The 71911-nt window shown below is 45.5% G+C and overlaps 4 protein-coding genes and 1 long non-coding RNA gene across 5 annotated transcripts in view; 2 read left to right on the top strand and 3 right to left on the bottom strand.

Moving 5' to 3' along the window:
- Positions 1 to 12516: 12516 nt before the first annotated feature.
- LOC123398350 lies at positions 12517 to 16628 on the top strand. The gene is made up of 3 exons (XR_006610140.1): positions 12517 to 14088; positions 14174 to 14987; positions 16540 to 16628. It is a non-coding gene; the product is annotated as an uncharacterized LOC123398350 (long non-coding RNA).
- On the bottom strand, positions 15852 to 50465 carry LOC123398349 (probable cadmium/zinc-transporting ATPase HMA1, chloroplastic). The gene is made up of 13 exons (XM_045092827.1): positions 49927 to 50465; positions 37695 to 37845; positions 37422 to 37606; positions 36664 to 36810; positions 28563 to 28758; positions 28244 to 28356; positions 27619 to 27860; positions 25481 to 25592; positions 18826 to 18990; positions 17472 to 17685; positions 16762 to 16949; positions 16588 to 16674; positions 15852 to 16233 (listed from the first exon to the last, which is right to left on the bottom strand). The coding sequence occupies exons 1-13, from the start codon at positions 50437 to 50439 to the stop codon at positions 16057 to 16059; spliced, it is 2490 nt and encodes an 829-aa protein (XP_044948762.1). The 5' UTR covers positions 50440 to 50465; the 3' UTR covers positions 15852 to 16056.
- Positions 50466 to 65621: 15156 nt separating this feature from the next.
- LOC123398348 lies at positions 65622 to 67752 on the top strand. The gene is made up of 7 exons (XM_045092826.1): positions 65622 to 66278; positions 66433 to 66677; positions 66767 to 66822; positions 66919 to 66997; positions 67079 to 67217; positions 67298 to 67411; positions 67545 to 67752. Exons 1-7 carry the CDS (start codon positions 66030 to 66032, stop codon positions 67734 to 67736), a joined length of 1074 nt encoding a protein of 357 aa, XP_044948761.1. The 5' UTR covers positions 65622 to 66029; the 3' UTR covers positions 67737 to 67752.
- Positions 67753 to 68305: 553 nt separating this feature from the next.
- On the bottom strand, positions 68306 to 70120 carry LOC123396857 (pentatricopeptide repeat-containing protein At2g20540-like). Its single transcript, XM_045091651.1, has one exon. The coding sequence runs from the start codon at positions 70118 to 70120 to the stop codon at positions 68498 to 68500; it is 1623 nt and encodes a 540-aa protein (XP_044947586.1). The 3' UTR covers positions 68306 to 68497.
- A 1230-nt stretch (positions 70121 to 71350) lies between these two features.
- The window catches only part of LOC123398400 (sulfate transporter 1.2-like), a 5776-nt gene continuing 5215 nt past the window's right edge, over positions 71351 to 71911 (bottom strand). Inside the window, exons 13-14 of the mRNA XM_045092876.1 lie at positions 71847 to 71911; positions 71351 to 71752 (exon numbers count right to left, since the gene is read on the bottom strand). The exon at positions 71847 to 71911 is cut by the window's right edge and continues 12 nt beyond it. Coding sequence (XP_044948811.1) covers positions 71609 to 71752; positions 71847 to 71911 — 209 coding nt within the window. The 3' untranslated portion in view covers positions 71351 to 71608. The remainder of the gene's footprint in view (positions 71753 to 71846) is intronic.

The following is a 71911-nucleotide window of genomic DNA, read 5'->3' as shown; positions in this document are numbered from 1 at the left end:
ATTTTACTTGAGAGGCAGCTACGACAGTTATAACAAGACAAGTACACCCTACACATGCAGTTCTAATAGTATTGCAGCGGAAAGTAAAACATGCAAGTGTAAAGTAGAAGAGTAAGGTAGGGAGATCAAATGCATGAGGTTGACACAATGATTTTTGGCATGGTTCCGATAGGTGGCGCTATCGTAAGTCCATGTTAGTGGAGACTTCAACCCACGGAGCGTAACGGCTGCGAGAATCCACGGAGGGCTCCACCCATGGAGGGTCCATAAAGAAGCGGCCTTGTCTATACCACCACAGCTTCCGTCCACGGAGGACTAGCCTTACCCATGGTAGATTTTCATGAAGTAGACGGTCTCCTTGCCCTTACAAACATTTTGGTTCAACTCCACAACACGAAGTAGGAGGCTCCCAAGCTACACCTAGCCAATCTAGGAGGCACCACCCTCCAAAAGGTAATATATGGGGTAGATCAATGAACTCCTTGCTCTTGTGCTTCTAAAGATAGTCTCCTCAACACAAATCTCTCTCACAGAGAATATGCATGGGTAGGAGAGGTTGATTTGGTGAAAAGTAGTTTGGGGAGGCTAGAGATCTAGTTTCAAATGATTGGATTGGAATACCTTGGTCTCAACACATGAGTAGGTGGTTCTCTCTCAGAAAATGGATCTGGAAATTAAGTGTGTGTTCTGGGTGCTTCTTCCACGAATGAGAGGTGGGTGAAGGGGTATATATAGGAAGCAGCCAAAATCCAACCGTTACACACAAAAGTGCAAACTGAGTGACACTGAAGTGGACAACTCGGTGGTACCGATTAGTACTAAAAGTGTGAACTTTGAATCTTGGTGAGACTGATATATAGAACTCGGTGGCACCGAAAAGGTGAATAACGGTCTGATGACCAAACTCGGTGGCACCGATACTCAAACTCGGAAATTCCGATTTTGTTTATCTTGGCAACAGAATGTTGGTCACACTGAACTCGGTAGCACCAATGCAGTTTCGGTTACACCGATTTGGTGGGAATAGCTAGGGTTCTGTCTTAGGTTCAAACTCGGTGGGTCTGATGTGGCAATGTTGGTGACATCAAATTTTTCTATGTGGAACTTGACAGAGTGGATATGTGGGAAAAATTACTGAGTGTTTTGGTGGCTAACTTTGAGCATTTAAGCAATCAATTCATTTTACTACCTCACCCCCTTTTAATAGTATTGGCTTTCCTATGGACTCAAAAGTGATTTCTCACAAATATAAAATGAAGAGTCTTCTAGCTTGAAGCTTGAGCCAACATTATTCATTTCTTGCATCCAGGAGCATCTCCACATAAACCTTAAGCCATAGCATCTTTTTAAATTTTCTAAAATATACTTGGAAAACACATTAGTCCAATGATGCATATGTTGTGATCAATTATCAAAACCACCCTAGGGAGCAATTGTGCTTTCAAATATATGACCACCAACGCCAAAACTATGAGTATGAAGAAAAATCAAAGGTGTGAGTTTGGCTGCAAGTTTTAGGGCTCCGGAGCCTTGCTCCGCGTATTATGGTGGAGAAACCACCTCATGGAAGTCGGAGGATGGTCTTGCTTATTCATCACCACCATCACATAAGGAGGAAGCTTGTTCATATGAGTATGGGCACTCCCCTTGGCTTGTGCCAAGCTTGGTGGAGGTGCCCCGGTATCGTATCACCATCACTTTTATTATATTTACCTATTTTCAATTTGATCCTTAGTTATTTCGTGATCTAGTAGAATAAAAGTTTAGTATGATCTATCTTTGAGTGTTAGTTTCTTTCCATGTATCTATGTAATCGTGTATGAGTTATATAATAAAGAGTAGTTTGAGTTTTGCTTCTTTACTCTTGTGCTCTAATCAAAAGCAGTGAAATAATGAAAAGAAAAATATAATATGCTAATCTTATGGTGAGTAATGACATCATATAAGGAAGAGTATAAGTGGTAAAATATATTGAAGGTTGACAAACATAGCATTGGTCAATGATGCAATTCATGAAAAAGTTAATAAGGAAGAGAAGATTCACATGCAAATATATTATCTTGGACATCTTTTATGATTGAGAGCACCCATTAAATATTATATGCCAAACGGTCGATGTTGGACAAGGAAGACAACGTAATGAGTTATGTTTGTTCATATTCACACAGAAGTTATATTGTCATGTATCCTCCAACATGAGGTGTTTGCCCAATACCTTTGCTAGCCAAAAACTCTGCACTAAGTAGAAATACTACTTGTGCATCCAAAACCCTTTAACCAAATACATGCCATAAGAGTCCACCATACCTACCTATGGATTGAGTAAGATCCTTCAAGTAAGTTGTCATCTGTGCAATAAAGCAATAAGAATTGCTCCTAAATATGTACAGTCTTTTATTGTAAGGGAAAATAAACGTGGTACAAACTTGTGATGGAAAAGAATAAAAGGGACAAACTACATGATAAAGGTTGCTATCATAAGGGGCAATATAACGTGACGTTCCTTTGCACTACGAGTGAGTGCATCCAAAATTAAAAGTGCATGACAATCTCTGCTTCCCTTCGTGAAGGGCCTGTCATTTATTTTATGCAAAGAGTCAAAGTTTTCCCTCGATTCCTTTTTATTTTATCCTTTGGAAAGCATCATGTGGTGGGGAAAGATCTAGGAACATATATTTAGTTGAATGTGGGTGAGCATGAGTTATTATTGTTGACATCACCCTTGAGGTGAATAAGTTGGGATTCCTATCTTCTTTTGTGTCCGGCTTAAACTTGATGCTCCATATGTATGGAGTGAGTGTTAGCAATCATGAAAGACTAGACGATAGTTGAGTATGTGGACTTGCCAAAAGGCTCCTACATGTGACCCTTCGTGAAAGTACAATGAATTGCAACTGCATTGTTGACTCCGAACATAGTTTGTTAGTTTTCGAGAAAGTTTATGCTTCATACTTCAATATTGTGGTGAATTGTTACTTGCTCATGAGAAGTTTATGATGATATTTATCGATGTTATGTTATTGTTCATGATGCTTCCATGTCCGTATTTTATTTTTATCGACACCTCTCTCTCTAAGCAAGTGGGCATGTTTTTCGATTTTGGTTTTCGCTTGAGGACAAGCGAGGTCTAAGCTTGGGGGAGTTGATACGTCCATTTGCGTCATGTTTTATTGCTGCTATTTATAAAGTTTTTGATCAGTATAACACTTCATGGAGTATTTCTAATGCCTTCTCTCTCTTAATATGCAAGATTTACACAAGGAGGGAGAATGTCGGTAGCTAGATTTCACGGCCTGAAAAGCTACAACAGAGATACCTATTCTACACATCTCCAAATGGGCTGAAATTTCACGGAGAATTATTTTGGAATATATAAAAATATTGGGCCAAAGATCCACTCGAGGAGGCAAGCCAGGTGCCCACACAGCACCAGGGCACGCCTCCCCCCTAGGACGCGCCCTGATGTTGTGTGGAGCCCCTCGCCCACGCCTGGACTCCTCCTTCTCGTATATAAGTCATTTCACCCTAAAACTTTTATGTAGAGACTTTAGGGGTGAGGCACCGCCGCCACGAGGCGGAACTAGAGTAGGAGCAGTTTTGCCCTCTGGCGGGCAGATTCCACCGGGGACACTTCCCTTTGGAAGGGGGAAATCGAAGCCTTCGTCATAACCAACAACCCTCTCATCGTGGGAGGACCAATATTAATCATCACCATCAACAACACCATCTCATCTCAAACCCTTGTTTATCTCTTGTATTCAATCTTTGTGTCAAAACTTCAGATTGCTACATGTGATTGGCTTCTAGTGTTGATTACTTATCGTAGTTGATTCTAGTTGGTTTGCCTCTTGAGATATTAAATGTTTAGATCCTTTATGTTATTTAATACCCCTATGATCTTGAAAACCATGATGATGAGTGAGTGGTTACTTTTTTCTAGGACATGGGAGAAGTCTTGTCATAAGTAATCATGTGAATTTGGTATTCGTTTGATATTTTGATGATATGTACGTTGTGATTCTCTTAGTGGTGTCATGTGAACGTCGACTACATGACACTTCACCATTCATGGGCATAAGGGAACTCATTGTGGAGTAGTAATTAGATGATGGGTTGGTAGAATGACAGAAGCTTAAACCCCAGCTTATGCGCTATTCCGTAAGGGGCTGATTTGGATCCAAACATTTATTGTTATGGTTAGACTTTGTCTTATTTATCTTTTCATAGTTGCGGATGCTTGTGATAGGGGGTAATCATAAGTGGGAGACTTGTTCAAGTAAGAACAGAACCCAGGCACCGGTCCACCCACATACCAAATCATCAAAGTAGCGAATGCAAATCAAAAGAACATGGTGAAAGTGACTAGATGAAATTCTTGTGTGTGCTCAAGAACGTTTGCATCACTATAAGTACGTGTTCTGGCCTGTCCTTTGCAATCAAAAGTATTAGGCTATCTTTTTGTACTTTATTTACTTTTGTCCCTAGTTACTCGTTACAAATTATCTTGGTAGCAAACTATCTGTTACCGCTTGTTTCAGTGCTTGCAGAAACTACCTTGCTGAAAACCACTTGTCATTTGCTTCTTCTCCTCATTGGGTTCGACACTCTTACTTATGAAAGGACTATGATTGATCCCTTATGCTTGTGGGTCATCATTCACTAAATGGGTAGAAGCTATTCCAACCAATAGTCTTGATCATAACATGTCTATTAAAATGTTATGGAAGTTGTTTTCCACATTTTGGAGTCCCTAGATACTTAACGACTGATGGTGGTTCACATTTTATTCATGGTGTTTTTCGTAAGTTGCTTGCTAGATATGATGTTAACCATAGAATTGCATCTCCCTATCAACCTGAGTGTAGTGGTGAAGTAGAATTAACCAATAGAGAAATAAAACTAATATTGCAAAAGACTGTCAATAGGTCTCGAAATAATTGGTCTAAGAAATTAGAAGATGCATTGTGGGCCTATAGAATAGCTTATAAAAATCTTATAGGTATGTCTCATTATAAAATGGTTTATGGGAAAGCATGTCATTTACCTCTTGAGTTAGAACATAAAGCTTATTGGGCGATTAAAGAACTCAACTATGATTTCAAACTTGTTGTTGAAAAGAGGTTATTTTATATTACCTCCCTAAATGAATGGAGAACCCAAGCTTATGAAAATGCCAAAGTATTCAAAGAAAAAGTTAAAAGATGGCATGAAAAAAGAATCCAAAAGCGAGAATTCAAAGTTGGTGAATATGTTCTATTATACAATTCTCGTCTTAGATTTTTTGCAGGAAAACTTCTCTCCAAATGGGAAGGACCATATATCATCGAAGAAGTTTATCGGTCTGGAGCTATTAAGATCAATAATCCCGGAGGCACTAACCCGAAGGTGGTCAATGGACAAAGAATAAAGCACTATATATCAGGTACACCAATTAATCTTGAAACAAATATTATCCAAACCATGACACCCGAGAAGCACATTAGGGAGACCTTCCATAACACTCTGATACCCTTAAAAGGAAGAGGTATGTGATACGGTAAGTAAATGGGCTCAGAAATATCCGCAAAAATATTTTTTGGCAGTTTTGGAATATTAGAAAAATTGGAAACTAAGAAACACACGGGAAGGCAACCCAGGTGTCCACTAGGCCCCCTGGTGCGGCATGATGTCTAGTGGGCCCCTCGGGCACCTTGGCTCCGTTTTCTTGTGGAACACGTATTTCCTTGTATAAAAATTCTCTCTCTCTCCATATATATATATACACACACACACACACACACACATATATATATATACATATATATATATATCCCGATGATTTGAACCATGTACCACGAAGAAATCCTCTCTCCTTGTTTCGAGTTGTTTTCTTGGCAGATCTGGAACTATGTCGTCTCAAGACTCGGAGGGAGAGAGCTACATCGCTGATTTCGTCACGAACCCTAAGGTCTACGGAGAGGTCGATCACTACAGCTGGACTACAGAGGAGGAGGAATACGAGGATATGAAAGAAGCAAAGGGGGATAGCTCCGAGGAAGAGGAAGATCCACTGCCTCAACCTGGAGATATGCACGTGGAATTCAAGAAGTCAAGCCTCCCCAACAATTACAAAGCTAAGGTCCAATTTATCCCTTCTCGCTTTTTGCAAGAGAACAAAGCGACATTATGTGAAAAGATATTAAACTGGAGCTGGAGAATGAGGGTCTGAGGGAAGATGATTTCAGCCTCACACACAAGTTGGAGAATAAAAACACATCACCACCACCTCCATCTTCACCACCAAAGAAGGATACTTGAGTACACGGGTATGGTCACTCCCCTTGGCTTGTGTCAAGCTTGGGGGAGGCACCCCGGTATCGTATCACCATCACTCTTATTTTCTTTTTCCATCTTAGTTTCACCTTTAGCTATTTTGAAATTTAGTCTAATAAAAGTTTAGTTCAATCTTTTTTTTGAGTGCTAGTTTCGTGATCTATCTATGTAATCGAGTGAGAGTTATATAATAAAGTTTAGTTTGAGTTTTGCTTCTTTACTTTCTTGCTTCAATCAAAATAACGGAAAATAGTGAAAAAGATCATATGCCAATCTTATAGTAACTAGTAACATCACATAAGGAAAAGTATAAGTGGTATAATTTGTTGAAGGTTGACAAACATAGCATTGGTCGGTGATGCATCATGAAAGAATTAATAAGGGATGAGAAGATTTACATGCAAATACACTCTCCTTGACATTTTTATGATTGTGAGCCCTAATTAATTATAATATGCCAAAACTATTGACATTGGAAAAGGAAGACAACATAATGATTTATGCTTGTTCACATTCACATAGAAGTTATATTGTTATAGATCCTCTAACATGTGGTGCCTGCCCAATATCTTTGCTACCCAAAACTCCGCACTAAGTCGAGATACTACTTGTGCATCCAAAACCTTAAACCCAAATTCATGTTTCAAGAGTCCACCATACCTACATGTGGATTGAGTAAGATCCTTCAAGTAAGTTGTCATCGGTGCGCAAAGCAATAAAAATTTCTTCTAAACATGTTGATCATTTAGTGTAAGGGAAATTAAGCGTTGTACAAACTTGTGATGGTGACAATAAAAGCGACATACTACATAATAAAGATCGTCATCACAAGAGGCAATATAACATAATGTTCCTTTGCATTAAGAGATTTAGCATACAACCAAAAAGTGCATGAAAACCTCTGCACCCCTCTACGAAGTGCCTATCTTTTACCTTTATGGATTTACTTTTGTGCAAGAGTCAAAGTATTTTCCTCTACTTCCTTTATCTTCTCTTTGGCAAGCATCATGTGGTAGGGAAAGATCCAAACATATACATAGCGATCCGATTCAAAAAGAGTCAATCTCTTTGTATATGTGCTATCCCTGGATCGTGCTAGCACACACAGTACATCAATGTATATAATAGATTTCAATCACACATTTATTAATTGAAATCTCATATAGAGTCATTATTACAAAAATAACTTGGCTAAAAGTCAACTCATGAGATAGCACTATCCAAATCCTGCAGAAGCCACAAGGTAGTTGAGTCCATCCGACTCCAAAGGGCAACACCGAGCATAGGACGTAGACCTCACACTTCGACGGAGAAAACCTCTGCAACATGAGACGTTGCACCCGTGTAGGTCAGCATATGGAATATGCTGGCAAATTACAGAAAACAAAATGATTAAAAAATGCTATCACAACTATATGCATCTGGCTGATGGTGGCAAAGGTCTGAGTTTTGCATAAAAGCAAGTTTTTCCCTACATCAAAGGGGTATCATGAAATTACCACAAAATGACGGTTGTTTAATGAGATGGTTCCGCCAACCAATTATTATATTGTATCCTCATCAATCATCAACAAGTGTGGTGTTGAGAGTTCCTGGTAGTATCATTTCCACAGGCTCAAATGTTCGTAATTGGGGACAGAGCTAATCGATTAGGTTTAACACTGTGTAAAAGTTTGCGCACTTTTCCTGCAAGATTTGATCCCTCCGTTTATGTTCTCGCACTTTAGGGTGTTTGAGAACCGGACGACCAAAACATGGTCTCTCAAAGAGTTTCCCTAACCCCCGGTTAAGAGTTCAGGTTAGAGTTACCACTAAGATCAACCAAGCCAAACCCATAATGACTTGCGGTTGCACACGAAAGCTTCCGGCCGTGAAGTATCCATCTGTCTCTTTGAGCCTGGAAGGAGCTATCTGCTGGTACGTCTCCAATAGGGTTAGCGTTGGAGTTGGCCTAAATGGACAGAGCTACATAACAGCACAGTTTGAATAACAAATGGAAGAACAAGAGGAAGTGGCGTATCTCCGCTCGAGCTCATATGAGATTAGGTGAATGGTAAAATCCGAAGATATTTTTTGGCAAACATTAACAAATGTTTTGATTGCTTGCAAAGTCTCGTGAAGGAATGACATTCATGTATGCAACGAAAAAAATCAATAATGTTATGTTGTGTCGGCCCACGTGCACAACCTCCCGGCCCAGACACGACACGGGAGCTATATGGGTCGACCCGTTGGCCTGCTAGGCTTTTAGCCTTTTAAGCTGTTTTTGGGCTAATTTTAGCCTGTTGGGCTGTTTTTTGGCAGATTTTGGTCTGTTGCGCTATTTTTTATCCCAAATAATAATAATAATAATCTTTACCTAATAATAATAATAATAATCTTTACCTAATAATAAAGAGGCTATCGCTTCCGTTGGAAAACCCACCAAGGTGATTTTACAAAAAAAACCTTACTGTTTATGACATTAAACTCGTAGTATATATTAAATATTTTTTAAATACTCATATCTTTTAAACCGTAACTCCAAATTTAACATATTATACATGGAATTTGATTAGAAAAATATGTAGAATTTAAATATGATATTATTTTATCCGTTAAACGTTTAATAAAAATACTATCTAGGGTGCAATCTTAATAAATAAGTTTCTTTCATACCGGTACTCATCCGGGTTGGGGATGAACACGTCAACAAAATCAGGATTAGAGATGAAACTGAAGGTCACTTGACTGATTCTTTGTACGTATTAAATCTACATGCAAGCCGTGTTAAAATAGAAGACCCGTGAAATTTTGAACTGCATTTTTATAGGATAAGACCATCTTTATTTGTATCGTAACTATAAATTCTCAAATTATAGACATTTTTTATAAATTAAGAGCGTGTGTCGTGTGGTATTTCTTTCTCCTGTTGCAACGCATGGGCCTTTTTGCTAGTAATAATAAAGCGGCTACTGCTTCTGTCGTCTGTCGTGGCTGTTTTGCAGAAAAGCCCCTGAAATTTTATGTATTCAACGCGCCATCCCTACATAAGTGGATTTGGAAAAACGTTTCCGATCGCTTCTGTCGTACTCCCTCCGTTCCTAAATATAAGTCTTTTAAGCGATTTCACTAAGGGACTACATACAGAACAAAATGAGTGAATCTACACTCTAAAGTATGTCTATATACATCCGTATGTAGTCCTTTAGTGAAATATCTAAAAAGACTTATATTATGGAACGGAGGGAATACTACATAAGGTTTGCAAAAACGTCCCCCTTCATTAAGTGGAAAAAAAGTTTCGTTTTTTCAAAAAAAAAACTGTCATCCATCGGTCCCTTATCCATGCGCGTTCTCCATCACCGGGCGTACGCATCGCCGGCGGCCGAGCCATGGCGTCGTGGCGGGAGTGAGCGAGGCGAAGGACGGCGGCGCCGGTACCAGGGGAGGACGGGGGCGCCAGCGCGTCGCGGCGGTCATTCGCGTCCCGGCAGCCGTTCGCGTCGCGGCGGGCATTGGCTGCGGCGGGTGTGAGCGAAGCGAAGGACGGCGGTGCCGGTTCCAGGGGAGGACGGGGGCGCCGGCGCATCGCGGCGGCCGTTCCCTGCGGCCCACATGGGGCGAGGTGAGGGACGACGGCGCCGGTCGTAGGGGAGGACGGGGGCGCGAGCAGCTGGCGAACTGGGCGGCGGTGCCGATTCCATGGGAGGATGGGGGCGGCCGGCATGCTCTCTTGATGCGAGGACGAGGTGGCGGCCACGGCCTTCCTGCGTGCTCAAGGCCGCCTCTGCGTCATCCCCTCGCGCCGCACCTCGTGGTAGCCTTCCACCTCTGCCTCATCCCCTTGTCCGCCTGCTCATGGGCGAACTAGGTTTCGCCATCGCGGCGAGGCCGACAGAGTTGATAGTCCTTCTCTTGTCTCTCCACCACGGTCACCACATTTGTTCCGTTCTTCGTCCCATCATTGTTTGCAGTGTCAATCATCACCTGCCGCGGCACACCATGGTAGGGTCTATATTTTTTCTCTGAAACTGTATGTTCTTCCTTATCTCCAATTGAATAGCATAGTACAATAGATGCTAGCAAATATCTTCTGTTTATTGCATGGTATTTGTCTCTTCTTCTGATAAATAGATTTGTATTGATACTCCATAAAAACAAAATAATGTCTATTCCTGAATTTTAATGTATGTAAGTGTGTAATCTGGTACTTGGCTTACTTTTTCCTTATATCTTGTAACAGGGTACTCAAATGAATACAAGTGGGTGTTTCAGTGATTTATTATGGATGCCTCACAGCCAACATAAAATATCCAATGCTTGGGAAAATGTGAGTATTAATTGATTTAGCATGTGATCTGTTACACTTAGTTGTTGGCTTAAACTGATTTCTGTATATATTTATGCAGCCTAACATTTTCTTAAACGTACGGTGTCACTGTGTTGGGATCCCATTTGATCCTCTATGTAGCCCAGCTTTAGAGAACCTTGGTTTTTATCAAATTGCAAAGATGAGGAAAATCAATGTCGACAAATACTTGATATCAGCATTGGTAGAGCGTTGGCGGCTCGAGACAAATATTTTTCACTTACATGAGAAATGACTATTACACTACAAGACGTCAGCTGTTTGTGGGGGCTGCCTATCCATGGTAAACCACTTGTTGGTATTGCTGATGCACCATGGTCAGAATTAGTTGAGAGGTTGCTTGGGATTCTTGTGGATGAACAACACATGAAACAAAAGAAAAGGCGAAAAGGTGATGATAATATTGTTGTTAGGGATTCGGTACTCTCTGAATTTGGGTAAACTGCGGGAACACTTCCATGTGTTTCCGGACAATCCAGTGGATAGGGAGATTAATTCACATGCTCGAGCAATTGTTCTAGAAATCATTGGCTCTATAGTCTTTACTGATACATCTCGAGATGGAGTGCCAGCTATGTATCTCCAGTTTATGCAGAATTTAGGACAGCCAACAGAGTATAATTGGGGAGCATCTCCTCTTGCTCTGTTGTATAGACAATTGAGCATGTGTGCTGAGAAGGAGAGACTAGAAATTCCAGGGCCTTTATTGCTGCTACAATTATGGTCTTGGTCCCGTTTGCCACTTAGTAACCCTAAAGTTATTTTTGAGAAGCCCAAAAAAGGATAGGAACTAGAAGAAGAGGAAGATGAACAAGAAGTACATTTGGATTATAGCCCTGTTTTTGGAGCAAAGTGGTGTGCAGCACATGCGTTTGATGTCCCTCATAATGCTGGTATTTTATTCTGCTGACTAAATTTGTTACACATCATTTGTGCTATCTCAAATAATTTTATTAACTTGTAACAAATATATATATATATATATATATATATATATATATATATATATATATATATATATATATATATATATATATATATATATATATATAGGTACTGAATATTATCGGAATCAGATTGATTTGATTCGAGAAGGTGCAGTTAATTGGCAACCGTATGATGATCCTCTGGAGCAGATGCCTATCGAAGTCCATGATGATACTGATTGGTGGTTTGCTAGAGTATCGCTCATTCTTTTTTGGATTGTGGAGTTCCACTGTCGAGATAGGGTGATGCGGCAATTTGGATTAAGACAGGACATTAAAGTTAAGCATTCTTCAGGAAAATCACAAAATTGGGAGGAAGTCCATGCCAATTATGTTCAAGAATACGATCGTGTTCAAGCAAGCGTGTTGCCAGAGGATATTCCCTTCGATGTAGCTATTTTACCCGATTACAGAAATTAGTTCCAACAAAATGGTATGTACATAACATTTTTCGATTCTCAGTGCTTGGGTCGCCTAGATAAACCGATTCCATATCCTCGAGATAGCATCTAATGGACTGGATTAGAGAAATTCATGTTAAGCATTGATCTACAGATTGGATGTTTAAGCCACTAACTTAACTGTAAAAATGTGATATTTTTGCCCCGTTGCAACACACGGGCATTTGTCCTACATAAAAACATAAATTTCATCTCCCGTTTAAGTTAAGAATGTTTCGTTTTTACGTAACGCCCCTGGCTTATCCATTCCCGTCCTCAAGCACAGGGCTGACGGGCGAGAAGGTGATGGAGCTCGGGGCGGGGCCTTGTCGCCGGCGACGCGAGGCCGAGGGGGCGGTGTGCGGGCGCGAGGAGGCGGGGTCGAGGAGGGATGGCGCGCGGGCGCAAGAGGATGAGGAGGCGGGGTCGAGGAGGGCGGCGTGCGGACGCAGGAGGATGCGGGCCGCCGGCTTCCGGCGGGGAGGCAAGGGAGCTCGGGGAGCTCCGGCCGAGCCTTGACGCTGGCGACGCGATGCCGAGAGGGTGGCGTGCGGGCGTGAGGAGACGGAATCGAGGAGGCGCGGGAAGACACCGTAGGTGGACGGGGGCTTGGCAAGGGCGCCGACGGTCGTGACAGCGCCGGCGGCGGCCAACGTGCTCGCTTGGTAGGATGGCGAGTTCCTGGGCGCTTCCATGGCAGAAAAGAGACAACACCATGGTAAGGGGGGAGAAAAGAGGGACGGTGCAGCGACCCAGGCACGAGCTTGCCGGAGTCGGGTAATGGCGGATGGGCGCTAGAGATGGAAGGATCCGGCGCGGAGGCGCGAAGTCCTTGTAGTTGGAGGCGGGCCTCCATGCCCACGGTGACCCATCCCCTTCTCTCCATGGCCGCAATAGCTCAGGCAGTGGTCAGATCTGCCCCTCCCTCTGTCACTCCTCGCGCCGGAGAACCTAGCTTACCGAGAACGATGATGACGGTGGTGGCTATCTCGACGACTGTGGTATGGCATAGAATTCCCTCCGCCCCTTCTCTTCTCCATCGAAGACCGCTTGAATCCCGAGAGGAGAGGAGAGGGAGATCCATGGCGGCGGGAAGATCCGTGCCTGGAGCCCTGGACAGGACCTCCTCGTCAAGGAGACCCAAGCAATGGAGCTTCTCATCAATGTCTGTCCTTGGTGTGTGGGTGCCCTTCGTACCTCCCCTTCCCTGATGTTATTTTCTCCCTCTCAAAGGCACACACCCAACATCACCATGGACCAGTAGCTCAAACAGTCTTGTTCCTCATGGTGATGGGGTTCCCTCAACATCTGCAGGTCGTCATACTTAAGGCCTCCACCATCTGCATGTCTTCCTTCTTCTCTTCTACTCTCTTGGATTCCATTTGATTCACTGTTGTGCCGGTGAAGCTCCCTCTCTTCTCTGTTGCAGTGTCTACGATGGACTCCTTGCACCTTTTGTGCAAATATATGATTGTATATATGGACGGAATGGGTGGATTGCAGTGTTTATAATGCACCACCTTGATTTGATTCGGTCTGGAGCAGCAGCAGCTCCTTCCTTCCATGAAGGGCATCCACGACATGACCCGCACATGGGGCTGCAAGCAGACGAAGGTACCTGCTCCCTTGTTGTACATGTTCATGGGTTCTTTGTGATGATGAATCACTGATTGGATCTCTTGATTAGATACATACAATCCATTCTATTGAACTGTGGGCACAACATGAGGCATATGTCGCTGATTTTTTGTTACTTTGGTAGATAATATGTAATGTGTGTGCGTGCATGTGTTGATAAGTAGCATATTTGCTTGGCCACGTGTGACACTCATGTCAAATCCTTGACATTTCTGGGATTATACAAACATCATGTTTTTCCCCGCCTCCATCTCTTCCATGGCTAGCAGCACAAGTTTCTTTGTTTGTAAATCATGCAGTCTCGTAGATTTGGAAACGACGAACAGGGCACTGAACTTTTATATAGGAGTATCTGCATAAGGTACATCCCAGTTAAGCATATTTGTTTTTCTGTTCTGAATAGGGTACTGAACTTGATAATTTTACCTTTATGTTCTGAATTACAGATATGTAAGAATATTATGTTATGTAAGAACATGGCGGTGCAGTCACCCGAGGTGAGGAAACTTTGTCACCTACCTCTACCTCCTCCACTAAGATGACAAGTATGCTAATCCACCCTCATCTACATCACTTCCTCCCAGCCTGTGGTATATTACTTTGGAGCATCTTGTTACAGGCATATTACTTTGGAGCATCTTGTTCTTTTGTCATATACACAAATCTGTCCATGCTTAAATATGATCATTAGCTTGTGGAACAGGAGAAACAATATAGTGTTCTCTAGCAGATGCAAACCTGTCCATGCTTGATTTGGACCAAGAATTATTGTGTTGCCTATTGATATGTAAACATATTTTTTTTGGTTGTCACAGAAAAATACCATGCTACTACATAAGTTTGAGTCAAACAAATTAAATTTGGAATAAGATCCCTGAAAGTAATAAAGCGCTTCTTGAATGCATGGAAACAAAAAGTTAGATATCTCAGAGGTACTACATCATATATTCTAAAAGTGGCCCACATGGATATGTATATTCTTGATTAGCTTTATGTTCTATTTCTGTTGTACATGCTCCAAGAGTAAATGTGTTTATTCCGAAAGGAGATGAAGTGATTTTTCTTCTACTGCAACCAATGGACATTTCGTTCTACACACATGCAATGATATTGTAGTGCCACTTGATTTTCTGTAAAATTTCAGTAACAATTGAGCAATATTGGCCTTTTGTTTCCTGTATTACGTAATGATCAGGGAGTCAAGGCTCATGAAGGTGGTCTCTTACTGATTGTTGCACCTATAGAGCTCACTAAGATAATGTATGCTGGTTCATCTAACTTATTTGATCTATATGATGTTTTTACCAACAACACGAAGAGAAAAACAAGATCAATTAGTTCATCAATATTTAATTGTATATTGTGTATAAGTTATGTAGTATTCAGTGCAATTCTAATAAAAAGATTAAAAAATCAAAAATGTTTAATTATTTGAAAATAAGAAATATTTGTGTTTTCTGAAAATAAAATATAAAATTGATTAATAGACTATTACATGCACCACTACTCTTCCATCAGATGTAGGATGTTAGGGTGGCTTCTTTACGTCCACACTTCATACTTCCTAAAGCAATAACAATATAAAATAATTACTAACGTTTATGAGAACTGTATGTCTGTATATAAGAAATGACACTTCATACTTCTATATAAGAAATGGCTCATACTACGTAAAGCGATAACGGTATAAGATTATTATCGATGTTTATCAGGACTACATATAAGAAATGTCACGTACTATCACACGGAGCAGATTTTACGATATTTTTTTCCCGGTGCAACGCACGGACATATATATAAACAGGCTATGCCGTGTCGGTCCGCATGCCCAGCCTTCAGGCCCAGGCACAGCATAAACGGGCTATGTCGTGTTGGTCCGCATGCCCAGCCTTCAGGCCCAGGCACAACCCGAGGCGGGCTACGTGCCTGGCACGGCCCGATTAGCTCGTGGCGTGCCTGGCCCGTGGCGTGCCGGGCCACCGTGCTTCCGGGCCGGTTTGGCCAGGTCTGACTTTGAGTTTGTGAGCATGTTTTCATCGGCATAGCAGCTCCCTACCGAGGATTTAATATTGGAAACCATTTGGCTGGTTTATGTTAGTTCAAGACCTAAACCGAGGACAATAATTCCAGGACCAAACACCGTATTAACTCCAGGAGTAAAACATATAGGGAGGATCGAACAAGCCTGATCAGATGTTTCGTTACAGGATGATCAGCATTGTTTATTTACTTACATGGTGGTGAGCTGAGTACAGCCTACAAATATTAGGTCCACAACCCCTCCACCTAAATTCCAACGGTGCATGTAGATATTTGTCGCTATAGCAATCTACAGCGGGACAGTATGAGCTGCACAATTTGAGGAGCTGTTCAATTTTGCCGAGATATACTTCCTCAGGACATCAACAAGCTGTCGGATCTCGTCTGCCAGAGACCATGTAGGGGCATTGAGGGCTCGTATCGAGTTCAAGCAGACAAGAAGGGTTCCTCCTTCATGAACAAGTACCTACATTTTTATTCCTCAGGCACAGATCAACTCTCTGGTGATTGCATTATTTCAAATGGAACCACCAAAGTTTCCAACAACAAAAATACTAAATCTGCGGCCTAATCTAGCTTTAAGGATTTTCTTCACAGCATAACAGCATTATCGATGATGCTCGTCCAACATTTTTCTTCTGTAGCGTTTCACTGTCAAATGTAAATTTCTTTAGCTTTTAGCTCTAATTTTTTTAATTCATCACCTGCCAGTGTTAGGACTTGGTCACTACTCACTACCTCAATCACTCTGTCAAAATTCATTGAACCACAGGTGTATTAGCAAGGTACCATACCGCATGGGATGGAAGAGCGAACTCACCGTCAACCAAAGAGGAAGAAATCCCAAGACAGACGAAAGTGCAGCAAGAAGGATGCAACTTAGAGCAAGCCCAACACTTTGCTTGACCTGTAAGGATGGACCTAAAGTGTAAGAACCAGAAATGTTATATCTCAAGGAAACGTGTTTTGCAGTGAGGCCCACAAGTGACAATACCAGTGAAGTTGTTTGACGAGCTTTAGCAATACAAAATGGCACCCCGCAGATATTATCCTGCAACAACAGAACGTCTGCAGCAGCTACTGCTGTTGCACTGGCACGTTGAGCTAGAACGACGCCGACAGTTGCAGCTGCAAGAGCTGGCGCATCATTTATACCATCGCCGACCATTATTAAACTCCCACCTGGAAACAAATACAGAGGAAAATAATAATGAGGCAATGTAACTTTCCTCTCCAACAAAGGAGTGAAGTGATTCCCATGCGTCGCTTACTAATCATATTGGCTGGCAGAACCGAACCTCTAACGATGCATAGTTGAGAAGTGCACAATGTTTGAAAGATGCAACAATTCAGTTATATAAAACAAATGTTTACTTATGGGCAAAAGATGTTGAGGTCGAAGCTGGCAGGTTTAAGCTAACATAACATCACAATAGTAATCTGAAGTTGGAAGACAACAATTAGAATTATATTGGATTAAATCATGGAGAGCCAGCACGATGGCAAAAATCATATAGAAAGCAACAACTCTGATTAGATGATAGGCAGATATGTTGATAATTAAGCCGATATAAAGCAACAACTGTGATTAGATGATAGGCAGATATGTTGATAATTAAGCCGATATAATCATAGAACTGAAATGGTAGTAGTGAGATACTAAACTTCAGTTCGAAATAAAATAGAAAATAAGATATGAAATACCTCGGCTTGAAACTGCTTTTACTTTATTTAGTTTGTCCTCTGGCTTCAAACAGCAGTGCACTTCATCAATACAAACAGCTTTAGCAACTCTCAGAGCACTTGATTCATGATCTCCAGTGAGCATCATGATGCGAAGTTTTGCTTTATCTCTTAAGGTGGATATAACTTCACAGGCACCAGCACGGGGTTCATCCTCGAAGTGGAAAAGGGTCATCTGAAAAAAAAATCAGCGGATAAATAATGCGTTGGCGAGTGGTTCTTACATAACCAGCATTTTATATGGTAATGACACATTTGAATGCATCTGGCGGCAGAAGTATGAGTCGAAGTGGTCAAGTGGAGCTTCTTGCCATTGGTTTGGCCTTTGGCCAGACCAAATAAGGCAAGACTCTGCTGTTGAGACTGCAAGCATAGGTCCGGACTCTACTTTTTTCCAAGTCAGGCCAAATGCAGCATCGCGTTAAGATTAAAAATTTAGCACGGCCAAAGACCTAAAGAAGGTACAAAACAAACAGGCTATCCATAGCAGATTGACCAAATGTTTAGCCATCTGGGCAGCTTTTGTGGTTCAAATGTCCAACCTGAATTGTGCTATAAAAAAATGGAACATGAGTGATTTAATTGCCGAGGCCAAGAAAAGTCAACGAAACTAAATGGCCAGATAAGCAATCCCATTTTATCTTACATTAACTAATAAACATCCCATCTCCACACTGTATATAACGGAATTAGCTGATTTAATTACAGCTACCTTTTCCATAAAATGTACCTTGAAAGCACGCGTTGGCATAGCACTGTATGTCTTAGGTTTCCTGCTCCATGCACTAACAACATACGCAAACTTGTGTACACCACTACAGACTAACAGTGCTTTTGTATATTTCAAACTTGATCTGATTTATGTTTTAGTTTTCACTTTCCTCTATTAGTTAATAGCTGAGTTTTCTCCTCCAGCGGATGTAGTGGTAAAAGATTCTATTCTTTCAATATCAACTGAACGATGCAGCCTAAATGCTAGCAAACCAGCAAGCGACAAGCATAAGAGCATTCAAACGTCACAAATTATTACTGAAGTAACAAAACTTGTGAGCATGTGTAAGTCTGCAATACTATAACCCATTTTTAATTAAGACAACTTATCTTATAATTTCCCTAGTTATAAATTATCTCATTTGACAGCCTGGACTCCAATTCATCTTAGATTAGAAAAATAACTACAAAGACAGACTTTATTTATAATTTCCCTAGTTATATATGAATGCTTCCATCAAACATGAAGAGAAATATCCATGCTGCAAAAATAAACAGGGAGAAGCATGCTGCGAAATGAGAAGTTTACTCTAATTTACCTCACCTTTTTATCCATTAATAGAGCAGCTTGGACAAATTCAGGACCATATGCAGAACTTCTTATTGCCTCTTTTACTTGCTCGCATTCACCATTTGATCTGTATAGCGAAGAAATATATTCCACGGAACCGATAGCGGCCGTAGAGAGTTTGTTTTCATTGTTTGATGCCTGTAACACAGGTATATGAGAGACCAAGCTAGGAATTATAGGTCCAACTCTTCCAATACTCAAAACTGACTGAACAAAACAATTGCTCGTCTTCAATGCGTCATTCGATGAAAACAGTCAGCTTCAAAGAGCATGAAGATAGGTGTGTTAGGTTGATCTCTTTTCCAATGGGCCCAACGGCCCATTGGACCTTGACTCACGCCCTGATCGGGGGCGTCCAGCCCAAGTAAGGCTGGTGGGCCCCTGTCGCGCAGTGCTATATGTAGAGGAGGTGGGGACCATGGCAAGGGTTACGAGGTTCGCCGCCGCCACTGGTTCCCCACTCTCCAACCCTAATCCGATCTAGAGGGATGCACTGAAGCGGCGGGAAGTCCACCACCGCCGCCACCGGATCTCCCTCTCCTTCCCCACCGTCGTCCTCACCATGGACGACCGGAGGGAGCTCATCGAGAAGCTACAAGGTAATAAAATCTCCACATCATACCGAACACATCTAGCCTAAGATCCACGGGATCTATCAATGGTATCATGAGCAGGTTGGCATTAGATGTGTTTTCGGATGAAACAACAACAAGAAAAGTTTCCCCTCCCCGATATGAACCCTAAAAGGGCAAAGTTCAAAGAAAAAGAAAGGCTTCACCGGAGTCCTCTCCGGCAAAGAGCGCCGCCTCGGCCACGCCTGTTCCTCTCGATCCCCACACGCATCGGCACGCCGAGGTGTGGGGAAGAAGAACCCACCTCCTCGGAGGCAAAGTATGGATCTAATTAGATCCAAAAGAAAAACGAACAGAAGAAAATCGGATCGAATCCGAAAAGAAAGAAAAAAAGGGGAGAGGAACATGCAAAGAAAAACAAAGTTTCCCACGGGGGCATAGGACTTCATCACCAAATCCCTCGACGGCGGCGCGCCCACCGCAAAGCGGACGCGCCACCGGCGAGGGGGGTGGCAACAAAGATGCTTTCCGCCCCGGTCATGCCGTCACTCTCTCTCTTGAGACAGGAAAAGAAAAACAAAGAGGTCGCAACCGACCGCTCGACGGCGGCGCACCCACCACAAGGTGTGTGCGCAGCCGGCGAGGGGAAGGTCACGACCTCGGCAAGGGGGCCGAAGGCCAGTGCGCGAAGGCAGCCGCCAGAGGCCTCGGCAACCACGGAAAGAAGGCCCCTCTCTCGCGCTACAAGCAATGGAGAGAGGCCCGACCGCCGTGGCCACCGAAGGCCCTGGTCTTGTGCGCATGAAGTGCGCCGGCGGGGCATGGAAGCTACCTAGGAGGGGCTTGACCGCCAAAGGAAAGAGAGCACGAGATGCACTCGACGGGGCATGGAGCCGCCGCTCGAAGGGAGATGCGCTCGGCGGGCGACCTTGGTCGCCGTTGCCGGCGGCGCGCGTGGCGCGAGACCAGCAAGGGGCTGCGGGAGAGAGAGGCAACACGCGATAAGGGTGGCCTGGCAGTCGCCGGCGGCCGGCGTGGCCCTGCTCGCCGTCGGCGTGGTCCGCGCGAGACAGTGGCTCGGCCCCGCAGCAGGAGGGCGCGCGCGCGCATGGGGCTTTCGGCCGCCACGGCCGGCGGCCACCGCCCGGCCAACCACGGCCTGAGGAAAGAGCGCGCGGTGTGGGGCTTTCGGCCACCACGGCCGGCGGCCACCGCCCGGCCAACCACGGCCTGAGGAGATGCGACGCGGGGCTTCAAGGGAACCTCCTCGGCGGGGCATGGAAGCCACCAGTGCGAGGAAAGGTCCCGGCCACCACGGTCCGCTCAGGAGGAGCCGATGGCCACAGGACTGAGAGGAGAGAGCTGCGGCTGCGGCGCTGGGGGGGGAATGACTAGGGTTTTTCGCCCCACCGGGTCGGCTGCCCTTTTTTGTTCTACCGAAGGGCGCGGAGAGCCGTTGGATGAAAATGGAAGGCCACGATTTCCCTGCGCTAAGAAACCCTAGGCACGACGGGCCTTCGGGCTGCAACCACAGGACGGCCCACTCGAGGCCGTGGCGTGGCTAGCCAGAGCGCCAGGCCACGGGGCCGCAGGGAGGCACTGGTTGCCTGGCCCGGCAGAATGGCTGGTGGCGGGCCGAGGCCACAGGCCGGCCCAACCGGCCATTTTTTCGTATTAAATGATTTTTAAGCTTTCTGTCCATTTTAGACAGATCTAAAAATGATTTTCTATGCATTTTTTCTATGAAAACATGTTTAGAAAAATAGAAAGCAAAATGTTCAAAGTTTCTGACAAGTAATAGACATTTTTTGGTAAAGAAAAATGAAAAGTTTTTGAAAAGAAATAAAAGGCACTTCTAGACATTTTTACGAAATTATGTCTAGATAACAGGAACTAAAAATGTTGCTATTTTTCTGTTTAAATCAACAGAAATATAATAGTATTTCTCTGAAAAGAAAAATAAAAGGTTCTGAAAATAAAAGAAATATTTCAGAAAAAGAAAAAAAATTTATGGATTTTATAAAAGAGATTATAAAGTTCATGAATTTTTAAATTTTAACAGAATATTTTTCTGTAAAGGTGTATGAATTTTCATACTCACGTATTTCCGCTGCAAAGTAAAAAGGTTTAGTCCTCCAATTAAATTGGAACCAACGGGAAAATTTAATTGGAAGAACTGTTATTCGCAAAGTTTTTCCCTTGTGGGTGAAATAAGATTCAAACATTTTCCGCTATGTCAATAGAATGATGTTGTTTTAAAGTTAAATATGGTATTGTTATTTTCTGACCAACGTTGATGATAACAATACTATAATTGTATGAGTCATCTTATGTTTAAAGCTTAAATCTCTGATAAATTTTGTATCAAAGTGATCAATTTTCGGAGCACAGATAAAGAAATGCATATGGTTAATGATGATGATGATTATTTCTTAGCAAAGTTGTTCAATAGAAATACTATCATCACATTGTTTATGAGTTATATGCATTATTCCCATTTCTGCCCAACGGTGATATGGAATTAATGCAGAAGAATTATGTTTTATTCTAATTCTGCCACAACGGTGTTTTAGAATATTCCAGAAAGTTTTAAAAGGTTTAATGTGCATGATTTTAATCAGACCAATGTAGGGTTATTTTTATGCTCATTACCGTTCTTTATTGGCTAAGTTTCTCAGACTAAAAGTTATTCAAGCTTTCACTCATGAAAGCGAATGTTTGGGTACTAGTGACCCGAAAGATGGAAAAGAAAGGTCATAACTTGAGGGAATAAATTCTCTCTAAAGAATGGCTTCAAAAGAAAAGAATTCTTGGATATTAATTCAAGAAAAGAAAAGAGATAGATCATTGAGAGTCTTGGTTGACGAATGTTTTTCATGTACTCTCTATGATGGAGTCTCCTTTTTTTTCAGTCAACATGATTGAAATGAAAAAGCAACATGCATGTTTAATTTCACCAACGTCGGATCAAACATGTGTGTCAAAGATAATTCAGATTTATTTCTGAATTTAATGCAGTCAAAAGAGCCAACTATGGCATTTATGTCCCTTAAAGGGAATTACCCGCATGGCGGGAAAAGTCTGGGAAGAATGCCTGCGTAACCGGGTAAAGTTGACATTGTATTATGTCAACAATCCGTGTATGGCGGGAGAAATTTTGGCAAAGGTCTTATCCTGTATGACAGGAGAAAGTTATGATGACTCATGTGCGGTTAATGTGTCCCACTATGGGAGAAAAGTATGAAGTAGCTATTAAGCTTTCCTATTATCGACCGTACACTTTATGTGTAACGGTCATTATGCAATCACTAAATCAAGAAAGGATAAAAGTGACAGACGAACCTAAAGACAAGAATGATATGCAAGTGTGACTTGTAAAAGAGACAATGATAAAGAACTCTGTTGAGTTCCTGAAATGAAATGAGGAAAAAGTACTCCCATACTAGTTAACTTATAACTTCATTTTACATGAAGTGATAAGATGAATGAGCTAGATAATCGAAGTTTCCTTATTTCACAAGAGCTATGAATGGGTTTCGAAATTGTGGCAGAAAAGTTCTTGCCACATTTCAAGGGGGAGAAAGAGACATGAAATACATTGTAGTGTATTTCATGACTCCTCTGTACTTTAGATGATGTGATGCACATTATGCATCTAAAGTGATCCATTAATGAAGAATGTGATTGTCAAGGGGAGTACGACAGTCATCTGAATACCGTCATTATGATACCCCTAAAGAAAAGAAACAGTTGTATTTTCGGATCTTTTATAGTTCCGAAAGCAGACTAAGGAATACAACTGTGGTGCTTAAAGTGCCATAAAGAAGAAAGTTTAAAGATACGCCATTTCTTCAGTGAAGATGGAGTAATCTGGAGGAGCATGTTGTATGACCTATACAACACCTGTTGTTAGCTCTACAAGGGATCTTGTGATACAGGTCCCAGTAAAACCTATTGCCTTTTGGAAATGGGTGACTATAGAATCAATTTGCCTCTTGGCAATGACAGAGCAACGACAACCCCATATGAAATAAGTGCCAGTACCTGAGATTTTGATGGTCTCTAGGCATGTGAAAATCAGATACTTGTGACTACTATAAAGTCTATGTTAGTGGAATTCCATCATTTGAATTTCACTAACATAGACTTTATGAAGGGTCTACAAGGCAAATGTGACCCCAAAGGAAATATGTAAATGTGTGAAACATGACATAAATCGAAAGATTTTGTGCAAAGAAAATGAGAGGACAATTGCATTCTTGCAAAGTTATAGAATGGGAAATTCGTTTCCCAATTCCTATGCATGTGGATGATGTCCTACTTGCTAGTGGTGATGTCAATCTACTGCAGGAGGAGAAAAGAAGTTCTTGTCCTCAAAGTTCAAAAGAATAAAAGGGGGTATTAGGAATGTCGCATGGACATGCTAAGAAAGATCTCTAAAGTATGCATACGAGAAAACCTACGCTGTTCTTATAGTCAAGGGTAATGGAAGTGGAAACTATGGTGTTCCAAAAGTTAATAAGAAAAGATTGCAAACGGATATGGTACCATATGCTTCAGTTGTTGGAAGCTTAAGATATTACCCTGACACAGTTCACGTATATATCCGGGTTGTTTTGGCAATGTCCACTCCATAGATAAATCAATGGAATGGATTCAAAGATATCGGCCTCATGCTGAAAGAAATAAGTGCTCTCAAAACATTGTGAGTACAAAGGAGTACTTGTGAAATGTATAGCGAAATCCACAATTGTCGCTAACTTTCATACTCGGAGTTTTGTGTGGAAAATCTCCAAATGAGTAAATCGATTGTCATCAATGTGATGCAATGATATGTTATAGCTTGATATGAGGCTGAGGGACGGGCAACATGGTTAAGGTTACGTGTACTCGGAGTGGATAATGGTTGACAACGACGATTACCATTTTAAGTTCTTTCGCTCCTGTCACAACGAGTCAAGTGTTGATGCCAAACACACTAACAAAGAGTTACGTGTTGTGAAGGAGAAAGTCCGGAATTATGGAAAAATGCTTGAAGCATAAAAGCAACAAACAAGTGTTTTGCAGATCTGCTTATCAAAGGCTTACCGCCCAGTGTGTTCGGAGAACACGCAGTCGACATGGGTTTTATGGTATAGTCTAATATTTCTGAACAATAAAGGGCCCAAGGTTGAAGAATCTGTCTCAAAATAGAGAGGTACATTGTGGCTGTCTGATTCCATCGGCAATTGAGCCGTGACGATGAAACATGCCCTATGTATTGATCTGTTACGAAACTGGTAAAGTTAAAAGTATATGATGAGATCAAGGGAGAGAATGTTAGGTTGATCTCTTTTCCAATGGGCCCAACGGCCCATTGGACCTTGACTCACGCCCTGATCGGGGGCGACCAGCCCAAGTAAGGCTGGTGGGCCCCTGTCGCGCAGTGCTATATGTAGAGGAGGTGGGGACCATGGCAAGGGTTACGAGGTTCGCCGCCGCCACTGGTTCCCCACTCTCCAACCCTAATCCGATCTAGAGGGATGCACTGAAGCGGCGGGAAGTCCACCACCGCCGCCACTGGATCTCCCTCTCCTTCCCCACCGTCGTCCTCACCATGGACGACCGGAGGGAGCTCATCGAGAAGCTACAAGGTAATAAAATCTCCACATCATACCGAACACATCTAGCCTAAGATCCACGGGATCTATCAAGGTGTGCTATATCGGCTTCTTTCTTAACCTCTTAATACTGTCAAAATTAACTTTCAAACAAAGAGAACATATTTTACAACAACAAAAATCTTGTTTCTCAAATAATTGAGATGGAATAAACATGTCAGGATATAAAAACCAATCCCCGCTGTTTATTGTTTTTTTTACTCCAGAACAGTAGGAGAGTTTCCTACTGCCATTTTATTAAAAAGTCATTTATGTACAGACATGAATTCCTGTTCATTGTTGACACACATATATACGAAATCCATAGAATAACAGAAAATATTTGCGTGATATATCTAACGATTCAAGATGACTTTGCTGGTTGAAATATATTGTGGATGTGGATGTATACATTACCTTTGTGATGCTTAAAGTAGCAAAAACTCCTCTACCAGGTAAGCACTCGAAGCTTTGTAGAACAACTTCTGGGAGGTCCTTGTCCTTCCCAACATAGTGATCTAACACTGCCCTATGAATCATAAACTCAGTGTGTCAACTGCCTGTGATATATTGTGTTAGATATGTATTGTAGCTGCTTTTGGTATCCTTATACAACACATGTACATGTATTGTATATATTGGGCTTGAACCCCTGGAATATAGAAGTCTCGTTCCTCACATGGTATGAAAGCATAGGTTTTAGGGTTTAAGTTGCTTTCTCTTCACAATCAATTTGTTTTTCAGTCGACCTCGTTCTCGATTCATCATTCCTTTCATGCTCCTCTTGATCCATCTTCAGCATGCCGCAACTCAAACAATCCATCCACCTCGCCCAGCCGGAGTCATTCCCATCCACATCTCGAGCAAACATTTTATTTTATTAACTTCATGAGTAAATTCCCCTTTGTACCCCTAAGTGTCTAAATTTGACACAAAGTAACATATTTTAAAAATCTGACCATTTGGTACCCCGTTTAGTGTTGCCTTCTCCACTTTGTACCCAATTTATCAAAGTGTGACGAATCTGGCAAATAGGCCCTCTCGTTAGCCTGGACTGGACAATTATCAAGTATTAGATGCCATATCAGTAGGGCTCCATCTGTCAGATTCCGCACACATATTGATAAATCATGTACAAAGTGGGAAAAGCAGCACTAAATACAAACTGGTCAATTTTTTAAATGAGTTACTTGGTGTCAATTTTGGACGTTTAGGGGTAAAAAGTAGAATTTACTCTAACTTGACAGATGTCTATTGCAAAGGCTCACATGTCACAGATGTATTATGTTTTTTTCTTTCAGGCATTAAAAAGGGCAGCCCGGTGCATGCAGCTCCCGCTTGCGCAAGGTATGGGGAAGGGTCCAACCACTTTGAGTCTTTTTGCACGCAGTGTTTCCCTACATTTCTGAAAGAGGCTGTTTCGAAGACTTGAACTCGTGACCTCATGTTCATGGTCACAAGGCAACAGCTTTGCCGCTGCGCCAGGGTTTTCTTTTTCAGGCATTCATGAAGCAAAATTTATGTCCATGCTCGACAGTGAAGATGAAGAGCAAAATCATACCTTAAAAGCCTCAACATTATGCTTAAATTTGTGGGAAGAAAAACTTGACCGAGACACACCATAAGCACTCCCCACGAAAGCCAGGCGTCGAACCAAGTGGGTTGGGCATGCACTCGCACCTCATGCCAACTGAGCGACGCTCGCTTCTCTAAAATAGTGGGTAAAGACAATTTAGCATTAAATTTAAAAAGGCGGACAAGTGTTCCTTTTGCCTCCTCGGTGCACAAGCTCAGCGCCAGGCATGCCAACCAGCTCATGCTGGTTCAGTGCAAGGCAGCCCTAGTGCCTATGAGAAAAATATAAATAAGCATTACATGAAACCAGAATGGCCAGGAAGCCACCTGGTACAGAAACCAAAAAGGAGATCCTATTCTTGAGCTATCTACTAGCATCTTACAACGAGGAAACCTAAGCAACAACCATGCCTAATATTTTAAGAATAGGAATTTTCAGGCTTCAGGGATAAGCCAAGTGTAAGTGGATTTGCTCAGGAGGTTTTCTGCTTTACATTGTCATATAGACTGAGTCTAGCTGACTAAATAGCACCAAGAACCATCCTGACATGGTTTCACGTTTAGTAGCATCGTGTGCTGTGCACGGCAACTTCTTATATTTTTCCAGTTAAATAATGCACGAGTGGTGGATGTACGTAAGTACGTAACCATGATGAATTCATGATAGAAGAGTAGATTTTCAAAGTAATTTTAATATACTGTTTAACTTTCGTGTCGTCATATTGAACAAAACGTCCTCTAAAAAAAATAAAAGCAATAAATATCCAACATCTTTTTTACAGTGTCCTAATAGACAACAGCAGAACGCAATATACTAAACATGCCATGTATGGGCCAGAGAGTTTCATTATATTGGGCTGTAACAAACTTAGAGCCAAGTCATGCCTAGCATTCCCAAGTGTGGCCCAATGCTGCTTCATAAATAAAAATGAAAATGAACAAAATAAAAACATGCTTAGGAAAGTTATCCATTCTCTTACCTCCCAATAGGATGGGTTGTTCCTTTCTCCATAGCTGCGGCAACTGCTAGAGCTTCACTTTCACAGCTCGGAGTACAGCAAGAAGAATCGTTAAGACCATTTCTCACATCCAAATGCCCATGAATGGGCTCAATTGCTTTGCACATAAGCTTCCCGGTTGTTAATGTGCCTGTCTTGTCAAATGCAATAGACTGACAAGCCGAAAGAGCATCTAAGACATGCCCGCCTTTCAACAAAATTCCCTAAAGAAGGAACAAAAATGAGCTTGAATGAAACCAATATACCAGGAACAAAATTTTGGAGAAAGAAATTCATCCGATAAGAAGGTCATAGTAAACTATCGAAAGACATTCAGGACAAACTACCAGTAGGCACTTGTAGGTGCAACACGAATCATTTCAACAAAAGATTCAGATTATTATCCTCCGATCTCTAGCACCACTTGTGCATACGATACAAGTACATGCCATTAAAGAAAAGTGGATTGAAACTAGCCTGACAAAAACAATCTGGATTAAGCACCAAATGCTCTCATGAAATTTAGAAGCTGAGAAGGCAGTTTCTTACATTGAATGAAGAAAGTAAACAAAATAGATAAAGAAAGACTTCAAGATTCAAGCAATACCTTCCTTGTAAGAGAACTGATAGCGGTGGCATATGCTAAGGGAGCAGCCGCCAATGCACATGGAGATGCAGCCACCATAAGCCCCAATGCACGGTAAATTGAACCCCTACAAACTAGACAAAATTGGAACATAGAAAGCTCAATGCTAGAACCAAGTGTACCAGTTCAGTATAAATTGCCAAACATTCACTGCTACGGTTTTCCAAGACATAGCATTAACTATTGGAGAAGTACCAAGTCAAATTACAAAAAAATAAAAAATACGCAGTCCAACACAAATTACTGAAGCATGTATTGTACTGTGACATTAGAGGAATACCTGAGTTACCGAAAAAAGGCCACTTAAAGAGTAACGGTCCCAGTAGTGCGACCAATAAAGACAGTACAACAACAGCTCTGCTATAATGCTCTCCAAATTCGTCTAGCCATCTTTGCAGCTTTGGCTTGTTTATCTTGCCCGCTTCAGTCAACTGGACAATTCTGTTTAGTGTTGAATCCTCCCATGACTTGGGCACCTACAAAAAGGCAATTCAACGTCAAACAAAAGCATGAACCCTCCCAAGTGGAGGATTGATTAACAAGTTAACAAAAGGTTATGCATCTGGAAGAGTAAATTGCTGTCTTCAGGGTATAAACTGATCCTTAATAATTAGTGCTTGAGCATCATTCCTATGTACACAATGGGACTTAATCTGTTGAACGACAGATACATAAAGACATACAGGATGATATTCTTCTGGCAAGGAAAGAGAACACATTGGTATAACTTGAAAATTATTTTGCACACCATGTTCAGCACCTGTGATGATCTGGATTGCTAAGTGGAAGATTAACGAAGAACATATTTTTGTTTTCAAGACTCTAGAATATGTTTTCTATTAAATATTTGTACAGAACCAGAAGTCACAATTAATTCAGAAAATAAAGACCCTTTGAGAATTAGGAGTTTCAGTAACAAGCAGCACACAATAGGCTGCGAAGCCCCACCCCACCTCCATGGCGTCTCCCAGTGCCTCCTCTTCCCGCTCCGGCGACCGCGTCTCCTACGGCGAGCGCCGCTGGGCCGAGTCTGATGGGGAGTCCTCCTCGGCGCGCTCGTACTGTGAGGTCGCGTGCACGCCAGCGGCCCCGCTGCGCCTTGCTGCCGCCGAGCCGGAGGCGGCCAGCCCCGCGGCGGCCACGGCGACGGCTGCGGGCAAGCTCCCCGCCAAGGACCGCCTGGGACCCCGCTCCGAGGTGCACCGCGTCGGACGCGAGGTCGCTATGGACGCGGACGGGTTCCAGCACCCCCGGCGCAAATACCACCGCCGGCCTCGTCGTACGCCTGCGCCGAGCCCCCACGCCCACGCAGCCCCTCCCCGGAGGAGGTCGCCGGCCTGTGCTTCCGTTGCCTAGACCGCTGCCACAGGGTGCGGGACTGCATCAATGATGTCAGGTGCCGGCGATGCCTCATCTCCGGCCACGTTTCCTGCTACTGCAAGACCCACCTGCGCGCCAGGCCTGCGCCTCAGCCCGCCGCCGCGCCGCGTGCTGAACCCGCACGCCAAGCTGCAGCCCCACCCCCTCCGGCCCCAACTCCGGCAGCGCCGATGGCCGCTGGCCCTGTGCCAGCGCGCATCATCATGGCTCGCTCCGTCGAGATGGAGGAGGCGGAGGTGGTGCTGTCCCGCGCCCTGGTGGCCACCATCGCTGGGACCAGGCCGCGCGTGACCCCGGAGGACGTCGCCGGCGAGATGTACCGCTCGTTCCAGCTCGAGGAGGGGGATTTCACGGTCCACTCCCACCACCCCGAGGATTTCCTCATCATCTTCGGCTCCTAGCATTCCATGGACCGACTCCGCGGCGAACACTTCGTGCGAGGACTGCACTTCACCCTCACGCTTTGTCCCTGGAGCAAGCTCGCTCATGCCGGCTGCGGCGCGTTCGAGTACCGCGTTGAGCTCGAGCTCCGCGGTATTCCCGCCCATGCCTGGCACCTCGCAACGGCGGAGCATATCCTCGGACCCAGCGTGTGGATCGAGCGCCTCCACCCACGCACGCGTTCTCGCGCCGACCTCGGCGTGTTCCGCCTCTCTGGCCGTGCCCATGACCCCAGCCTCATTCGCCGCTCCGGCGAGCTCGAGATCGTTGAGCTCATCCCTTCCGGCTCCACCTCCGTCGCGCCGTCCGTCCGCACGCTCATCTACCCCTTCATTGTCGCGCTCTCTCGCTCCGAGGTGGACAGAGCGGTGGCCCGTAGCGCGGGAGGTAGCGCAGACCCGGGCGACAGCACTCGGAGGGGCTGGAACCGGCAACGACCCGGCCACTGGCCCAGGGCCTGGCCGCGCCCGCCGCCGCGGCCACAAGCGCCGCCGCACCGATGCGCCGCCGGCCGGCCATGCAGATGGCATGGCAATCGACACCCTCGGCTGGCACACGGCAGGCCGTGCGCTTCGAGCCGACGGGGTGGCCGTCTCTAACTGGCCCTCTACTCGCTCAGCAGCGCCGCCGTCCGTACGCTACGCGGGGAACAAGATGGACGGCTGGCCCAGTCAGCGTGGCGGGGCCCAGCACCCTCGTCGCTTTGCCAAAAGGGGAAAGCAGGTTTGGCAGCCAAAGGGGCCACCCCCTGTGGCCGCTCCTGCGAAAGCTGTCGTGCCAACAGCGGCCTGCCCGACAGGATCAGAGGCACCGCCAGCTGGCGAACACCTATTGGCCCCGAACCCACCCACGACTGCGGCCCGAACCAACGACGGTTCAAAACGCATGTCGCCTAGCGCGGGGTCGTGCGGACCCATTGGACCCAGCAACGCTGCGACCAACCAGGGCGCACCTCAGGATCAGGAGGACCCCCCTCCCTGCAGCGAGGTACCAGACACCCAGCCAGCGGGGCCCATCCGCGCCCCTGGCATTGATCCTGTGCCGGGACAAAGCGGCGATTCGCCTGGGTCACGCCCTGCTCCGGGTTTGGAGTCTTCTGCAGACTGGCCCACACGTGGCCTGGCACGGGAGGACGAGACTAACGGTGCCTCCACCACCACACCTGCTGGTATTGACCCCGACGAGGACGGCCCATGCGAAGGCCCAGACGCAGCAACCCCGTGTGCAGGCCCAACTCCGTTGGGGCCCCTTGAGCTACTGGGCCAGGATCCCAGCTTTGTGGCCGAGACGCCATGCACGCCGCAGCTGATCGACGACGAGCCAACACCCGCGTCGGCTACCCCAACGCCTCGCACCGGAGTGCGGAAGACGAAGCCTCGCGCGCTCACGCTGGGGAATTCCTCACAGCCGCCACCAAGCACCTGAACGCTGCTCTCCCCGCGCCCGAGAGACGCCCACGACGTCGCCCATTGAACTTCTCCCCCACCCAGCGTCGCGGCAGATCAGCCACCAAAGCTGCACAGTCAGCCGCTCCTCCGACCGCGGAGAGAAGGGCGCAGGTCCAAGTGTTGCGCACACTTGACATCATCGGGCTAAACCAGAAGATCACACAGGCCGAGATGCGTGCCTATGATGGGGTCTTCGCCACGCCCATCCCCTTGACTGTGCTCGCAGCCATCGCTGCTTTGGTGGACCGGGAGATTCCATCTAGCCTTGAGGAAGCGTCGAGTCCCTCCGACCCCGTCTTCGCCACTGTCGCGGCTTAGCCCTGTCGCACCGCAAGGCCCGTCGATCTCGTGTCTATGGATCACGGCCTTCAGATAGTTGTGGCAAATGTGCGAGGCATGAACGCCCGCGCGTGCAGGTCGAGCATTAGGTCGCTCCTTGGCACAACGAATGCATCGGTTGTATGTCTGCAAGAAACAAAGATGGCATTGATTTGCTCGTCGACCATCCTCGAGGCGTTGGGATCAGAGTTCGACGATTACACGTACTTACCCGCCGATGGGTCGAGAGGAGGCATCCTCCTAGCGTGGAAAAGCAAAGTGGTGTCCATCACAGACCCTTTGTTCACCACAAACGATGTCTCCGCCAAGCTCTCTACCGCGACAGGGACACCATGGTGGATCACCGTGGTATACGGACCACAGGACGACGCGGCAAAAATAGCGTTCATGCAAGAGCTCCGTGATGTGTGTGCAGACTGCACCGGCCCATGGATGGTGTGTGGGGATTTTAACCTCATATACAAAGACGAGGACAAGAACAATGGGAATCTAGACCGTCGCATGATGGGCCGCTTCCGACGCCTCATAAACGACCTGGCGCTCAAGGAGATCTACCTAAACGGGCGGCGGTATACTTGGTCCAGCGGGCAGTCACCGCCCACCCTGGTCCACTTGGACCGTGTGCTGTGCACATCCGACTGGGAGGACATGCAGGGAGAATGCCACCTACGCTGCCTTGCGTCCGTTATATCGGACCACAGCCCGCTGCTCCTGGATTGCTCGCCACTGCCAAAAGGACGCCCACGGTTCCATTTTGAAGATTTCTGGCTACGCCTCGACGGCTTCCAGGAAACGGTGCAAGCTGCATGGCACTCTGTCCACGACGACGACCCATTCCGGCGCCTTGCGCTTCGCCTCCAAGCCACTGCGCACAGCCTGACTAGTTGAAGTGCGCGCTCCGTCGGGAATGTGAAACACAAGCTTGCGATAGCCAGGGAGCTGTGCCTGCGCTTCGATGGTGCGCAAGAGACCCGGATCCTCAACCCCAGCGAGCAATGGCTGCACAAGCAGTTGAGGCTGGTCCACCTCGGCCTGGCCTCCCTCAAGCGCCCCATCGCACGCCAACGGTCGCGCATCACCATGCTCCAGGACGGAGACGCCAACACCTCGTTCTTCCATCGGCAATGCACCTACCGCAGGCAGAAGAACAGAATCCATACCCTAAACGTTCATGATCGGATTCTTACGGACCAGACGGATATGGTGGAGGCGGCCTTCGAGCACTTTGACGCGCTGTTGGGCACGCCGGTGGAGCGCGACTGCGCGCTAGACCTTGAGCAGCTCATCGAGCCTCGCGACCTGCTCGACCTCGACGCGCCCTTTGGGGCCGACGAGATCTGGAACGCCGTGAAGCGACTGCCGGCCCGGAAGGCGCCTGGCCCGGATGGATTCACCGCTGAGTTCATCCGTGCCTGCTGGGATATTGTCCAGCACGACTACGTCGCCGTGTTCCAGCAGCTCTACGAGATGCGAGGGCGAGGGTTTGGCCGGCTCAACCAAGCCCTCCTCACGCTGATTCCGAAGCGACCCGACGCGAGCAGCCTGGGCGACTATCGCCCAATAAGCTTGATACACCTCGTGGCGAAAATCTTCGCCAAGGTTCTGTCCCTGCGACTAGCGCCAAAGCTAAATGACCTGGTGAGCCGCAACCAGAACGCGTTCATCCCCGGCCGCAGCCTCCACGACAACTTTGTCCTCGTGAGGCAATCAGCCCGGATGCTGCACCAGCTGGGAGCGCCACGAGTGCTGCTCAAACTCGACCTAGCGCGCGCCTTCGACTCCATCGCATGGCCCTTCTTGTTCGAGGTGCTACGCCGGTTTGGGTTCGGAGACAGATTCCTTGAGTGGCTAGCAATCTTGCTATCCTCGTCAAGCACTAGGGTGCTCGTCAACGGGGAGCCTAGCCCTCCCATATGGCACCGGCGCGGGCTTCGCCAAGGTGACCCGCTATCGCCGCAGCTGTTCGTCCTCGCCGTCGACGTGCTGGGAAGGCTGGTCAAACGCGCTGTCGATCTTGGTATCCTACAACAGCTACATCCACGTCGCGCCATCACAGCGATGTCCCTCTACGCGGACGACGTAATGCTATTCTGCCACCCCGTGCGCAGCGACATTACTGCAGTCAAGGAGATGTTGTTGCTGTTTGGGCGAGTGTCAGGACTGCACGTCAACTTTGGTAAGAGCTCCGCAACACTCTTACGCTGCAACCAAGAGGAGGCTGAACCGATCGTTCTTCACCTGGGATGCCCAATTGTGGAACTGCCCATCACATATCTCGGCATCCCGCTCACGGTGCGACGACCCACCGCGGTGCAGCTGCAACCGGTCGTGAGCCGGACTGCCGATGCCCTGCCGGCATGGAAGGCACACCTCACAAACCGCGCCGGCCGCCTCGCGTTGGTAAAGTCAGTCCTCGCCGCGATCCCCATCCACCAGCTCCTTGTGCTCGCCCCGCCCAAACGAGTCATCAAGCAGCTCGAGAAGATACAAAGAGGATTCCTATGGGCCGGAAGAGCCGAAGCTATGGGAGGGCACTGCCATGTCAATTGGCGACGCGTATGCCGGCCTATCTCCCTTGGAGGCTTAGGCGTACGCGACCTTGAGCGTGCTGGGCTTGCATTAAGGCTGAGATGGCTATGGTTTTCACAAACAGACATAGATCGCGCATGGGCTGGGCTCGACCTTCAGTTCTCAGCCACCGAGCGTGCGCTGTTTTTTGCCTCCACGACCATGGAGCTGGGAAACGGGCAGATGGCCCTGTTCTGGGAGGATCGCTGGATCCAGGGGCGATCAATCAGCGAGATCGCGCTGCTGGTATATGCCTGCTGCCCCAAGTGACGGCGGAAGCATAGGACGGTGGCACAAGGTCAACATGGAAATAGCTGGACCTGCGACATCCAGGGCGTGTTTGGCATACACGAGATGGGGCAGTTTCTCCAGCTCTGGCAGATGATCGCGGACACCATCCTCACCGAGGAGCCCGACCGCCTGATATGGAAATGGACTACCACGGACACATACTCAGCACGGTCTGCCTACCTCGCCACGTTCCATGGATCAGTAACCTTCCCGGCTTGGAAGATGATATGGAAGGCATGGACGCCGTCAAAGGTTAGGTTCTTCCTCTGCCTTGCGCAGCAGGACAGATGCTGGACTGCAGACCGACTCGCCCGTCGCGGCCTGCAGCACCATCCACGATGCCTTCTATACGACCAGGCCTTTGAGACTATCCACCACATCATCATCGAATGCCCATTCACCCAACAGATTTGGCACGAGGTCCTCGCGTGGTTTCGATTGCCAGTAGGATGCCCCAACCAGGAGGACTCGCTGCTGGACTGGTGGAACCGCATGCGACACAACACCCCCCACCCACAGAGAAAAGGGCTGGCATCCATCACCCTGCTCCTACCCTGGATGGTATGGAAGCATCGCAACGATTGCGTGTTTGACAGGGCACAACCCTCCATTGCTGCACTAATGTCAAAAATCAAGGAGGAGGCTACCTTATGGGCACGGGCTGGAGCCAAAGGGCTTCGGGTTATCCTACCGCAGACATGGGATGTACACTAAGTAGCATTAGAATGCTTGTATCCTGCCTCCTAGGAGGAATGTAACAAACTCTATCTTTTCAATATAATGAAACGCAAAGGTCCTTTGCGCTTTCTCGAAAAAGAAAAAAACAATAGGCTGCATGCTGCAGTTGAACTGGTTAAGAGAGTAACTCTGGGAAATATCGCCCGCGCGGTTTCCTGGAAGTTACTTAACATATTATGTTAAGCTGCATCAGGTGAAATATGTTTGGATTGAAATTTAGAAGGCATCAGGCTGTTATCAAATTACTGACAACCTGGATGATTTTCTCTGGAACTGGGTACCAGGGGTAACAAAGTTGTCCAACTCTCCCTAAAAAAAAAGAGCAAAGTTGGCAACTAATGATCTTCAATCTACAACAATGGATTGGCCATTTTTGGCTTACTCGCATAAGATGGCAATAGAAGAGAAATGGGTGTTGTGTAACGATTATACAAAACTCTATTATTGTCCACCAATGGAAAGTACTTTCTAAGGAACAGGACATGGAGAGGATAGAAATGCCAATCAAGAAGATCAAGAGGAAAGAGTGAGTGCTGCAGTGGGGAGAGTGTAAGTTATGTTTATCTTCCATGTCACTCTGTTTTCTTTTTGAAAATGTTCGGTTATTGTTCATTGTAATCCCCGGAAACTGTACCCCTTAAAACTCGGTACTTCTGTGACCTTATAAAGCCAGACAATGTTGCCTATTGCCTAAAAAGCGATGGTTGGCATCCTGGACGATGAACCAAACATTATGTTATATTGCATAAATTCTCAAAAGATACAGATTTTTTTTCTGCAATTACTCGCGAACTATTAAAAGTAAAGTTATTTGCCCATTTTGCAAAATTTTAACTAGGTTTGCTTCTCCTTTCCAAACATCACAGAATGATGCTTCCTGAGTAAGCCTGCCATAGTCTGATCTGAAATGGCTATAATCTAGCAACCATGAATATTGAATAGGAAATATTGCTTTTATTGGTTTGGTCATACCAAGCAGCCATTGCTATTTCTCAGATAAAAAGTATCGAATAAAATCAAGTAAAGAGATCCATCAACTGTATTGTAGTAGTGTTTGTGTAGTATTAACGTACTGAAATCATTAAATAAACCAGCTAAAAAAATGAACTATTCTGGGACTAGAAAACAAAACGTAAAAGAGAAAAATCTCCTCAGTGAAGAGAGAAAGAAGGCAACCTGTACTATCATCATTCCTTCCAGGTTCCTAGCACCACCTGGTATAGCATCCCCCACCGTCCTTTCAAGAGGTTTAGTTTCACCAGTGAGGTGTTCGATAGTGACTGTCGATGAACCTTGGTAAACTTCTCCATCAACAGGCACAGCCTAAGGAATACAAGAATACTGCACCACGATGAGATAAAGATCCAAACAATACCCGCTAGAAGAATAACATCAACATGAGAAAATAAGATACTAGGATATACTCCCTCTGTTCCAATTTAATGACGCTTGAGCTTTTCGCAAGAAAATTAAATGAGTTTAAGAGACTATATACGCCATTGTAAAAGTACAGTCTTCCTGTTAACTCCGGCATGCATTAAACAAAGGACATAACAGAGAGTATAGCTAGATATTTGCCCCGAAATTGTAAAACAATCATGCTTAGAACAAAAAAGCAAGGCTAATTCAATGTTTTAAATAGCGGGCTATGGCAAATAGCGGCGAGCCTCTAAATCAGCTATAGCGGCATATTTGTACATGATACCATTTAGCGGCACCCTGCTGAAAAGGCTATAGCGGGCTATTTAAAACTAAACATCATCTACTTTGGAAGGGAGGGAGTGCCACTGACTGTGCTGCTAGACACACTAAGAAAAAATCCAACAGAAAGAGATAGAAACATTGAGATAACTATCAACCATGAAGACATGATGAAATGAAACAAAACTTGGGAGATACAAGGAGTGGACTTTGTAAATAGACAAATAACACACCTCACCAGCTCTAACCAAAATATGAGAACCCACTTTAAGGTCATGGACAGGAACCTTGGTGTGACTTAAATTAGAAAACCGTGTTGACCCGTCTCCACTCGTTTCTAATAACAGTGCAAATTCTGGATGGTTTTCCTTCAGTTCTCTCACATCAACCATTGACTTCCTTGTAAAGTATTCTTCAGCTGCAATAAACAAATAAAATAAGCCTTCAGTGTGCACACAAACAGGAGCTACTATGGGCAGAGCTTCAGTATTTGTCAACATATGTACCGGTATGAGCCAAGCTGAACATTGCAAGAAGCAGGCCACCCTCCAATGAGTTCCCCATAAACACAGAAGCAAATGCTGCAAGAGCCATGAGGACGTGGATATCTATTCTTCCATCGGCAATGTCCACAAGAGCATCGAGCGCTGCAGAAACCTGCAAAATAAGCATGAAAAATGTGCGTCACGGAAGTAGTCCATTGACAAGCAACCCCAAATCGACGAATTCTTCAGTTTCTTCTGTGTGCGGGAGCAAAGCAAGCATAGCACAGTTTCCACTTTCCTATCCAATGAAACGTGGCTGGGATAGATTCATTTGTAAAATGGGTGTGCCCGTAAGCGGCAGCACAGGACACGCTAGGTCGACGGCGAGCTGCCGGAGCTCCGACTCCAAGAGGCCGAAGCGCGCGCGGTGGAAGTACCCTACCCGGAGACTAGGCGGACGCAGCGGTGGAGGCGCGCGCTCAGGGGGCAAGGCGTTCGGTACCTTGTGCACTGCACATCGTCTGGGGGCTTTTCATCCTGTCAGCGATCCTCGGCGGGAGGCGCCGCGGGCGGCCGGAGTCAAGCCGCATCTTCTGGTGGCGCAACTAGTCCTCGACGCCGGCGGAGGCCGCTTGGAGGGACGGGGAGAAGGAGGCGGGCCAGCGACGGCCACGGCCACGGCGACATAGAGTAGGTCCAGGTGATGATGCTAGTGGACGTGGAGGACGACCGATGTGGCACCATTTTGACAGGATGGGGGACGCGTCACCCCGACCTGCTAAACTATCAAACTTCCATCTACGCCTTTTTCTTTCCGAAAATGATCGAGATATATGATCAAAGTTCATCTTTCAAACATAAAAAAAAGTTACATCAAGATTACAAGACCATGGAATGACCACTACCGCGGCCATAACGAGCCGCCAACGCGCTACTGTCATCGCTCCATATCGGAGCCGGTTTGACTTTATCGATGATAGTCGAAAAGTCTTGATACGCGTTCCTCTAATGACCAATGTCTTTGAGCCGTCGTCGTCGTCACTGAACCTTGAATAGATCTGAAACACCTGACATTAAATCTCGCGCACGATGAAAAACCCTAACCTTAAATAGATCTGAAACACCTGACATTAAATCTCGCGCACGATGAAAAACCCTAACCTTGAATAGATCTTAAACACCTGACATTAAATCTGGTCCAAAGAAAACGGCGGGAGTATACGTCGGAGCTCCGTCGACTATGTCCAAATGAATGAACTCAAAGAGAATAAGAGCCCGAAAAACAAACTCAAAGAAGCATCGTCATCCACCCGAGCACCGCACTAGCGAGGACTGAAAAACCTAAATTACTGATCGGAGTGGAGGCACCGGGAATCCATTCCCCGCCACCATCCGTCGAAGCGGCCGACAGAGAAAAGGCGAATCAGTAAAGTTTGGAAGAAAATGTTTTCCCTAGCCGCCTAGTAACTGGGGAAGAAGAGCTAAAGGCGTATATGTTTGATGAACTTTCATCTACATGTAAACCTCAACAAATGTTGCATAGATGAAAGTTATCTGGACTTCATCAAAGTTTCATAGAAGAAACTTAGATCTGGTGGATCAAGTTAAGCTTGATAACAAAAATACAGATTCCTTTAGCAACTATGACGACATGGTCCACAAATGAAACTTAGATATTGATAGACAATAAAATGGATTTTGATTTAAGTTACTTTATAAAAGTAATAGGAAGAAATGGATCAAATCTCAATGGTCTATACTTCTATTTCAGATGAGAAGCGGTTCTCAAAGTCCTCTTTGTTGAGGCTTTGAAACTAAGATGTACTTCCTCCGTTTCTAAATATAATTCTTTCTAGAGGTTTCACTAATGGACTACATACGGATGTATATAGACGTACTTCAAAATATAGATTTATTTATTTTGCTTCATATGTAGACACCTAACAAAATATCTTAAAAGACTTATGTTTAGGTACGGAGGAAGTATTTCTACAAAATATTTAGAAAATTTAAATAAAATTGGTCAATTTTATCATCTTGAACAAGCGATCCTAGCTAAAAAGAATTATTAGTTCTGCGATGATATTATGTTGCTCGACACTTCTATGAAACTTTTAGTGCAAATATAGTTTGAAAAAAATAGCTTAAAAGACTAATTTAATAATAATAATTAAAAAAAACACCAAAACGGTCTCCTCGATCGGCCCTAGAATGAAGAGAAAAGGGGCTAGACCAGCCAAAAGAAGCAGCTATCGGAAGTTCAATAATTTGAGCTCACTTATACATACATTCCATTCCATTATGCTTAAGCAATTGGGTCTGACCCAGGCTTAATCCTTTATAGTCTTGGGCATATGCATAAAGCGTTTTGCTACATTTTTTTGTTGTTGTCAAAAGTTTTCTCATTATAAAATGTCCTGTTCTTGTTTCAATGTGTATGATCGTATTCATGTTTTAACAATACCGTGTCGTTTCGTTCCTCAACTGCCCTAGACAAGCGTTTCCGGCCTCCTTCCTTCATCGGCAAGGCTACGGGTCCTCAACACCTTTGTCTGCCATTTTGATGGTGGGAGGGGTCGGGGACCCGTGCGGTTTTGCTCCACCGTGTAGTTAGGTTAGGCTGAGTCTTCCTTGGAGGCATCAGTGACGGGTCGACACCACATCAAAATAAGATGACCCTGCTGTTGGAAATATGCCCTAGAGGCAATAATAAATTAGTTATTATTATATTTCTTAGTTCATGATAATCGTTTATTATCCATGCTATAATTGTATTGATTGGAAACACAATACTTGTGTGGATACATAGACAAAACACTGTCCCTAGTAAGCCTCTAGTTGACTAGCTCGTTGATCAAAGATGGTCAAGGTTTCCTGGCCATAGGCAAGTGTTGTCACTTGATAACGGGATCACATCATTAGGAGAATCATGTGATGGACTAGACCCAAACTAATAGACGTAGCATGTTGATCGTGTCATTTTGTTGCTACTGTTTTCTGCGTGTCAAGTATTTATTCCTATGACCATGAGATCATATAACTCACTGACACCGGAGGAATGCTTTGTGTGTATCAAACGTCGCAACGTAACTGGGTGACTATAAAGATGCTCTACAGGTATCTCCGAAGGTGTTAGTTGAGTTAGTATCGATCAAGACTGGGATTTGTCACTCCGTGTGACGGAGAGGTATCTCGGGGCCCACTCGGTAATACAACATCACACACAAGCCTTGCAAGCAATGTAACTTAGTGTAAGTTGTGGGATCTTGTATTACGGAACGAGTAAAGAGACTTGCCGGTAAACGAGATTGAAATAGGTATGCGGATACTGACGATCGAATCTCGGGCAAGTAACATACCGAAGGACAAAGGGAATGACATACGGGATTATACGAATCCTTGGCACTGAGGTTCAAACGATAAGATCTTCGTAGAATATGTAGGATCCAATATGGGCATCCAGGTCCCGCTATTGGATATTGACCGAGGAGTCTCTCGGGTCATGTCTACATAGTTCTCGAACCCGCAGGGTCTGCACACTTAAGGTTCGACGTTGTTTTATGCGTATTTGAGTTATATGGTTGGTTACCGAATGTTGTTCGGAGTCCCGGATGAGATCACGGACGTCACGAGGGTTTCCGGAATGGTCCGGAAACGAAGATTGATATATAGGATGACCTCATTTGATTACCGGAAGGTTTTCGGAGTTACCGGGAATGTACCGGGAATGACGAATGGGTTCCGGGAGTTCACCGGGGGGGCAACCCACCCCGGGGAAGCACATAGGCATTGGGGGAGCCACACCAGCCCTTAGTGGGCTGGTGGGACAGCCCACAAGTGCCCAATGCGCCAAGAGAATAAAAAATCAAGAGGAAAGAAAAAAAAAGGGAAGGAGGTGGGAAGGGAGGGGGACTCCTCCCACCAAACCAAGTCCAACTCGGTTTGGGGGGGGAGTCCTCCCCCCCTTGGCTCGGCCGACTCCTTGGGGGGTCCTTGGACCCCAAGGCAAGGTCCCCCTCCCTCCTCCTATATATATGGAGCAATTAGGGCTGATTTGAGACGATTTTCTCACGGCTGCCCGACCACATACCTCCATAGTTTTTCTCTAGATCGCGTTTCTGCGGAGCTCGGGCGGAGCCCTGCTGAGACAAGATCATCACCAACCTCCGGAGCGCCGTCACGCTGCCGGAGAACTCTTCTACCTCTCCGTCTCTCTTGCTGGATCAAGAAGGCCGAGATCATCGTCGAGCTGTACGTGTGCTGAAAGCGGAGGTGCCGTCCGTTCGGTACTAGATCGTGGGACTGATCGCGGGATTGTTCGCGGGGCGGATCGAGGGACGTGAGGACGTTCCACTACATCAACCGTGTTCTCTAACGCTTCTGCTGTACGGTCTACAAGGGTATGTAGATCACTCATCCCCTCTCGTAGATGGACATCACCATGATAGGTTTTCGTGCGCGTAGGAAAATTTTTGTTTCCCTTGCGACGTTCCCCAACAGTGGCATCATGAGCTAGGTTCATGCGTAGATGTCTTCTCGAGTAGAACACAAAAGTTTTTGTGGGCGGTGATATGCGTTTTGCTGCCCTCCTTAGTCTTTTCTCGATTCTGCGGTATTGTTGGATTGAAGCGGCTTGCACCGACATTACTCGTACGCTTACGAGAGACTGGTTTCATCGCTACGAGTAACCCCGTTGCTCAAAGATGACTGGCAAGTGTCGGTTTCTCCAACTTTAGTTGAATCGGATTTGACCGAGGAGGTTCTTGGATGAGGTTAAATAGCAACTCATATATCTCCGTTGTGGTGTTTGCGTAAGTAAGATGCGATCCTACTAGATACCCATGGTCACCACGTAAAACATGCAACAACAAAATTAGAGGACGTCTAACTTGTTTTTGCAGGGTATGCTTGTGATGTGATATGGCCAACGATGTGATGTGATATATTGGATGTATGAGATGATCATGTTGTAATAGATAATATCGACTTGCACGTCGATGGTACGGCAACCGGCAGGAGCCATAGGGTTGTCTTTATAACTAAGGTTTGTGCTTGCAGATACGTTTACTATTTTGCTAGGACGTAGCTTTAGTAGTAATAGCATGAGTAGCACGACAACCCCGATGCCGACACGTTGATGGAGATCATGGTGTGACGCCGGTGACAAGAAGATCGTGCCGGTGCTTTGGTGATGGAGATCAAGAAGCACGTGATGATGGCCATATCATGTCACTTATAAATTGCATGTGATGTTAATCCTTTTATGCACCTTATTTTGCTTAGAACGACGGTAGCATTATGAGGTGATCTCTCACTAAAATTTCAAGACGAAATTGTGTTCTCCCCGACTGTGCACCGTTGCTACAGCTCGTCGTTTCGAGACACCACGTGATGATCGGGTGTGATAGACTCAACGTTCACATACAACGGGTGCAAAACAGTTGCGCACGCGGAACACTCGGGTTAAGCTTGACGAGCCTAGCATGTGCAGACATGGCCTCGGAACACATGAGACCGAAAGGTCGAGCATGAATCGTATAGTTGATATGATTAGCATAGAGATGCTTACCACTGAAACTATTCTCGACTCACGTGATGATCGGACTTGAGATAGTGGATTTGGATCATGTACCACTCAAATGACTAGAGAGATGTACTTTTTGAGTGGGAGTTCTTAAGTAATATGATTAATTGAACTAATTGTCATGAACATAGTCTAATGGTCTTTGCGAATTACGATGTAGCTTGCGCTATAGCTCTACTGTTTTTATATGTTCCTAGAGAAAATTTAGTTGAAAGTTGATAGTAGCAAACTTTGCAGACTGAGTCTGTAAAACCGAGGATTGTCCTCGTTGCTGCACAGAAGGCTTATGTCCTTAATGCACCACTCGGTGTGCTGCACCTCGAGCGTCGTCTGTGGATGATGTGAACATCCGACATACACGTTTCTGATGACTACACGATAGTTCAGTACAGAAATACTTAATGGCTTAGAAGCAAGGCGCCAAAAACGTTGTAAAACGTCACGGAACATAAGTGATGTTCTAAAGAGATGAAATTGTGATTTCATGCTTGTGCCCTTGTTAAGAGGTACGAGACCTCCGACAAGATTCTTTGTCCACAAAGCACAGGAGAAAAGGCTCAATCGTTGAGCATGTGCTCAGATTGTCTGAGTACGACAATCGCTTGAATCAAGTGGGAGTTAATCTTTCAGATGAGATAGTGATAGTTCTCCAAAGTCACTGCCACCAAGCTGTGAGAGCTTCGTGATGAACTATAACATATCAAGGATACATACAATGATCCTTGAGCGATTCGCGATGTTTGACACTGCGAAAGTAGAAATCAAGAAGGAGCATCAATAGTTGATGGTTTGTAAAACCACTAAGTTTCAAGAAAGGCAAGGGCTAGAAGGGATACTTCGTGAAATGGCAAAACAGTTGCTGCACTAATGAAGAGACCCAAGATTAAACTCAAACCCGAGACTAAGTGCTTCTATAATGAGGGGAACAATCACTGAGGCGGAGCAACTCAAGATACTTGGTAGATAAGAAGGCTGGCAAAAGTCGAAAGAAGTGTATTTGATATACATGATGTTGATGTGTACTTTACTAGTACTCCTAGTAGCACGAGGGTATTGGATACCGGTTCGGTTGCTAAGTGATTAGTCACGCGAGATGAAAGCTACGGCATAAACGGAGACTAGCTAAAGGCGAGGTGACGATACGTGTTGGAAGTGTTTCCAAGATTGATATGATCAAACGTCGCACGCTCCCTCTACCATCGGGATTGGTGTTAAACCTAAATAATTGTTATTTGGTGCTTGCGTTAAGCATGAACATGATTGGATCGTGTTTATTGCAATACGATTATTCATTTAAAGAGAATAATGGTTACTCTATTTTCTTGAATAATCACCTTCAATGGTTTATTGAATCTCGATCGTAGTGTTACACATGTTCATGATATTGGTGCCAAAAGATACGAGTTGATGATGATAGTACCACTTACTTGTGGCACTGCCGCTTGAGCCATGTTAGTATAAATTGCATGAAGAGGCTCCATGCTGATGGATCTTTGTACTCACCTGATTTCGAATCACTAGTGACATGCGAATCATACCACATGAGCAAGGCCTTGTTTTCATTGAGATGAAATAAGATAGTAACTTGTTGGAAGTGATACATTTTGATGTATGCAGTCCAATGGGTGCTGAGGCACGCAGTGGATATCATTATGTTCTTACTTCACTGACGATTTGAGTAGATACAGGAGTATTTACTTAATGAATCACAAGTCTAAAATGTTGAAAAGTTCAATTCCGTTTCAGAGTGAAGTTCGTCGTAACAAGAGGATAAACTGTCTACGATATGATCATGGAAATGAATATCCGAGTTACGAGTTTTGGTACACAGTTAAGACAATGTGGAAATTGTTTCGCAGTTCATGCCACCTAGAACATCATAGTGTGATGATGTGTCTGAACGTCATAGCCACGCACTATTTGGTATGGTGCATACTATGATGTCTCTTATTGAATTACCACTATCGTTTATGGGTTATGCATTAGAGACAATCGCACTCACTTTAAATAGGGCACCGCGTATTTCCGTTGAGATGACACAGTATAGACTGAGGTTTAGAGAAATCTAAACTGACGTTTCTTGAAAGTTTGGGGTTTCGACACTTATGTGAAAAAGTTTCGGTCTCATAAGCTCGAACCCAAAGCGGATAAATGCATCTTCATAGGATATCCAAAACAGTTGGGTACATCTCCTATCTCAGATCCGAAAGCAAAGTGTTTGTTTCTAGAAACGGATCCTTTCTCGAGGAAAGGTTTCTCTCGAAAGAATTGAGTGGGAGGGTAGTAGAACTTGATGAGGTTACTGAAACATCACTTCAACCAGTGTGTAGCGGGGCGCAGGAAGTTGTTCATGTGGCGCCTACAACAATTGAAGTGGAAGCTGATGATGATGATCATTGAGCTTCGAATCAAGTTACTACAAACCTCGTAGGTCGACAAGGTCGCGTACTGCTGCAGAGTAGTACGGTAACCCTGTCTTGGAGGTCATGTTGTTGAGCAATAGTGAACCTACGAGTTATGGAGAAAGCGATGGTGGGCCCAGATTCCGACAAATGGCTGGAAGCCATGAAATCCGAGAGAGGATCCATGTGTGAAAACAAAGTGTAGACTTTGGTAGAACTACTTGATGGTCACAGGACTATTGAGTAAAAATGGATCTTTAAAAGAAGACAGACGATGATGGTAATAAGTCACTATTAAGAAAAGCTCGACTTGTCGCAAAGATGTTTTCGATAAGATCAAACAGTTGACTATGATGAGACTTTCTCACTCGTAGCGATGCTAAAAGTCTGTTAGAATTATGTTAGTTGTTGATGCATTATTTATGAAATATTGCACGTAGGATGTCAAAACATTGTTTTCTCGACGGTTTCCTTGAGCAAACATTGTATGTGATACAACCAGAAGGTTTTATCGATCCTAAAGATACTAGCAAGTATGCAAGCTCCAGTGATCCTTCAATGGACTGGTGCAAGCATCTCGGAGTTGGAATATACACTTTGATGAGATGATCAAAGATTTTGGGTTTGTACAAGGTTTATGAGAAACTTGTATTTCCAAAGAAGTGAGTGGGAGCACTATAGAATTTCTGATAGGTATATGTGGTTGACATATTGTGGATCAGAAGTAATGTAGAATTTCTATAAAGCATACAAGGTTGTTTGAAAGAAGTTTTCAAAGGAGTGCCTGGATTACGCTACTTGAACATTGAGCATCAAAGATCTATGGAGATAGATCGAAAGCGCTTAATAGAAGTTTCAACAAGATGCATGCCTTGACAAGTTTTTGAAAGAGTTCAAAATAGACCAGCAAAGAAGGAGTTCTTGGTTGCGTTGTGAGGTGTGAATTTGAGTAAGACTCAAAACCCGACCATGGAATAAAGAGAATAGACGAAGGTCGTCTTCTATGCCTTAGCCGTAGAATCTAAAGTATGCCATGCTGTGTACCGCACCTGAAGTGTGCCTTGACTCAAAGTATGTTGAGAGGTACAGAGAGTGATCCATGATTGAATCACTAGCAGCGGTCGAAATTTATCCTTAGTAACTAATGGACTAAGGAATTTTTCTCGATTATGGAGGTGGTTAAAGAGTTTGTCGTAAAGGGTTACGTCAATGCAAGCTTTGACACTAATCCGGATAACTATGAGTAGTGAAACGGATTCGTATAGTAGAGTAGATATTTGGAGCATTTCCGAATAGCACGTAGTAGCAGCATCTATAAGATGACATAAATATTTGTAAAGAACGCACGAATCTGAAAGTTTTAGAACCGTTGACTAAAACCTCTCTCACGAGCAAGACGTGATCAGACCCCATAACTATATGGGTGTTGGATTCGTTGGAATCACATGGTGATGTGAACTAGATTATTGACTCTAGTGCAAGTGGGAGACTGTTGGAAATATGCCCTAGAGGCAATAATAAATTAGTTATTATTATATTTCTTAGTTCATGATAATCGTTTATTATCCATGCTATAATTGTATTGATTGGAAACACAATACTTGTGTGGATACATAGACAAAACACTGTCCCTAGTAAGCCTCTAGTTGACTAGCTCGTTGATCAAAGATGGTCAAGGTTTCCTGGCCATAGGCAAGTGTTGTCACTTGATAACGGGATCACATCATTAGGAGAATCATGTGATGGACTAGACCCAAACTAATAGACGTAGCATGTTGATCGTGTCATTTTGTTGCTACTGTTTTCTGCGTGTCAAGTATTTATTCCTATGACCATGAGATCATATAACTCACTGACACCGGAGGAATGCTTTGTGTGTATCAAACTTCGCAACGTAACTGGGTGACTATAAAGATGCTCTACAGGTATCTCCGAAGGTGTTAGTTGAGTTAGTATGGATCAAGACTGGGATTTGTCACTCCGTGTGACGGAGAGGTATCTCGGGGCCCACTCGGTAATACAACATCACACACAAGCCTTGCAAGCAATGTAACTTAGTGTAAGTTGCGGGATCTTGTATTACGGAACGAGTAAAGAGACTTGCCGGTAAACGAGATTGAAATAGGTATGCGGATACTGACGATCGAATCTCGGGCAAGTAACATACCGAAGGACAAAGGGAATGACATACGGGATTATACGAATCCTTGGCACTGAGGTTCAAACGATAACATCTTCGTAGAATATGTAGGATCCAATATGGGCATCCAGGTCCCGCTATTGGATATTGACCGAGGAGTCTCTCGGGTCATGTCTACATAGTTCTCGAACCCGCAGGGTCTGCACACTTAAGGTTCGACGTTGTTTTATGCGTATTTGAGTTATATGGTTGGTTACCGAATGTTGTTCGGAGTCCCGGATGAGATCACGGGCGTTACGAGGGTTTCCGGAATGGTCCGGAAACGAAGATTGATATATAGGATGACCTCATTTGATTACCGGAAGGTTTTCGGAGTTACTGGAAATGACGAATGGGTTCCGGGAGTTCACCGGGGGGGCAACCCACCCCGGGGAATCCCATAGGCATTGGGGGAGCCACACCAGCCCTTAGTGGGCTGGTGGGACAGCCCACAAGTGCCCAATGCGCCAAGAGAAGAAAAAATCAAGAGGAAAGAAAAAAAAAAGGGAAGGAGGTGGGAAGGGAGGGGGACTCCTCCCACCAAACCAAGTCCAACTCGGTTTGGGGGGGGGGGAGTCCTCCCCCCCTTGGCTCGGCCGACTCCTTGGGGGGTCCTTGGACCCCAAGGCAAGGTCCCCTCCCTCCCACCTATATATACGGAGGTTTTAGAGCTGATTTGAGACGACTTTTCCACGGCAGCCCGACCACATACCTCCACGGTTTTTCCTCTAGATCGCGTTTCTGCGGAGCTCGGGCGGAGCCCTGCTGAGACAAGATCATCACCAACCTCCGGAGCGTCGTCACGCTGCCGGAGAACTCTTCTACCTCTCCGTCTATCTTGTTGGATCAAGAAGGCCGAGATCATCGTCGAGCTGTACATGTGCTGAAAGTGGAGGTGCCGTCCGTTCGGTACTAGATCGTGGGACTGATCGCGGGATTGTTCGCGGGGCGGATCGAGGGACGTGAGGACGTTCCACTACATCAACCGCGTTCTCTAACGCTTCTGCTGTACGGTCTACAAGGGTATGTAGATCGCTCATCCCCTCTCGTAGATGGACATCACCATGATAGGTTTTCGTGCGCGTAGGAAATTTTTTGTTTCCCTTGCGACGTTCCCCAACACCTGCTACCTACTTCGATGATGTTTCAACCGACGACAGTGTGAAGCGGTTGGCCCATGTGTGCCTCGTGGGGCTTTAGATTCCATGGTATTTGGTTGTGGTGGCTAGTGTTCCTCACCCTCCGGGATGGCATCGTTGGTAGTAAAGAGCGTGTTCATGTATGAAGTACAAGATGCGGATGACGGCTCGTAATGACGTCCTTCTTCTTTGAACTCATGAAATGAAGGCGACAATGCTCGGATCTGACGCCTCGGGGATAATCCCTGGTCTATGGACAACATAGCCTCGATTATGTCGCATGCGACAAATCATTTAGTCGTCTCGCCTAGCAGCATGGTCTGCAATGAAGCTCTTTCGGATCTGGTTGTGATGGTTGCTCTCGGCCATCTCTAGTGTTGTCATGGTGATGACAGAATCCAATTATGGGTAACAGTTGGGTTAGCACATTGATCTTCAGGGGTCAAATTGTGAATCTGTCTTTTCTTTATGGGGGTCGTTTGTGCAAAGCTTTAACATAGTTATCACGAACATGCGTGTACATTTTATAAGTTGTTTGTTCAATTAACACGTGGTAATTCCTCTAATAATATATATTTATTTTTGCCAACACATGATGATACGCATTTGAAACGAGAATAAAAAGAACAGATGTAACACTTTGAAAAAATATAGATTCTGAAAAATAGTTAAAAAAGACCGTAGCATGAATCATAAAGCAATCACGAATGCTGGATCGGTAGAATTGCTTTCTCCGGGCAGGCGACCACCCTTACAGCACTTAGAAGTGGGAGGACCGTTTACAATCAAAGAATATATATATATATATATATCTTTTGTACTTAGATTTTCATGTTAGTGAAATATATAAGTGTGCTTGACAATTTTCCGCAACTAAAACTGTCAGAAAAAAAGAATAGGCATCCTCGAAAAAAAAACTACTAACAGATTAGCTGGCAGAGTGCATTACCCCGACAAGAGGAAAGGCGACGGCGATGAGAGCGGCCTGTAGACGCCCGACGGAGTTGAGCGGCGCCACGTGTGGGCAGGCGGCGGCGATCAGGAGGAGGCCAAGGGAGATGCAGCAGACCTGCAGGTGATCCCGCAACGCGTCGGCGATGTCGGCCCACCCGATCGCCTTCGCCAACCGCATGACCGTCGCGCCCCCGCCTCCCCCATGCATGTTCACCCCGTGGTGACAATGGCATTGCCCGTGCCCGTGGTGCCCGTGCCCATGGTGGTTGCTGTGGGCGCGGGGCGTGAAGGCCAGGGAGCGCCGTGCCCGTGGTAGTAGGACCGGAGGAACCGATGCCACCGGCAGCGGCTTGGACGGGAGGTGGTGCGCGAAGGGACGGGGCCTCCAGAGGCGGAGGAGGCGGGCGGAGGGCTGGAGCCGCGGCGCGGCGGACGAGGCGGCTGAAGCCGCGCGGAACTGCATTCCGCGTGGCGTCGCGGAGCAGCCGGCCGGGAATGGCGTCGGCATGGAACGGCGGGCTGTGGCGGTCGGCTCGCTCAGGAGGAGGACTGGTCCATGGTGCTTTTTGAGCCAGATGATCACGCCCGGGGATGGGGCTCATGGTGTCGTCACCGTGTCGATGTATGATTATGAAATGGACGGCTGCTTTTCAAGCTGAAGTGGCAGCGAACGGTGTATTGTGCAATGCTCCAAATCGCTTTGTCTGTGGTTATTTACTGGGAGCGACTGTTTTGTTACCTAGAATGCTGGGTGAGACCTCATATCTTGAACGTGGACCCTGAAACGTCCGAACCGAGTAATCTAGACACGTTATGTCGTCCAACACGATACCTCATCAGTCCACAAACATGTTCGGTTATCTAAAATCTTACAGTTGGACCAAAACCAGGAAAAGTTTTATGGACGTCTGGACCACCACCACCTACGACGTCTAACATCACGGTTTCATCCAAAAACATCTCTAGTGCCCGTGCCCTATCCCCTATCTCACGCGACCACACCTTCCTTCCATGTGTTGCATTCATGTCAGCCCAGAACCTACATCATGTTGAAATTTGGAGGTGGGCCTTAGGCCCATTAGAGAATTTCAGAAAATCTACAAGGGCCCATGTAGGTGGTGGTATGGCAAGGTGGTGGGAGTTTAGTCCCACCCCGCTAGTGGAGGAGAGTTTGGACCCCTTTATAAGGGTCTCTCTTCCACATGCTATTGGAGAGTGAGAAGAGAAGGTGCCCTCGCGCACTCCTCCTCCGCCGCCCGCCTCGCCACGCCTCGTCACGACGCGACGCGGGTTGCGGGAATGAGCCGAGCCGAGCTCATACCTACGTCATACCCAAGAAATCAGATCACATCTGCCTCACGCGTTCGTTCCTTGAACTGCTGCTGCCGCCGGCGACTCCGTCCCGTTTACCGCGTACACGGTCGACGGGAAAGCAGGCCTCCGAAACCTCGCCTCTCCGGTTCCTGTACGGGAGAGGGGCGATTAGGTTTTTATGCGTAGTATGTGCTAGGTTAGCTCAAGATCAGTATGTCATTTACTCAACAATCCAAAAACCTAATGTCTGTAGGAATTTTTCGAGTAATGGTTTTGCTGCTGCACTGAAACCGGATAAGTTTACCGGTACTTTTTTCAAGCGTTGGCAAACGAGAACCACCTTATGGCTCACGGCTATGAACGTGTTCTGGGTAGCCGGTGTCACTCCTACGGAAACTATCACTCCTGAACAGGAGAAGATGTTTAAGGAGGCCACCGTCCTATTCCTTGGAGCAGTCATTAGCGTGATCGGAGATAAGCTGGTTGATGCATATTTACATATGCATGTTGCCAAGGACTTGTGGGAGGCGCTCGAATCTAAATTCGGGGCCACCGATGCTGGGAGTGAGATGTATGTTATGGAGCAGTTCCACGATTACAAGATGGTTGACAACCGTTCTGTATTGGAACAAGCTCATGAGATAATATGCATAGCTAAGGAACTTGAGGTTCTTAAGTGCAATTTGCCGGACAAGTTTGTCGCGGGCTGTATAATTGTTAAGCTCCCTAATTCCTGGAGGAACTTTGCTACTACTCTGAAACATCAGAGGCGTGAGTTCTCAGTAGAGGACATCATCGGCCATCTGAGTGTTGAGCAGAACTCGAGAGCAAAGGACTCCAATGGAAAAGCGGTGGAAAGCTCTTCTGCTGCCAATATGGTACATCAGAGGAACTTCAATTCTCACAAGCCCAAGGGAAAGAACTCTGTCCAACAGAATACCGACTTCAAGAAGAAGGGGAAGAAGCCCTTCAAGAAGAATAAGAAGGGAGATGGCTGCTATACTTGTGGTTCAGAGGAACATTGGGCGAACAAATGCCCAAACAAGTACAAGAAGCCGGCGCAGGACTCCAAGTCCGCAAACATGATTGTGGGCAACAATGAAAGTGGTGCATCTGGGTACGGTAATTTACTTACTGTATTTACAGTTTGTCAGTCCACCGATTGGTGGGTGGACACGGGTGCAAATATTCATGTGTGTGCTGACTTGTCATTGTTCTCTTCTTATCAGGCCACCGGTCGCGGGTCCGTATTGATGGGGAATGGCGCGAGTGCTTCTGTTCTTGGTGTTGGCACGGTCGATCTGAAGTTTACTTCGGGAAGGATCGTGCAGCTGAAGAACGTGCAGCATGTCCCCGCCATCAAGAAGAATCTCGTTAGTGGCTCCCTTCTGTGTAGAGAAGGGTTTAAGTTGGTGTTCGAGTCTAATAAAGTAGTAGTTACAAAATATGGACTTTTCGTTGGAAAAGGTTATGAATGCGGAGGTCTGTTCCGCCTTTCTCTAGCAGATTTTTGTAATAAAGTCGTGAACAATATTCATTCGAGTGTTAATGAATCTGAAGTTTGGCATTCACGTCTTTGTCACATAAGTTTCGGTGTTATGTCGCGGCTAGCAAAACTGAATTTAATCCCAACTTTCACTTTAGCCAAAGGTTCTAAGTGCCACTCGTGTGTGCAAGCAAAGCAACCTCGCAAGCCTCACAAGGCTGTAGAGGAGAGACACTTGGCACCATTAGAACTCATACATTCTGATCTTTGTGAGATGAATGGTGTGTTGACTAAAGGTGGAAAGAAATACTTCATGACATTGATAGATGATTCCACTAGATTTTGCTATGTGTATCTGTTAAATACTAAAGATGAGGCTCTACACTACTTTAAAATCTATAAGGCAGAAGTTGAGAATCAACTTGAAAAGAAAATTAAACGAGTCCAGTCTGATCGTGGTGGAGACAACCTAGCAAAATAGTAAACGCATCTGCAAGCACAAACGTTAGTATAAAGACAACCCTATGGCTCCTGCCGGTTGCCGTACCATCGACGTGCAAGTCGATATTTCTATTACAACATGATCATCTCATACATCCAATATATCACATCACATCGTTGGCCATATCACATCACAATCATACCCTGCAAAAACAAGTTAGACGTCCTCTAATTTTGTTGTTGCATGTTTTACGTGGTGACCGAGGGTATCTAGTAGGATCGCATCTTACTTACGCAAACACCACAACGGAGATATATGAGTTGCTATTTAACCTTATCCAAGGACCTCCTCAGTCAAATCCGATTCAACTAAAGTTGGAGAAACAGTCACTTGCCAGTCATCTTTGAGCAAAGGGGGTTACTCGTAACGATGAAACCAGTCTCTCGTAAGCGTACGAGTAATGTCGGTCCAAGCCGCTTCAATCCAACAATACCGCGGAATCAAGAAAAGACTAAGGAGGGCAGCAAAACGCACATCACCGCCCACAAAAACTTTTGTGTTCTACTCGAGAAGACATCTACGCATGAACCTAGCTCATGATGCCACTGTTGGGGAACGTCGCATGGGAAACAAAAATTTTCCTACGCGCACGAAGACCTATCATGGTGATGTCCATCTACGAGAGGGGATGAGTGATCTACGTACCCTTGTAGATCGCACAGCAGAAGCGTTAGAGAACGCGGTTGATGTAGTGGAACGTCCTCACGTCCCTCGATCCGCCCCGCGAACAATCCCGCGATCAGTCCCACGATCTAGTACCGAACGGACGGCACCTCCGCGTTCAGCACACGTACAGCTCGACGATGATCTCGGCCTTCTTGATCCAGCAAGAGAGACGGAGAGGTAGAAGAGTTCTCCGGCAGCGTGACGGCGCTCGGGAGGTTGGTGATGATCTCGTCTCAGCAGGGCTCCGCCCGAGCTCCGCAGAAACGCGATCTAGAGGAAAAACTATGGAGGTATGTGGTCGGGCTGCCGTGGCAAAAGTTGTCTCAAATCAGCCCTAATACCTCAGTATATATAGGAGGGAGGGGGAGGGAAGAGGCAGCCTCAAACCCTCAAGGTTTGGCCGAAATTGGAGGTGGAGGAGTCCTACTCCAATCCTACTTGGAGTAGGATTCCACCTTCCCACTTGGAAACTCTTTCCACCTTGTGTTTTTTCCTTCTCAAACCTTATGGGCCTTAGTGGGAACTTATTCCAGCCCACTAGGGGCTGGTTTATCTCTTCCCATAGCCCATGAGACCCCTTGGGGCGTGACACCCCTCCCGATGGTCCCCGGCACCCCTCCCGGCACTCCCGGTACACTACCGATGAGCCCGAAACTTTTCCGGTGACCAAAATAGGACTTCCTATATATCAATCTTTACCTCCGGACCATTTCGGAGCTCCTCGTGACGTCCTGGATCTCATCCGGGACTCCGAACAACATTCGGTAACCAACCATATAACTCAAATATGCATAAAACAACGTCGAACCTTAAGTGTGCAGACCCTGCGGGTTCGAGAACTATGTAGACATGACCCGAGAGACTCCTCGGTCAATATCCAATAGCGGGACCTGGATGCCCATATTGGATCCTACATATTCTACGAAGATCTTATCGTTTGAACCTCAGTGCCAAGGATTCATATAATCCCGTATGTCATTCCCTTTGTCCTTCGGTATGTTACTTGCCCGAGATTCGATCGTTAGTATCCGCATACCTATTTCAATCTCGTTTACCGGCAAGTCTCTTTACTCGTTCCGTAATACAAGATCCCGCAACTTACATTAAGTTACATTGCTTGCAAGGCTTGTGTGTGATGTTGTATTACCGAGTGGGCCCCGAGATACCTCTCCGTCACACGGAGTGACAAATCCCAGTCTCGATCCATACTAACTCAACTAACACCTTCGGAGATACCTGTAGAGCATCTTTATAGTCACCCAGTTACGTTGCGAAGTTTGATACACACAAAGCATTCCTCCGGTGTCAGTGAGTTATATGATCTCATGGTCATAGGAATAAATACTTGACACGCAGAAAACAGTAGCAACAAAATGACACGATCAACATGCTACGTCTATTAGTTTGGGTCTAGTCCATCACATGATTCTCCTAATGATGTGATCCCGTTATCAAGTGACAACACTTGCCTATGGCCAGGAAACCTTGACCATCTTTGATCAACGAGCTAGTCAACTAGAGGCTTACTAGGGACAGTGTTTTGTCTATGTATCCACACAAGTATTGTGTTTCCAATCAATACAATTATAGCATGGATAATAAATGATTATCATGAACTAAGAAATATAATAATAACTAATTTATTATTGCCTCTAGGGCATATTTCCAACAGTCTCCCACTTGCACTAGAGTCAATAATCTAGTTCACATCACCATGTGATTCCAACGAATCCAACACCCATATAGTTATGGGGTCTGATCACGTCTTGCTCGTGAGAGAGGTTTTAGTCAACGGTTCTGAAACTTTCAGATTCGTGCGTTCTCTACAAATCTTTATGTCATCTTATAGATGCTGCTACTACGTGCTATTCGGAAATGCTCCAAATATCTACTCTACTATACGAATCCGTTTCACTACTCATAGTTATCCGGCTTAGTGTCAAAGCTTGCATTGACGTAACCCTTTACGACAAACTCTTTAACCACCTCCATAATCGAGAAAAATTCCTTAGTCCATTAGTTACTAATGATAAATTTCGACCGCTGCTAGTGATTCAATCATGGATCACTCTCTGTACCTCTCAACATACTTTGAGTCAAGGCACACTTCATGTGCGGTACACAGCATGGCATACTTTAGATTCTACGGCTAAGGCATAGAAGACGACCTTCGTCTATTCTCTTTATTCTGCCGGGGTCGAGTTTTGAGTCTTACTCAAATTCACACCTCACAACGCAACCAAGAACTCCTTCTTTGCTGATCTATTTTGAACTCCTTCAACAACTTGTCAAGGCATGCATCTTGTTGAAACTTCCATTAAGCGCTTTTCGATCTATCTCCATAGATCTTTGATGCTCAACGTTCAAGTAGCTCAATCCAGGTATTCCTTTGAAAACTCCTTTCAAACAACCTTGTATGTTTTACAGAAATTCTACATTACTTCTGATCCACAATATGTCAACCACATATACTTATCAGAAATTCTATAGTGCTCCCACTCACTTCTTTGGAAATACAAGTTTCTCATAAACCTTGTACACACCCAAAATCTTTGATCATCTCATCAAAGTGCTTATTCCAACTCCGAGATGCTTGCACCAGTCCATTGAAGGATCACTGGAGCTTGCATACTTGCTAGCATCTTTAGGATCGACAAAAACTTCTGGTTGTATCACATACAATGTTTGCTCAAGGAAACCGTCGAGGAAACAATGTTTTGACATCCTACGTGCAATATTTCATAAATAATGCATCAACAACTAACATAATTCTAACAGACCTTTAGCATCGCTACGAGTGAGAAAGTCTCATCATAGTCAACTGTTTGATCTTGTCGAAAACATCTTTGTGACAAGTCGAGCTTTTCTTAATAGTGACTTATCACCATCATCGTCTGTTTTCCTTTAAAGATCCATCTTTACTCAATAGTCCTATGACCATCAAGTAATTCTTCCAAAGTCTACACTTTGTTTTCATACATGGATCCTCTCTCGGATTTCATGGCTTCCAGCCATTTGTCGGAATCTGGGCCCACCATCGCTTTCTCCATAACTCGTAGGTTCATTGTTGCTTAACAACATGACCTCCAAGACAGGGTTACCGTACTACTCTCCAGCAGTACGCGACCTTGTCGACCTACGAGGTTTGTATTAACTTGATTCGAAGCTCAATGATCACCATCATCATCATCCACTTCAATTGGTGTAGGCGCCACAGGAACAACTTCCTGCGCCCTGCTACACACTGGTTGAAGTGATGGTTCAATAACCTCATCAAGTTCTACTACCCTCCCACTCAATTCTTTCGAGAGAAACCTTTCCTCGAGAAAGGATCCGTTTCTAGAAACAAACACTTTGCTTTCAGATCTGAGATAGGAGATGTACCCAACTGTTTTGGATACCCTATGAAGAAGCATTTATCCGCTTTGGGTTCGAGCTTATCAGACTGAAACTTTTTCACATAAGTGTCGAAACCCCAAACTTTCAGGAAACGACAGTTTAGATTTCTCTAAACCTCAGTCTATACTGTGTCATCTCAACGGAAATACGCGGTGCCCTATTTAAAGTGAGTGCGGTTGTCTCTAATGCAAAACCCATAAACGATAGTGGTAATTCGATAAGAGACATCATAGTATGCACCATACCAAATAGTGCGTGGCTATGACGTTCAGACACATCATCACACTATGATGTTCCAGGTGGCATGAACTGCGAAACAATTTCCACATTGTCTTAACTGCGTACCAAAAACCCGTAACTCAGATTTTCATTTCCATGATCATATCGTAGATAGTTTATCCTCTTGTTACGATGAACTTCACTCTGAAACGGAATTGAACTTTTCAACATTTCAGACTTGTGATTCATTAAGTAAATACTCTTGTATCTACTCAAATCGTCAGTGAAGTAAGAACATAATGATATCCACTGCGTGCCTCAGCACCCATTGGACTGCATACATCAAAATGTATCACTTCCAACAAGTTACTATCTTATTTCATCTCAATGAAAACAAGGCCTTGCTCATGTGGTATGATTTGCATGTCACTAGTGATTCGAAATCAGGTGAGTACAAAGATCCATCAGCATGGAGCCTCTTCATGCAATTTATACTAACATGACTCAAGCGGCAGTGCCACAAGTAAGTGGTACTATCATCATTAACTCGTATCTTTTGGCACCAATATCATGAACATGTGTAACACTACGATCGAGATTCAATAAACCATTGAAGGTGAATATTCAAGAAAATAGAGTAACCATTATTCTCCTTAAATGAATAATCGTATTGCAATAAACACGATACAATCATGTTCATGCTTAACGCAAGCACCAAATAACAATTATTTAGGTTTAACACCAATCCCGATGGTAGAGGGAGCGTGCGACGTTTGATCATATCAACCTTGGAAACACTTCCAACACGTATCGTCACCTCGCCTTTAGCTAGTCTCCGTTTATGCCGTAGCTTTCATTTCGTGTTACTAATCACTTAGCAACCGAACCGGTATCCAATACCCTCATGCTACTAGGAGTACTAGTAAAGTACACATCAACATCATGTATATCAAATACACTTCTTTCGACTTTTGCCAGCCTTCTTATCTACCAAGTATCTAGAGTTGCTCCGCCTCAGTGACTGTTCCCCTCATTACAGAAGCACTTAGTCTCGGGTTTGGGTTTAATCTTGGGTCTCTTCATTAGTGCAGCAACTGTTTTGCCGTTTCACGAAGTATCCCTTCTAGCCCTTGCCTTTCTTGAAACTTAGTGGTTTTACAAACCATCAACTATTGACGCTCCTTCTTGATTTCTACTTTCGCAGTGTCAAACATCACGAATCGCTCAAGGATCATTGTATCTATCCTTGATATGTTATAGTTCATCACGAAGCTCTCACAGCTTGGTGGCAGTGACTTTTGGAGAACCATCACTATGTCATCTGGAAGATTAACTCCCACTTGATTCAAGTGTTTGTCGTACTCAGACAATCTGAGCACACGCTCAACGATTGAGCTTTTCTCATTTACTTTGTGGACAAAGAATCTTGTTGGAGGTCTCGTACCTCTTAACAAGGGCACAAGCATGAAATCACAATTTCATCTCTTTAGAACATCACTTATGTTCCGTGACGTTTCAAAACGTCTTCGGCGCCTTGCTTCTGAGCCATTAAGTATTTTGCACTGAACTATCATGTAGTCATCAGAAACGTGTATGTCGGATGTTCACAGCATCCACAGACGACGCTCGAGGTGCAGCACACCAAGTGGTGCATTAAGGACATAAGCCTTCTGCGCAGCAACGAGGACAATCCTCTGCAAAGTTTGCTACTATCAACTTTCAACTAAATTTTCTCTAGGAACATATAAAAACAGTAGAGCTATAGCGCAAGCTACATCGTAATTCGCAAAGACCATTAGACTATGTTCATGACAATTAGTTCAATTAATCATATTACTTAAGAACTCCCACTCAAAAAGTACATCTCTCTAGTCATTTGAGTGGTACATGATCCAAATCCACTATCTCAAGTCCGATCATCACGTGAGTCGAGAATAGTTTCAGTGGTAAGCATCTCTATGCTAATCATATCAACTATACGATTCATGCTCGACCTTTCGGTCTCATGTGTTCCGAGGCCATGTCTGCACATGCTAGGCTCGTCAAGCTTAACCCGAGTGTTCTGCGTGTGCAACTGTTTTGCACCCGTTGTATGTGAACGTTGAGTCTATCACACCCGATCATCACGTGGTGTCTCGAAACGAAGAACTGTCGCAACGGTGCACAGTCGGGGAGAACACAATTTCGTCTTGAAATTTTAGTGAGAGATCACCTCATAATGCTACCGTCGTTCTAAGCAAAATAAGGTGCATAAAAGGATTAACATCACATGCAATTCATAAGTGACATGATATGGCCATCATCACGTGCTTCTTGATCTCCATCACCAAAGCACCGGCACGATCTTCTTGTCACCGACGCCACACCATGATCATCCATCAACGTGTTGCCATCGGGGTTGTCGTGCTACTTATGCTATTACTACTAAAGCTACATCCTAGCAAAATAGTAAACGCATCTGCAAGCACAAACGTTAGTGTAAAGACAACCCTATGGCTCCTGCCGGTTGCCGTACCATCGACGTGCAAGTCGATATTTCTATTACAACATGATCATCTCATACATCCAATATATCACATCACATCGTTGGCCATATCACATCACAATCATACCCTGCAAAAACAAGTTAGACGTCCTCTAATTTTGTTGTTGCATGTTTTACGTGGTGACCGAGGGTATCTAGTAGGATCGCATCTTACTTACGCAAACACCACAACGGAGATATATGAGTTGCTATTTAACCTTATCCAAGGACCTCCTCAGTCAAATCCGATTCAACTAAAGTTGGAGAAACAGTCACTTGCCAGTCATCTTTGAGCAAAGGGGGTTACTCGTAACGATGAAACCAGTCTCTCGTAAGCGTACGAGTAATGTCGGTCCAAGCCGCTTCAATCCAACAATACCGCGGAATCAAGAAAAGACTAAGGAGGGCAGCAAAACGCACATCACCGCCCACAAAAACTTTTGTGTTCTACTCGAGAAGACATCTACGCATGAACCTAGCTCATGATGCCACTGTTGGGGAACGTCGCATGGGAAACAAAAATTTTCCTACGCGCACGAAGACCTATCATGGTGATGTCCATCTACGAGAGGGGATGAGTGATCTACGTACCCTTGTAGATCGCACAGCAGAAGCGTTAGAGAACGCGGTTGATGTAGTGGAACGTCCTCACGTCCCTCGATCCGCCCCGCGAACAATCCCGCGATCAGTCCCACGATCTAGTACCGAACGGACGGCACCTCCGCGTTCAGCACACGTACAGCTCGACGATGATCTCGGCCTTCTTGATCCAGCAAGAGAGACGGAGAGGTAGAAGAGTTCTCCGGCAGCGTGACGGCGCTCCGGAGGTTGGTGATGATCTCGTCTCAGCAGGGCTCCGCCCGAGCTCCGCAGAAACGCGATCTAGAGGAAAAACTATGGAGGTATGTGGTCGGGCTGCCGTGGCAAAAGTTGTCTCAAATCAGCCCTAATACCTCAGTATATATAGGAGGGAGGGGGAGGGAAGAGGCAGCCTCAAACCCTCAAGGTTTGGCCGAAATTGGAGGTGGAGGAGTCCTACTCCAATCCTACTTGGAGTAGGATTCCACCTTCCCACTTGGAAACTCTTTCCACCTTGTGTTTTTTCCTTCTCAAACCTTATGGGCCTTAGTGGGAACTTATTCCAGCCCACTAGGGGCTGGTTTATCTCTTCCCATAGCCCATGAGACCCCTTGGGGCGTGACACCCCTCCCGATGGTCCCCGGCACCCCTCCCGGCACTCCCGGTACACTACCGATGAGCCCGAAACTTTTCCGGTGACCAAAATAGGACTTCCTATATATCAATCTTTACCTCCGGACCATTCCGGAGCTCCTCGTGACGTCCTGGATCTCATCCGGGACTCCGAACAACATTCGGTAACCAACCATATAACTCAAATATGCATAAAACAACGTCGAACCTTAAGTGTGCAGACCCTGCGGGTTCGAGAACTATGTAGACATGACCCGAGAGACTCCTCGGTCAATATCCAATAGCGGGACCTGGATGCCCATATTGGATCCTACATATTCTACGAAGATCTTATCGTTTGAACCTCAGTGCCAAGGATTCATATAATCCCGTATGTCATTCCCTTTGTCCTTCGGTATGTTACTTGCCCGAGATTCGATCGTTAGTATCCGCATACCTATTTCAATCTCGTTTACCGGCAAGTCTCTTTACTCGTTCCGTAATACAAGATCCCGCAACTTACATTAAGTTACATTGCTTGCAAGGCTTGTGTGTGATGTTGTATTACCGAGTGGGCCCCGAGATACCTCTCCGTCACACGGAGTGACAAATCCCAGTCTCGATCCATACTAACTCAACTAACACCTTCGGAGATACCTGTAGAGCATCTTTATAGTCACCCAGTTACGTTGCGAAGTTTGATACACACAAAGCATTCCTCCGGTGTCAGTGAGTTATATGATCTCATGGTCATAGGAATAAATACTTGACACGCAGAAAACAGTAGCAACAAAATGACACGATCAACATGCTACGTCTATTAGTTTGGGTCTAGTCCATCACATGATTCTCCTAATGATGTGATCCCGTTATCAAGTGACAACACTTGCCTATGGCCAGGAAACCTTGACCATCTTTGATCAACGAGCTAGTCAACTAGAGGCTTACTAGGGACAGTGTTTTGTCTATGTATCCACACAAGTATTGTGTTTCCAATCAATACAATTATAGCATGGATAATAAACGATTATCATGAACTAAGAAATATAATAATAACTAATTTATTATTGCCTCTAGGGCATATTTCCAACAGTTCCTACAAAAGATAATGAGGTCACTCCCTACGAGGAGTGGTCGAAGAGAAGGACGACACTCTCGTACTTACGTACTTGGGGCTGCTTGGCGAAAGTCAATGTACCGATCCCCAAGAAGCGCAAGCTTGGACCAAAGACTGTGGATTGCGTTAATTTGGGATACGCTAAGAATAGCGTAGGCTATAGATTTCTAGTAGTGAAATCTGAGGTACCTGACGTGAAGGTCGGTACAACAATGGAGTCGAGGGATGCTACATTCTTTGAGGATATATTTCCCATGAGAGATATGCAAAGCACTTCTAGACAGGAATCTGAGATAACTCCTGAGCCTGCCATTCCTATGGAATATTATGAACAAACACATGATGAAAATCCTGAGGAGGATGACGAGGAAGCCCGTGGTAGGGGCAAGAGACAAAGGACTGCAAAGACCTTTGGTGATGATTTCTTCGTATACCTCGTGGATGATAATCCCACTTCTATTTCAGAAGCGTATGCTTCTCCAGATGCTGATTACTGGAGAGCTGCTGTCCGTAGCGAGATGGACTCCATCATGGCTAACGGGACATGGGAAATCACTGATCGTCCCTATGGTTGCAAACCATTGGGATGCAAGTGGGTGTTCAAAAAGAAGCTTAGGCCCGACGGTACGATTGAAAAGTACAAGGCTAGGCTTGTGGCCAAGGGCTATGCCCAGAAAGAAGAGGAAGATTTCTTCGATACTTATTCACCTGTGGCTAGACTGACCACCATTAGAGTACTACTCTCATTGGCGGCCTCTCATGGTCTTCTCGTTCATCAAATGGACGTTAAGACGGCTTTCCTGAATGGAGAGCTAAATGAGGAAATCTATATGCAACAGCCAGATGGCTTTGTGATAGAAGGTCAGGAAGGAAAGGTGTGTAAGTTGCTGAAATCTTTATATGGTCTGAGACAAGCACCTAAGCAATGGCATGAGAAGTTTAATACAACTCTGACATCTGTTGGCTTCGTTGTTAATGAAGCTGACAAATGTGTATACTATCGCCATGGTGGGGGCGAAGGAGTTATATTGTGCTTGTATGTTGATGACATACTGATATTTGGAACCAACCTCAAAGTAATTGAGGAGGTTAAGTCTTTTCTGTCTCAAAACTTTGAGATGAAGGACCTTGGGGTGGCTGATGTTATCTTGAACATCAAGCTGTTGAGAGATGATGAGGGTGGGATTACACTTCTGCAATCCCACTATGTTGACAAGATTTTGAGTCGCTTTGGATATTCAGACTGCAAGATTTGTCAAACACCATATGATCCTAGTGTGCTTATTCGAAAGTTTAAAGGCACAGCTATAGATCAATTGAGATTCTCTCAAATTATCGGTTCACTTATGTACCTAGCTAGCGCAACGAGGCCTGACATCGCGTTTGCTGTGAGCAAACTTAGCCGGTTTGTTGCAAACCCGGGCGATGTTCATTGGCGTGCTGTTGAAAGAATTATGCGCTACTTGAAAGGTACTGTCAACCACGGGCTTCACTATACGGGATTCCCATCAGTACTTGAAGGGTATAGTGATGCGAATTGGATCTCTGATGCTGATGAGATGAAGGCCACTACTGGGTATATGTTTACTCTTGGGGGTGGTGCTGTTTCCTGGAAGTCTTGCAAGCAAACGATCTTAACAAGATCGACAATGGAAGCAGAATTAATAGCATTAGACACATCTGGTGTCGAAGCAGAATTTCTTTGAGATCTTTTGATGGACTTACCTGTGGTTGAGAAGCCGGTTCCGGCTATCCTTATGAACTGCGATAATCAGACGGTTATTGTTAAAGTGAAGAGTTCAAAGGACAATATGAAGTCCAACAAACATATAAGAATGAGATTGAAGTCTGTCAGACGTTTGAGAAACTCCGGAGTGATAGCGTTGGATTATATCCAAACGGCTAAGAATCTGGCAGATCCCTTTACTAAAGGGCTATCACGTGTTGTGATAGATAGTGCATCGAGGGAGATGGGTATGAGACCCACATGAGTTGCCATGGTAGTAACCTAACCTATATGATCGGAGATCCCGTGAAGTAGGACCTGGGAAAACAAGCCAGTGGTGAACTGAGGAGAGTAACTTTACTAACCCACTCCGTTGGAGATGCAATACTCTCGGATACTGTATGGTAGGATGACTACTGTCTTAATGTGTTCTAAAGCTTATATGTAAGCAAGATGCTGTCCTACAGAGCGATCTTTGGAGGAACACACCTATATGAGCTTGACTGCTGGTCACAGTCTATGAGATTTGGGTGATCTCTAGTAAACTCATGAATAGGTCAGGAGTGTGACTAATATGCTCCACCCGAGGGGTCACCTTCGGCAGCCTAGTACTAGTAAGACTTGTGGTGAAGCTCCTTTACGCCAAACTGACAATTTAAGGCATAGTCCATTGTTCAGTTGTGAAGGGGTGTAGCTACTTGTTCTAGGTGAAGCTCAACCTTAACAGGTCTTCACTGAAATGCTGGTATATTAAAACAGTGATTGGAACGAGGGAACACGATGTGCCCTTGAGATCTGGTGGGGGATTGTTGAAATTTGGAGGTGGGCCTTAGGCCCATTAGAGAATTTCAGAAAATCTACAAGGGCCCATGTAGGTGGTGGTATGGCAAGGTGGTGGGAGTTTAGTCCCACCCCGCTAGTGGAGGAGAGTTTGGACCCCTTTATAAGGGTCTCTCTTCCACATGCTATTGGAGAGTGAGAAGAGAAGGTGCCCTCGCGCACTCCTCCTCCGCCGCCCGCCTCGCCACGCCACGCCTCGTCACGACGCGACGCGACGCGGGAATGAGCCGAGCCGAGCTCATACCTACGCGCTTATTTTTGCCGGTCCTCGCCTCCGTCCGTCTGCTTCGTCTACGTCCGCGTCGCCCTCGTCATCGCCATGTCTTCACCAAGCGAAGCTGATCGTCTCCGCGAGGAAGCCGAGAAGAAGACGGCAGAGTACCTCTGCCGCCGCCGCCGCTGCTGCTGCTACGACCAACTGGCCGATTGGAGGGTATGACTCGTTTATCCTCTTGTTCGTATTTATTCTAGCAGTACTACTTGTTTGCATAGATGTATCCACTATATGCGTAGTATGTGCTAGGTTAGCTCAAGATCAGTATGTCATTAGTCTAGTCAATACCATGCTAGTTATTATTTTGTGGATTAATCTACTCGGAAAATTACCTATTTACTCAACACATCACACGTCGCTTCAACTGCATATACATACGACTGATGTTATTTAGAAAATGTGCAGCAGGACATGGGTCCTTAGGGCATGTGTACTAAGACTTTTTAAATTGTCATTAACAAGGTCAAGCCGGCCCCGGTAGGGGAGTGACAACAGATTCGCATCAACGGCTCGTTTTGATGACGGTAGTGGTCGACCTGTGGTCATGAAATCTTGAATTAAATTTTATTATGGTTGAGGTGCTTTGTACTTTCGCGAACTTTGATAACTGATCCGAATCATTTTTGCAAAAAAAAAAAAAAAAGCCTTTCGCTCAATAAGATGTTCGCCAAAGTTTCCTTTTTAGCTGTACCTTTCACGCCTCCGCCATCGCAAGACGTTCCGTAGTTCCATTAGCCCAAGTTTTCAACTTTGTCTGGGTCTTAATCACTCGGTTGGCGCCATTCAGAATCCACGTAGTATTTCGCCTGCATGGAATTGTCTTCCGTGTAAGTTTTGACGATGCCGCGCCGTGGGCTGATAGGATATTCGGACCGAGCGCCACGGCCGCGTTGCAGCAGAGGGAAGATCCGTTTGGAATCGGCATCCTCTGCTCCCCACATGACTTGGCGCCTCTCGCTCTCCAACAACTTCACACCCATACGCTATTTATTCCCCTCGCCGTCGCCGGCCGGGCCAGCCACCAACGCCCGCCGGAGAAGAGGCAGAAGGTCCGCTGCAATCTCGCGTAGCCAGACGTGTATAGCCAAGGTGCGCTCCATACATTCTTACTGCGTTAGTTTCTTCCCAACAGCAACCATATGGAACTAACTACCTCGAAAGAAAGAAGAAATATGTTGTCTCACCGGACGAAGGGAAGAGCTGGTTGCGGCTATGTTTATCTATGTCTGACTCCATCCTGCAGGGCTCAGAAGTCAGGAGTAAAAATCGACAAGCACAAGGAGGAGGGGCAAGGCAAATGAGTGTCCAGAGGGGTAGAAACTCCCCAGGCATCTTGGACGGGCTCTACGGCGTACAGATTGTCCGTCGACCGCCACAGGCGCAGAGCGAAGGCGAAGCCGTCCGGACCAGCTTCACCGATTCGCCGACTTGTGAACACCAAAATGGCGGTAGAACGGTCGCACAACAACATCAAAGATTGCTGATACGGTAAGCAGCCATTAATCAGGAGCAGTGCACTCAACACCAGACTAAGCTGATGCCATCCATCTGACATCCTGCGTTTGTAACAACTGCAGACGACTGTGGCAGCAAAGGCCCTCATGCTTGAAGCCCATCCACTGCAGCATTACATGTATGGCAGCTTCCATCCCGTCTGCCCAGCAACCGGTACCACAGTATCTTATTTGCCAGGTGATGCCTCTTGCCTGACGGTTTTGTGTTTTATCAGGTGACAAGCATGCTGGTGAAACTTTTGCAAATGTTGTCACCTCTCTGCCCTTCATCGTCCTTGGACTGCAGACACCAAGGCAAGACATCTTCTGAGATAGGATGATTCTTCGTCTTCTTTGCTCTGAGTCTGCATCTAATAAGAAAAGTCGGTGCCGCAGGAAGAACTTGAACGCAGCCATCTACGCCAACTCTCTGGTTGGAGTAGGGATAGCTTCAGGTCTGTATCATTCTTCCCGAGGAGAAGTCAGGAAAATCCTGCGATGGGCCGACTATACTATGATTGCCACCACTACATTGGTGAGTTATATTTTCTCACTGAAAGCTTGTCGAATCATCAGAATCTGCACATTAGCAAACATATATGCTTTATATTGCAGTGTTTATCCAGGGCGGTCAGGAATGAGAACCCAGGACTACTGATGGCAGCATCAACGTTGTTGCTGCCGTTTCAGCCCTTCATGGTTTCAGCTGTCCACACCGGGATGATGGAGGCAAGTATGCCAAATGACCTGGCATATTATTCTGTCTAAAACAAACCATTTCAGTGATCAACAAACGAGTTTGTTGAGTAAGTCTTTGTTGAAAGAAAACCGCTGGGTAAATCTAACTGTTTCTACATGGCAGGTTTCATTTGCAAAGAGAGCATCAGTTGAACCAGAGCTCAGAATGGTACATAACCTGCACAAGATGTCATCTCTTTTAGGAGGTGCGCTGTTTATTGCCGACGATTACTTCCCAGAGACACCCTATATCCATGCTGCATGGCATCTTGCTGCTGCTATTGGCATTGGCACATGCAATAAGCTTCTCGGGTGACACTGGAACCAACCCTGCTGCTACCAACGAATAGTTGATTTCAGTTTATCCAGAAGGAGTTAGATTCAGCAACTATCAACTTGCCGATATAAAAAACAGTGTACAGGATAGGTTACATAGAAGAGAAAACAGTAGCATTCTTCAAATTGATACCAGAAGACTGCTTTCGTATCTATCAGAAAAATTCAGCAAGGGAAATTAGATGAACTAGGTCAGCTTGTGCACATACTTCTGCTATATGATTTTTGCATTGGTGTTTAATGATGATTGTGACAGCAGGGTGGGCTGTCATAACATTTTTTTCCTACAAAAATGAATAAGATGGACATAAAAGTTTAAGCTTGAAAGACCTCATCATTACAACTAGTATAATTTACGGAGCTATACATATTTCTAGCAGTGTTACTAACTTATTATCTGGCAAGTGCCGCAAACAGAAGTATAGACAATTAATAGCAACTCAGAATGTACCATGTTCTAACCTTGAAACAGCAAAGATGGAAACTGGTGCCTAACTCCACAGTTTCACCAGAAGTCAAAAGAAAGAGTGTGGCAGACTGATCATTTTATCTTCTCTAGATCTGAACTTTTCTCTATTACTGTGTCAATATACTTCTGTGAGAAAAACTGTCAATGCAAACACCTGATGGTTGCAACGTTGCAACGCTCCCTCGAGTTCTGATGATTACTGCATGTGTGGAACCCAAAGCCCCAATGTTTCATGTGAAGTTTTGTGAGTGAAACCAAACAATTTATAGAGCTCATGCTACCAACACGCTGGTCTCATTTTGATTCACCCAGCTCCCTCCAGCAGGCTTCCCGGCATGCAGTGCAGTCACTCTTTCCCTCACAATCCGAGCCTGCTCCCACTGACCAACACCCGCATAGATGTTTGACAGGAGCACAAGGTGCCCAGCTGCTCGATCAGGCTGTAGCTCAATTAATCTATCAATTACTTTGGCTGCAAGCTCAAGATTATCTTCCCTCTTGCATCCACTCAATAGTGCACCCCACACGGCCTCATTAGATTGCAATGGCATTGTCTCGGCGAGCTCGAGTGCTTCATGCAATCGTCTGCTGCGGCAGAGCATGTCGACCATGCATCCATAGTGCTGTATCTCTGGGGCGATCCCATAAACCCTTTCCATGCTACCAAAGTACTGCCTTCCGTCTTCAACCTTCCCTGAATGGCCGCACGCCCACAGCACAGCAAGCAGCGTTGCACCATCAGGACGTTCCTCCATCCCGTGAAACAATTCTAGAGCCTCCTCGGCACGGCCATGGACCGCAAGCCCATTAATCATTGTAGTCCATGAGATGGTACTCCGCCTCGGCATCTCGAGAAACATGCGGTGCGCATCCTCCACAGCCCCACACTTGACATACATATGGATGAGGGCATTGTCTAGCGACACCGTCCTCTGCAAATGGCCTTCCTGGTCCACCCGCGTATGTATCCATCGCCCGAGGCGCAGGTCCCCTAACTCCGCGCACGCCGACAGCAAGGCAACCATCGTCACCGAGTCATCCTTGACCCTTGCCTTCCTCATGCTCCAGAACAGATCAACCGCCTCTGCTGCCCTCCCAGCATTGGCACACCCAGCTATCACCGTCGTCCAGGCCACCACATCCCTCCCAGGCATCTCACCGAAGAAACGCAGAGCCGCGTCCACCTCACGGCACCGCACGTAAGCAGAGAGCATGCAGTTCCATGCCGCCGCCGCCCTGTCGGGCATTTCGTCGAACACCTTCCTGGCATCCACGAGCTGCCCGGCCGCGGCGTACATGTCAAGGAGGCTGGTCATGACGTGCGGGCTGGACAGCGCGAACCCGCCGGCGAGCGCGGTCGCGTGGAGGGCGGCTCCGTGGGGGACCGCCCCAGCGCCCGCGCCGGAGAGGGCGGCGAAGAGCGTGGAGAAGGAGAATGCGTTGGGGCGGAACCCGTGGCGGCCGACGAGGCGGGAGAAGAGGGAGAGGAGCTGGGGAGGCCGCGCGCGGGACGCCGCGGCGGCGCGGAGGAGGAGGTTGGCGAGGGTGGGGGCCGCTGGCGGGGAGGGGGAGGAGGAGGAGAGGAAGAGCGCCTCGGCGCGGGGGAAGTCGGCGGCGGCGGCAGCGAGGGAGATGAGCTTGGCGAGGAGGAAGCGCTTGCGGTGGAAGCCGTTGAGGAGGAGCTGCGCGTGGAGCTGGTCGAGCGCGCGGAGGGAGGAGGTGGCGCCCCGGTGGGGACCGCCGCCGCGGCGGCGGGCGTGCTGCGCGAGGAGGTAGAGGCGCTGCTGCAGCGCGCGGGAGTAGGGGATGTGAGGGGGCAGGTCGGGTGGGAGGGGAGGAGGAGGACGACGAGGGGCTTGGCCAGACATGATTGGCTTTCGCTCCCGCCTCTGCATCTGGCTTGGTGTGTTCTCTACGCGGGAAGACTACATAGGAAAAAAAACTGAATTCTGCTTTTTACCCGTAATTGTACATTTATGACACATATTACCTCATCTAGTGCAACTTTTATCGAAATATCAGATTTTGATGACTTTTAACACGGTATTTTCTCATATTTACATTTTTCTTGTTTACGTTAGATAGGATCGGCATGTTGAGTTATTGATCCGTAGAAAAATCTGTAAAGATCAAAGGGCATTGTTGACGATCATGTCTAGACTTCTCTTGTCCATCTGCTTCATTCATCGTCGTCGTTCATATATTTTTGGACCTTGGATGTCACCTCACACCTTGTCTGATGAACATGCATCAGAAAACGAATGTTCGAAGCTTCCAAAAAGGGTATTATAGACGAATTCCCACTCGATAGACTAATTAATGTCACAAGTGTACAACTGTAGGGTAAAAAGCAAAATTCACTCAAAAAAAACTATAGCATTCTGATCATAAAAAACTACTCCTTTCGTACAAAAATTATTATCTTAGATTTGTCTACATATGAATATATCTAGCCATATTTTAATATTTTGATACATTTATTTCTAGACAAACCTAAGTCAAGGATTTTGAAACGGAAGGAGTATTAACTTTTTAAATCTTTCAAAAATCAACCACAAAATTGATTTGATGTTCCCAGAAACTATCATGTTGTACTAATGACTATGTTAATTAACTTTAAACATTATTATGACAGCTCGGGTTCACTCGTGAGGTTGATTGTTAGGTTTGACTGTTAGGTTGACCATTGATAGGTCATGACAGGTGGACCCAAATATTTTTTGAATTACAACCGGATCCTTAAAAATATAAAAAATGCAATTGGGTCCATACAAAATTAAGAAAATGCAATCAGATACTCGCGCGGCGAGCTTGTTGCCGGAGACAAGCTGTGCGTCGTGGTGAACGGCCTCGGACGAGGCTGCGACGATTGTGGTGGTCGCTGCTGCGTGCTGCACCCCGCCGCTGTCGTTGCATGTTGTCCCCCATCTTCCGCCATCCCCACTCGCTTTTGCCCTATCCCCGCGCGTGCGAGCTTGCGCTGCCCTCAGACTGTCCGACTAGAAACTGCCGATTCAACAGTTTCTAGCGAGTCAGGTCAACGGCTCCTTTAAGCTTCATGCGGATGCGAGTCAGCCCACTGTGTTGTCAACCGAACGCACATTTTATGGCCCAAGTGAGCCTGGTTGGACTGGACGTGGGCAACTCCTTAACTTATTATATGTTTCTACATTTGCCACAAAGCTACATCATCCTGCGCTACCCAGCTTAGATCACAGGGAACACAAACACTACGCCCTTGGTTTCATAATATAAAAGCATTTGAACACTAGTGTAGTGTCAAAAACGTTTAAAACGTTCTTATATTATAAAACGGATAGGGAGTACTTATTTTGCAACACTACCACCACGGCGCCATCAGCCATTCTGCCGAAGTATTTCACTCACGGTTCCTGCATCGACTTCGTCGTACAGAATCGCACGGCGTCAGAGACTGCGAGGAATATATTGTTGCTTCCAATGTGCTCGGTGAGCTTCGATGCTTGCAGTTTTTCTATGACGACGGAACCAGGATTTGACAGAATGAGCTGTCAAAACACACAATACAAAAGAACATTATCAGCGTCCCAGTGAAACAAGGTTATAGTTTTTTGAAAGTGTGAGTGGCTTGAATGGGTGTACCTGCATATCTCTTTTCTGAAGATTCTTGTATAGATCCTCAAGAGCATGTATGCCACTTGTATCGA

The sequence above is a fragment of the Hordeum vulgare genome, chromosome 5H (genome assembly GCF_904849725.1).
Source record: "Hordeum vulgare subsp. vulgare chromosome 5H, MorexV3_pseudomolecules_assembly, whole genome shotgun sequence".
Taxonomy (NCBI): Eukaryota; Viridiplantae; Streptophyta; class Magnoliopsida; order Poales; family Poaceae; genus Hordeum; species Hordeum vulgare.
Note: the sequence above shows the minus strand (reverse complement) of the source record. Positions and strands in the feature narration are given on the sequence as shown.

What these genes read in the sequence shown, in the direction of transcription:
- LOC123398348 (XM_045092826.1), top strand. Translation starts at nt 66,030, where the DNA reads ATGCCGCGCCGTGGGCTGATAGGATATTCGGACCGAGCGCCACGGCCG. An exon ending in CATCAAAGATTGCTGATACG is followed by an intron (nt 66,678 to 66,766) that starts GTAAGCAGCCAT and finishes TAACAACTGCAG; the next exon opens with ACGACTGTGGCAGCAAAGGC. An exon ending in CTTGGACTGCAGACACCAAG is followed by an intron (nt 66,998 to 67,078) that starts GCAAGACATCTT and finishes TCGGTGCCGCAG; the next exon opens with GAAGAACTTGAACGCAGCCA.
- LOC123398349 (XM_045092827.1), bottom strand. Translation starts at nt 50,439, where the DNA reads ATGCCGACGCCATTCCCGGCCGGCTGCTCCGCGACGCCACGCGGAATG. An exon ending in CTACTTTAAGCATCACAAAG is followed by an intron (nt 18,991 to 25,480) that starts GTAATGTATACA and finishes CCTGTGTTACAG; the next exon opens with GCATCAAACAATGAAAACAA. An exon ending in CTCTATTAATGGATAAAAAG is followed by an intron (nt 17,686 to 18,825) that starts GTGAGGTAAATT and finishes TTTTTTTTTCAG; the next exon opens with ATGACCCTTTTCCACTTCGA.
- LOC123396857 (XM_045091651.1), bottom strand. Translation starts at nt 70,120, where the DNA reads ATGCAGAGGCGGGAGCGAAAGCCAATCATGTCTGGCCAAGCCCCTCGT.